Here is a 71,490-nt window from a genome sequence, read left to right as displayed (position 1 = left end):
CCATGAACTAGGTTATTGTGCTTGAAATTCACGGAAGGGAGTGCTGGGAGTTGTCTTTTGGTCCCCCTAATATATAACCTGGAGTTGAAGTCTTTTATTATATGTTAAAGGTACGTCCAGCCGTCATCCGCACTTCCATCACGTACACGAAAGCCGAGGTCCCTTTAAATTCATCTTCCACGCTCCCCACACACCCCTGGCAGAGGTGAGAGACGGCCATGGTGCGTCAAGGCGGGGGTGACGGCTACTATCAAGATCTAACACCCCTCACACTTGCACCATTTCATCAGCAGGTTAGGTAGCAGCGGAGATCTCTGAAACTGGAGACGCTGTCCGTCTCCAAACCCTTCGGGGCAGAGAGAAGAATGGAAGTTGATTGTTTTTTTTAACGCTATATGATGTTATCTCATGAGATCGTAATCTTATATAAGCAGAAAATAAGATACGATCCTAAAAATCAGTGTCCCGTCTCCGCTAGGCTCATCTCCCTGGACCGGTATACCAGGCAGCCGGGCCGGACATCACGTGTTTACGGAGCTGCTGAATGTCTCAAAGGCTGACCCCTTTCCAATTTTCTCTGGGGTCAAAGAAGGCCGCCGTGTCCCACTTTTTGTCTGTTGAACTCATCACTGGGTGCTAAGATACAATGCAGAGACAGAGGAAGCAAGAGGTAAGGTGAGCGCCCTGCATGGGTGACGAGACATCTGTGCGGATTGCAAGTCTGCGAGAGCCAAAACGTGGAGATTTATGCCTGCGAGAGAGCTGTGCAGATATGGGCTTTACCCACAGTGCAGACGCGGAACCAACCAGAAGGGTGCCAATTTAAATGGGGGGACGGGTATGTGGTATGAGGCACCGAGGAGAGTCATGGTGGTACGGGGGACGGTTACTGGGGCAATGGATTGATGCTAGTCCTCCCCTGTGTGACCCGGCGTGAGACTTCACACCAGCTTCCAGCAGACATGCGATTCACTAGTATTTCACCCGTGCTGGACTCAGGCCCCTGTAAAGCATTTCTAACCACTACTGGCTAGACTGGTCAGAGCTGTTACCCCACTCACTGATGTTTTAGTAATCTCTCCTCTGACGGATCAGCATTCCTTGCTACCACTACTCTGTTATCGCTTAACATTTATATAATGTTTTTAATGAAAGTTAAATAAAATAACTTCATATTTGAATGAACATTAATGAAAGATTTCTCAACATTACCAATGGTTTCTGCTACTGAGAAATAGACCAGGTACCAGATCTTTCCACTTATCATAACTGTGTAGAGGTGGTACCGCAGGTGGACAACAACTCTCATCATTCCCAGACAATACACAGCATAATGGGTTCTGATGTACAGCTAGAGATCCCAGGTTACACACAAAGGTCAACCAAATGAAACCCTAAACTATTACCCTCCCAAAGCAATTCCACCTCTCCACTGTCTCTACCTGCTGCCGACGCCTCGGCCCCCGCGCTCTACCTGCTGCCGGACGCCTCACCCCCCCCCCTGCGCTCTACCTGCTGCCGGACGCCTCACCCCCCCCCCTGCGCTCTACCTGCTGCCGGGTGCCTCGCCCCCCCCTGCGCTCTACCTGTTGCCGGACGCCTCACCCCCCCCTTGCGCTCTACCTGCTGCCGGGCGCCTGACCCCCCCCCTGCGCTCTACCTGCTGCCGGACGCCTCGCCCCCTGCGCTCTACCTGCTGCCAGGCGCCTCGCCCCCCCCTGCGCTCTACCTGCTGCCGGGCCCCTCGCCCCCCCCCTGCGCTCTACCTGCTGCCAGGCGCCTCGCCCTCCCTGCGCTCTACCTGCAGCCGGGCGCCTCGCCCCCCCACCTGCGCTCTACCTGCTGCCGGGCGCCTCGCCCCCCCTGCGCTCTACCTGCTGCCAGGCGCCTTGCCCCCCCCCCTGCGCTCTACCCGCTGCCAGGCGCCTCGCCCCCCCCTGCACTCTACCTGCTGCCAGGCGCCTTGCCCCCCCCTGCGCTCTACCTGCTGCCAGGCGCCTCGCCCCCCCCCTGCGCTCTACCTGCTGCCAGGCGCCTCGCCCCCCCCTGCGCTCTACCTGCTGCCAGGCGCCTCGCCCCCCCCTGCGCTCTACCTGCTGCCGGGCCCCTCGCCCCCCCCTGCGCTCTACCTGTGCTGGCCAATACCAGACACACTGTACCCCAACACTCTACCTGACACGCTTCAGCCCTGAACGTTACCATCCCTGCTGTCTGATGCCAGACAGCCTCACCCCTGCACTCTCCAATCCCTGCTGTCTCTACCTGAGCTTTCTAAACCTAGACACACCTCACCCTTGCAATCTGTTGTTTAATTCCAGATACCCATAACCCCAGCGCTCTCCAATCCCTGTTGTCTCTACCTGAACTGTCTATTTCCAGCACAGCAAACCCCTGCACTCTCTCCATGAACCGTCTAATTCCAGGCATGACTCCCACACTCCTGCTGTCTAATCCCAGACACCCCTCAATCCCTGCTGTCTCTGTGCCTCTCTCTTCCTCCCTCCACCCAGAGCACTCTCCTCCTGCCTGTGAGTCAGACCCAGCCTCCTGTAGTCACTTCCCACCCCACCCTCTCTCTGAGACAGCAAACCCTGAGAGACGGCAAACACCGAGAGACGGCACCCCTGCCACCCCAGCTCCGGGATCACTGCAATCTGCAGCAACGCAACGGAAAAAAGGCGAACGAAAGCAAACTTTTGGGTTAAAAACCATTACCTTTGGGCAAAATGTCAGATCAGCCACAGGTGGAACTGTTTGTAAAGGTGAGGAAAGTACAGTATATAGATTTCCTGTATATCTAAATTAACTTTGTTTTGGGGGCATGGTGCGTTGTGGTTTTGGGGTTAAAAGCAGTGCATTTGGGTAATAAGCTTTACAGGTTGATGGTGTTGGGAAGCGTTACATATGTCCCATGGCTTTCTGATGCTACGTGTGTATCTATATGTGTGTATCTATCTATATGTGTGTGTATCTATATGTGTATCTATATGTGTGTATCTATCTATACGTGTGTGTATCTATATGTGTGTATCTATCTATATGTGTGTATCTATCTATACGTGTGTATCTATCTATACGTGTGTACGTTAATGTATAGATATCGGTGTTGAATCTCTATGGCGTTGGGTATCCGGGCTGCTTGTTGAATGGACTCACACATTCTGCTGCCTCCAGCTCTACTTTCTGTTTAGTAAATAACCATAAAGATCTGTTTAAATACGTGTTATTTAGTTACAAATGAGTTAATAATGTTAGGGGGGGGGGTAGTCATATAAGGCAATAATGCCCACAATTAGCCACTTTTTATTAAAAATATTCTGCTGTAGCGTTTTATAGGCGTTTTTTTTAACTAATTATCACAATCCATTCCTATGATTTTTATGAATAATGTTTCATTTTTGTTGTGTATCTAATTGGTTAATTTGTCTTTGTGGAACTCTTCTATTTCGTAATATTTAAACTTTTAAGTGGGAACTAAGACATCACTTTTTTTTTTTTTAACCATTTAGCCAAAGAGTTGCACATCATCCTTGGCATTGCAAAGGTTAAGCACCCTTTAATACCCGAAATGCCCAATTGTCAGTAATGCATTGTCTGCAGCGAATTATTATATAATATTTTTGGTAGAAATTGTTTAAAAAAGGGATTATATAGGGTAAGAAAGTGTTTGTGTGCATTGCGGCAGGTGCAAGAGTATGCAAAAAAGTAAGCTATTCAAATATTTCAATTTATTTTATGTAAAATAGTTTAAAAAAATGCCCTCTTCTTTTTCCTCTTAAACCTTAAAAAAAAAAAAAAAGATTTTCAGCTTCTCTGGATAATCATTGACCCCCAGCTGTTGGGGGAGGGGGGGTAGAAGTTTGCAAAGTGCTAGGTAAATAAGTATGAATGGGAGCTATAGGGCAGGGTGGGTGTATAGGATGGAGGGCAGATTGTAGGCAGAGAAGGGTAACGGGTATTTAGCAGACAGGTGCCTAGAGGTAGAGGCATATGGCTCCGGAATCTAAAACGACTGATTAAGGTTTGAGTCTTTACAGCAGGAGAAGCAGGCTACGAGATGGGCCAAATGGGGCCGATCTGGCAACAGGTCCTGTGTTTCTATAATGGCTGCAGCTGGAATTATACCCCTTAGAGTATGCATATGGCAGGGGTAGGGTGTGTGCACGCAAATAGGGGCAAATAAACCTCTGGTGGATAACTAGAGGCTATAAACAGACAGGGGCTCGCTGCTCTTATTGAGAGAGGGGGTAGGTGGGGGGGTATGTATGCAGGGCCGGCCGAAGACTTAACGCCGCCTGGGGCGAAGTTTAAAACGCCCCCCCCCCCCCCCCCCCGCCGACGCCGGGGGGGGGGGCGGCATTTTAAACTTCGCCGACGCCATAATCTACGTTTCCTTTCCCCCCCCCCCCCACTCGGTGCCCCTCTCTCTCTCTCTCCTCCGCTTCAAAAAAAAAAAAAAAAAAAAAAAAAAAAGCGCTTGGGGCGGCAAAGTGCCGCCCCTTCTAAAGTGCCGCCTGGGGCAATTGCCCCAGTCTGCCCCATTATAGGGCCGGCCCTGTATGTATGAGACAAAGCGAACATGGATGTTGGAATGTCTGAGACACGGGTGAGTTCTGTATGAAGTCGGGAGGATGGGATGGGCGGATGATGAGTAATCCTTGAATGATGATAGCGATGGAGGAATGCTTTATAGACGATAACGAGAGATGGTGTAACGAACGACCAGCGCAGAAAGAAACTTTGTTTTTTGTTGCAAAATAGGGAAGTAGCGGATGGGGGTTCCGGACGGGCTGTGTGACGGGGACTCATCGACAAAGATTCTTCCTTAAATAAAATAAAATTGGGCGATAACATTCAGAACGAGGCCGCGGGACATGCGGAGGGCAAAACGAATCTCAGGAGTCCGTAGCCATGGCTTCTAAAACTTTATCGCTGCTCTTAATGCTCTGTCCTGCTTAATATGGCCCTTTATGGATACAATCCTTCATGGCTCCCAAAGTGTTCTGTCCCAATACATACATGTGCCCAGCGCTTATTGAAACAATAAGAAAGGCAAAGTACCATATATGTGTATACAAACCATATATATGTGTGTGTGCGTGTGTATATATATATATATATATATATATTTATATATTGCACACATACAGAGAGAACCTAAAATAAGACCCTTTCGGCCCCCGTCTAGTCGCCCTTTTCTCCTGCTGTGAAGACTCAAACCTTAATCAGTCGTTGTTCTCGTCTGAGATTCAGGAGCCGTATGTCTATCCCGCGCATGTTTCGATTTGCTCACTGTATTAACCTCTGCCACTTCTACTGGGAGGCTGTTCCACTTATCTACCACCCTCTTGGTAAAGTATAGGTTTCTTACATTACATCTAAGGTTATGACCTCGTGTTCTAAATATACAAATGGTTATATGTAGGGTGGTGGCCACTCGTTATAGAATTCTAGATTGAATGGTGTAGGGTGGGGGGCATTTGGTATGAAATTGGGGGCTCATAAGGCATGGTATAGGCATGAAGCAGAGCAGTGTATCGTGCAGTATGTACTTTAGCAGGGGGTTAGAAGCTGCAATGCGGCAGTGCTGGGGTTAATAATGCGGTCACGGCTATTAATGATGTATTTGTAAGGGGGGGTATTAATAAATGGAGGGGGAGGGGCAGGGATAATAGGGACTGCATCCTGTAAGCGCAGCTGCCTCGATCCTACAGGAAACGTGAGTTATCTACAAACATCCTGTACACGGCCGCGGATATTCCTGTATGTCTCTGTTAGCCGAGGGCCCATTGTCACTGACTCTTGTATCTTAACTCCTTGGTGTCTGCGGGGTGGTGGACACGCTGGGATGGGTACAGGATCGGGACTCCCAAACTCCTACAAATTCTGTCCGCTAAATAGTGCTGCGTAACGGTGTTTACAGATTGAAATAAGTCAGGTCCCACTTATGTATATACCATGGGAGCAGTGCTCTTAACTTCCTATTCTCAGAACCTTCATAATTCTTCCTCCCCATTAAGTTATCTCTCCTTGTTGCTGATTGATTCAGCATAAGTACTGTTATTATTTGAGTTATATATCCGTAATATTCCACATTGCTGTACAACTAAGCCTAGAGGCTTGTCACTCGCACCCTCATTCGCTCACTCGCACCCTCATTCGCTCTCACGCATGCCCCTTTCCCCTATTGGAGGATCAGGGGAGAGGCTGTCCCCGCGGAGTGCGCCGTGGCTCCACCCCTTTCGCGGAATTGCTCCATGAGGCCAGAATATTGCAGACGGGTTCGCTGAAACGCTTCTGTTTATCCCCGTCTGCGTATGGAGCCGCGAGGCCCTGTGTCCGGCCGCCTCCACGCTCTATTTATTATTGATTTTTGTTTTCATTCCTCCTTTGCCGCGGGGCTAAAAATATCCGGACAGAAAGTGATATATTTGAAAGCCCGCTGTGCAAAAGGAAACGGTTCATGAAAAGTTTAATCCTTTTGATAAATAATCCAGATCTGTGTTAAGCCGTCAGTATTTGTTAGCGCTTCACAGAGTGACGAGGGGCCCGGTTTTCAGGAGGAAGTCCCCTAATTAAGGCCTTTGACCCTCACTGTGTTTTTTTTAATGGCGGATCGCGCCGGGGGTCTTACTTCTTTCTAGTTAACCATTTATAGTATTACTGTCTGTTCAAAAGATCCTTTATTAATACTTCTTAAGAAGTTACCAAATGACTCAGTAACATGAAGTTAGTTTATGTTATTTTCTAATAAGTGAAAAGGCCTCGGCATCAGCTTCTCACATATAAACACTCAAGCCTTAATCAGTCGTTGGTCTCGTCTTAGATTCAGGAGCCGTATGTCTATCCCCTCACTGCATTACCTTCTACCACTTATGCTGGGAGGCTGCTCCACCTATCTACCACCCCCTCAGTAAAGTTAAACTTCCTTACATTCCATCTAAGCCTGTGACGCTGTAGTGTTGGATTATGGCCTCTTGTTCTAATTCTGTTGTTTTGTTCTTGCAGTCGTTACATTGTAAAGCGTGACGAGTAATTGAGATGTTTTCGGGTTGATGCGATGTCTGCACCCGGGGTGTAGTTGGGTCAGGAACTGAGATCGAGGGAGCAGTTTTTATTTGTCTGACTCATTCAGCCGCCGTAACAGCTTTTACTGTAATAATTTACTAACGGCGCATATAGGAACAGTCCTGGCTTTCAAGTCGTTTAAGTTTAAAAGTTCACCCCCGGGGAAGCCATGATGTCTCTGAATGCGGTGCAATCCGCATCTAATCAACTCCCTGTCCCCAAGTTCTCGCTCTTCTCCGCTCCTGCAAAGGATGCCTGAACCAATCAACAGCAATCAGCAACTTAACAGGAGGGCAGGGATGACTTAATGGGGAGGAATAACGACGCAGATGCAGAGAACAGGAATCTGATTCCTTCCCCCCCATGTGTTTAACCCCTTTAAGTGTATGAACCCTGGTGGAGATTTCCATGAGACACAGAATATGGTTAAAGATACACCCCATACACTGTAATGAGAGGTTGCTTTAAATTTACATGCAGAATACCCCCATGTGCATCTGCCCCTTCCCCCCCCCGGCTATTTTTTGTGCAGGAGAAGGCCCTGCTCCTGAGAGCTGACAATCTACTAGGAAGGAGATGGTGCTTCCAGTGATTGTAGCGAGGGTCTTGTGGAGAAGTTGGTGGCCTGGACTGCAGATCGTGGGTATAAAGAGGATGGATTGGATCGTCTTTGAATAGATGGGGGTTTAGTGACCGCTGGAGTCCGGTAGAACAAGGTCGTGACTTTCACTGTGATGGGGGTATCCTGAATATAGAGACAAGGGATGACCAGTAGCCACGTCTTTGATATACTGAGCTTCAGGTGGTGGGATGTCAGGGAGAAGGTTAGTGAAGGGAAGAGGCCTATCCCACTCGTGTTTAAATTCTCTCACTGTATTAGCCTCTAACTTTTCTACTGGGAGGCCGTTCCAATGACATACTACCCTCTCAGTAAAGCACAGATACCATACGAAAGAAAATTACAGGAACAGAGGATGGTCACCAGTGTCAGAAGCTGCAGAGAGATCCAAGATTCTACGTGAGGAGAAGTCCTCTTAGAGGTGAGAAGATCCTTAGTATTGTAGGTTGGGGGGGGGGGGGTCGTAGGATCTCTTATTACCAGTAAGAGCAGAGGAGGCCGTCCAGGTAACTGTTCCGGTTTTATTCATATCATTCTATTTTCTATCGTGTCTGTATTACAATCTTCTCTTCCTCTTCTCTGTTTTCTCTTCGTTCGAGGGGCGCGCTCCGGTTTCTTCCCTGTTCTGTGTTTGCTTGTTGGCCTCTTAGTCCTTCTTTGTAGCTGTAATCCCGGTGATGGAGGTCTGGTGGTTGGTTTTACCGGTCGGTGCTGACTTGGGTTTGATAATTATACAGACTGGTTAAACTGTTACTGCTCTGCGGCTCAGCGGGCTCAGCCTCTCTCACTCTTCTTCCTTTATTACTTTGTGGGGATTACGCGATGGAGTCTGCAGAGTTTAATCTCCATCGATACATAGACAGTCCCAGCGGGGAAAAAAAACATTCAAAAAAGTGGGCAGATTGGGTCTATTTTTTAATTGTCTAATGCGCATCCCGAGCCTTCTTGAATTCTTTTACTGTATTTGCATGTACTTCTTCCACTGGAAGTATATTCCAGGTATCAACTACCTTTTCCATAAAGTAGAATTTGTTCACATTACCCTGCGGTTTTCCAAGTGATGAGCGTATGCAGAAACCAGGGACCTTTAGATACTAAATAGTAAGGAGTTTGGTTCTAATGCAAATTGGATACATAGAATTAGCCTTCATGTTGTGTACTCGCCAACGTGAGTCCTCCTCTGGTCAGGGAAGCCTCCTAAAGCGCGGTGGGCCTCCAATCCGGCCTCTCTGAGCACGGAAGAGACGGTTGGTTGGTTTATAGCCTCTGTGCTTTTATGATGTTTAATCTCAATACAGAGGGCCGGCTGGCAGCTTGTTGTCAGACATAAAGGTCTGGAGTTGCCAGCAAGATTCCCGCTCCCAGTTCTTTATAGGTGTTTCAGGGTTCCGCATGCTCGCTGCCAAGTTGACATAAAGGGTTAATCCTTTAAAGGGAATGCTAACCGATTTAGAGCGTTTGTTTTCTCTCCAGATCCAAACTTAGCCCCGGGATGCCATTAGTAACAACGCAACACTAACCCGACGACTGGACCTTTTCTGGTTTCTTTTGGTGGACTTTCCATGAAGTCCCTGCTGTTGTGAGGGTGGACAGTAGGGAAAGGTGACCGTTTTTTGGGAGGCTGCTATATTACTGGGCCATTTTCTTCCAGCCGTCCGCCGGCTTCGGTTAAACGCCCTCGGGTTCCCTGCAGCCTCTCTGTGACGAGACCTCGTTTGGGCCGACGATTGAAGACCGGAATCTTCCAATATCAGCCAGGAACCAAGAGGGTTTGCTGACTTTTTTTTACAGGTTACAGGGCTTTGCCAGGCTCAGCAGATTTGCCAGGTTTTTTTTCCCATTTTATAGAATTTCCACGTGTCTATTTTTGAACTGGGCGGATCTTGTATGTGGACTTTCTGTGCCAGAGAAGTATATGGCTTCCAGTAACCTTCTGTATGAAACCAAGGAATCTGTCCTCGCAGACAGAAAATCCTTCAAAGAGGCTTCAGAGCATCACCAGGAGGCCATGTTGGAGCTGGAATAGAGGCCAACAGAACAGACCAGAGGTTCTCCCAGCTGGCCCGTGATTCCCACCCCCCGCAAAATAGGGATAGTGGGGCAACAACACAGGACAGAGGGACAAGTGCAATAGCACCCAACTATCCTTTGCACAGGGGAATCCCCCATAGGTGCAGAATTTGAGGAGGGGGGGCATCAGTAGGTCGGGGTGAAGTCTGAAGAACTTACTCCACCAATTTTCCACGCGTGGCCAGGGACGTGGGACTTCTGCTCCTTCTCCCAAACCTTTTTTCCGTGCTCTTTTACTGTATAGGAAACCCTCCGGTCCAGACCCCGGTGGCCCTGGCTGAAAGTACCCGCTGGGACCTCGCTTACTAGAAGAAACCTCTCCCCGCCTTAGCGTGTTATTTGGGAGGAGGCCCGTTCCTCCCGCCGCCCTGCGGAGGATTTACTCAGTGACCTAATCTCTTTGTGGAGCCGGGGCGCGGTTCTGTGTGCTCTCCACTGCTACGGCTATTTCTGTACACGGAACACTTCATGATCCATCTATCCTAATTCCGTGTCCTTAAGTCATAATACACATGAAGTCATCTGCCAGCCAGATTTATTTGGTAGTAGTTACAAGGGCTGGCTGCACTGGCAGATTAGAGGCATAGACGTGATGTGAGAACTGTCTTCTCTGAGAGGGTGGTGGATAAGTAGGATAGCCTTCCAGCAGAAGTGGTAAAAATTAATCTGGTTAAGTCTGTTCTGAATATAGGACAAGGATCAAGTAAGATGGAAGGTCTTCACAGCAGCTGGAGAATGGGGAGTCCAGGTGGGCCGAATGTTTCTATCGTTCACACAACATAGAGGACGGGCTCTGCTGGCAGCGCTACGCCTTTACATCGTGCCTTCGTACCTTTATTATTTTTGGAAGTGTTTGTATATAGATGTATATCACGGAGCTGAGCTAGTAAGATACAGGACGGACGTTTATTTCAAAACAGGGTGGTAGTTGTGGAACAGCCTCCCAGCAGAAGCGGTAGAGGGTAATACAGTGAGGGGATTAAACATGCATGGGATAGACATACGGCTCCTGAATCTCAGACGAGACCAACGACTGATTAAGGAAAAACTGGCAGACTAAATGGGGCAGATTGTATGTTTGTATGGAGTACATGCGCATAGATATACCCCGTAGGTGATGGCGTTGGGAGATGATACTGTGACGGGGGGGGGGGTAAATTTGATTTTGTTCTTCTGTAAGAGTTTTGCTGCCTCTCTGAGCTTTGCTTGGCTGGAAATCCCCGCTCTCTGTGCCCTCATCCGTCTGTCGGAGCCCCCCCAAAATGCAGTGAATATGTGCGTCGGGGGGGCACACGCCTTCACTTCTCAAATATTTAACAATGAAGTGTTCTTCCCTCTGGGTAGGTCACAGATTATTTCCCATGATGCAGCGTTTTCACACCCTATCTGGTTTCACGTTATCTCCTTCTTTCTCTACGGAGGGGTAGTTTGCTTCTATCTCAAATCTCTGGTATCTCTGTTCTATTTGTTTTATTCCATAGCAACCCATCCCGTAGTTATCAGTTTCTTGACTCGCCCGATAAACTCAATGGGTCTAAAAAAAGAAACATCTAAGCTCCGTTTTTCAGTCTCGGCTACCGAGTCATAAAGTGAGGTTGAAGTGCTGCGCTGTCGTGTTGGGTGAGCGGGTAATGCATCCAAGTATCTCAAGATGGCGGCACAAATCCATATGCTTAATTATTATTAAATTAGTAAAGAAGTGAATATTATATAAGCTTGCTGCCCCCCCCACACACACTCGCTGCCCCCCCCACGCACACTCGCTGCCCCCCACGCACACTCGCTGCCCCCCCCCCCACGCACACTCGCTGCCCCCCCCGCACACTCGCCACTCCCCGTGAAGCAGACAGGGGTGGGTGCGTCTGGAGGATGTGCAAGGAATGTGCCAAGTGTGCCAGAGCGGGCAGCGCTCTCCCTCGCTCTCCGCACCGCTCCCTGCCTCGCTAATCCTCGCACTCCAGCGTTTATCCCCCAACAAAGCCAGCGCTTTTCTGGTTCTCTGCTCCTCTTTGCCTCCTTTCCCCCCCCCTAACCCTCACCCCCTCATTTTCCTGTTTTCTCTGGGGGGGGGGGTTTGTTGCCTTTTCTATTCTTTCTCCGTTTTTCACTTTCTGGTGTCGATCAGCTGCTCCCGGTGTATTCACTAAAGAGGTAGTGAGCCGGGCGCTTTGTTTCCATCGTATGAAGCTGCGTTGGGCCAGCTCAGTCCTTCCTGCAGGAGAAGCTTCCTGAGGTCGGCCCTTCATGATGTGGAGTGATATCCGGGGACCGAAATGTTTAGTGAATACACCCCTCGTCTTCTCTGTGGGGCTGTGCTCCTCCCCTAGGCCTGACCATGAGCCATGTTGGTGGCTGTCCTTGGTGAGCCTGATGGAAGTAGCAGGATTTGCCCCAGATTATGCCTAGTGTGTAAAAAAAAAAAAAAATCTAAATAAATCTGTTAACGACCTGTAAACCAATCACAAAAGTGCTGCAGCAAATAAACCTCATCGGATTTGATAAAACCACAGAAATGTTTAAGAATTTTTATTTTCAGATTCTATGGCAACAGCCCATCAGTACTTGCTTTTATGTCACATGACAATTGGGTCTGAAAAAAAGGTGAAAGAGACGTAATATTAAATCATTGAGACTGAGATGTTATTTCTCTTGGGTGACTCTTGGGTGACTCTTGGGTGACTCTGTGACCGATGTTTCTAAAGTGTTGCATTCAGCCTTCCAGGTGGAATATAACTGAGCCGGACGTGCATGCGCCTCGCTTCCGCCTCTCTCTCTCTCTCTTGCTCTGTTTCTTGGCTCTCTCTTTGCCGATTCTTCTCCGTTTCTTCCCTCCCTCTCCCAGTGAGTCACTCTCGCTTCTCCGGCTTGCCGCGCTCTCTTGCACAACGCGCTCATTTTTAATGTGGAACTTAGATGTCTCTCCAAATATATCTTTGGGTCTGCAGCAGCTTCTCTCTCTCTCTCTCTCCTTTACTTGCTCGCTCTCTCATCTTTTCTCGTTCTCTCTCTCTCTCCTCTCCATAATCTTTGTTCAGTTTCTGTTACATTATTAACCCTTTGTTTTTTTTGTTTTTCTCTCCTAGGCTGGCAGTGATGGGCAGAGCATCGGAAACTGTCCCTTTTCTCAGAGGCTTTTCATGGTGCTCTGGTTGAAAGGCGTTACGTTTAATGTCACCACTGTTGATATGAAGAGGTGAGAAGTAATCAGAAGTAATGTCTGTTTAATGTAAATGTGTGTGAAGAACAGGAGAAAGTTCCTCGTGTACAGCCAGTCGCCCTAAACCACAAAGAGACGTTTGAATGGCGAGGGCCCCTGGCGTATTGGGGTCACGCGCCTGCTAGGGCGAGTCGTTGGGAGTGAATATAAAGAGCAGGTTTGGGGTCACATCAACGGACTGTATTTGAGGATAAATGTTCCACAAGCCAGGCCGAGGTTCAGTGTGAATCGGTAAGAAGCAGTAAACTGATCCCACCAGGGGCCAGTGAGGGCCGACTTACAGAGGTAGTAAGAGTCAAAGGAGACGGCAAAAATTCATTTTACCCTCAGGAATGCAGGAGGTGATGAGTTCCAAATTCTGCTGCCCCATTCTGTATCGCTTTTAGTTTTTGATTTTCTCCTCTTCGTCCTGCCTTAACCTTTCGTTAACACGCGCCGGGTATGCATGCGCCTGCGTCCATGCGCGGCTTTTCATCTCAATTGCCGTCAACTGAATTTTTCCGACCTTTTTCAGGCGGCGTCGGCTAAAGCTTTGAGCTTCCATCACTATAATGCAATATCGTCCGCATCTGGGGTGTCAAACTCCTGGCCTCGGGGGGCCGCTACCAAGCCAGATGTTTGAGCTGCCAGATATCACAGCCGAGCACCGGCCGCTCAAACAAAAAGGATTTCAAACGGGTTCACTTGTGTTCAAACAAAGAGTTTTTGTAAATGCCGGTCTGTTTGCGGCCCTCGAGTCCCGGAGTTTGACGTCTCTTTATATTCTCTGGTGTTTTGCGGCTTTTATTTATTTTGTCCGTTCATCTCCCATCTACCCCAGGAAGCCGGAAATCTTGAAGGATCTTGCTCCTGGTGCGCAGCCTCCGTTCCTGGTGTACGGCGAGGAGGTCAGAACAGATACCAACAAGATAGAAGAGTTCCTCGAGGAGACTCTGAGCCCCCCAAAGTACGTACGCCCCCAGAAGGGATTATAATATGTATATGATATATGCAGCAGGGGCAGGCAGAGACACATGGTGCGTGACATTGTGGAGCGATTTATGTGAAAGAACCGAGTGTCCCGTGGCAGGCAGGGTAAGTGTTAATACGGTGCGTCAGGAAGCGGTCACCGGTTTGTTTGAGGCCGTCGTGAGCTTTGTGACCGCGTGTGTTTGTGTCATGCGTGGCTGTATCTTACTCCATGATTTTACGCCGTTTAGATACCCCAGACTGGCCGCCAAGAACCCAGAGTCCAACACCGCCGGGCTAGATGTCTTCGCCAAATTCTCTGCCTACATCAAGAACCCAAATCCTGCACTCAACCAGAGTGAGTTCACGCGATCTCACACTCCAGAATTAGGAGCCGTCCATAGGGGGTTTCCTTGACTCTTATAGTATATCGCTTAAATATTAAAAAATAGCACATGGATGGAATGTAATTCCAAGTATTCCAAAATAATGTATTTTTTAACATTTTGGTTACTTCCATGTAAACCGCTTCAGACTCGAACGCCTTCCTGAACTCTTCAGCCCTCTTTTGTCGTTTTCTTACGCTCTGCCTCTTTGTTCTTCTTCTTTCAGCTTCTTCCAGCTTCCTCTCTCATCTCCGCTTTCTCCCGGCTATGCCGTCCTAACCGCTCTCTCTCCCCTTCCCTCCGCCTGATTATCCCTCTTTTCATCCGCTTCCCACCCTCATTATCCTCTCTTATCCGACCCAGCTCTGGAGAAAGGTCTGCTGAAGGCTCTGAGGATTCTGGATAATTATCTGAACTCTCCCCATCCGGATGAGATCGATGAGAACTCCGCGGAGGATGAGACCGTTTCACATCGCAAATTCCTGGACGGGGATGAGTTGACGCTGGCGGACTGTAACCTGCTGCCAAAGCTTCACATAGTTCAGGTGGGGAAAGGAAAGAGTTAATAAGGGCAAAAAATATAGTTACCCGAGGCCAGATGGGTTCTAAACAGGACAGGTGGTAAAAAACCTTAAATCTGTTTTTTTTTATTCTTCCATTTGATGGTTTAATCACCTAAAACCACAAAAAAACTATTCAAGTCACATGACTATTCAGCTATTCAAGTCACATGACATTTAAACATTCCCTGAAAAATGATGAATGAATTTAAATTTTACAGGATTGAAGGATTATTTCTGGGAATGGTTTGGGTATTCACCGGTACTGAGAATGTATTTTCTAACGCATTCATTTGCGTTTAACATATTCCCCTGAAGTTAGCCCTCGTCCCGTTACATTTTGTTTTCTCTTTTAACCCTGCGTGTGTCTCTCTTTCTATTTCAGGTGGTTTGCGAGAAGTATCGGGGGTTTAAAATCCCGACAGAGTTCTCTGGTATCCACCGCTATCTCCGAAATGCCTACGAGCGCGAAGAATTCGCCAGCACCTGCCCAGCAACCGGCGAGATAGAACTTGCGTACGCCCAAGTGGCTAAACCGCTTAAATAAACTGATCTAGCCCCCCGAGAGAGAGAGAGGAACCCCTCCACCCCAAAACCACTATATTTAAACCCCCTTTAGAAACTTCGACACAGCTTCACGTTTGCTAATACAAAAAGGGCAGGACCCTGATTGGCCTGTCAGTCTATCAATCATCCAGCAAACTCCTCCCTTCACCCCGCCTTCACAAAGACCACACGCTCATTCTAGTCTCCTAGAAACCCGACCGATTAACATTTCACATAGGCACTGCTCTCATTGGCTGAGGCAGGTGTCCGTCTTACTAGCTCCTCCCTACTTTTCGTCTCCAGAATTTAGTCTTGGAATTAAGGAGGGTCTGGCTGAAAAAGCCGTTGGCGTATTAAATATTTCATTTAAAAAATGTATCGGACTCTGTAGAATTAGAAACATTTCATTTTCCGACTGCCATTCTTTTTAATGTGTATTTTCTCTATTTTTACGTTGACTTTTTTTTTTTCTTTAGTACTTGCCAAATTGTTACAATGTTTAGGGGGCGCAGGTGCCCAATCTAGAACGCCCCCCCAAAAAATCAGCCCTTACATGATTGCAGTAACTCGTATAGACGATGGAGCCAGAATTTAGGGATAATCTTCTTTGTAACGATTGAAGAGATGAACAGGGGCGCCTCCTGACATTTTGCCTCGTGACGGGGGGGCCGTCTCTGGCCCTCTCTGCTTCGGAGTACTGCAGAATGAGGGATGTAGTCGTCTTGATTTATTGCTAATCTAAAAATGACGACGGTTGTATAATACGGTTTAATTCAGCCAATTTCTTTCGGCCGATTGTGAGCCTTATTTTTTTTTTCTTTTAAACGGAAAAGGATGGCGACCGAAATGCTACGTAGAGATTCCGCCTGACCCAATTATCCATTAAATTAACTTAAAATCATTAACATTTAGCTATTCCCTTCAAATATATGCAAGATCAGAGTTGCCTCCTCTCTCCCCTCCTCTCTCCCCTCCTCTCTCTCTTTCCCCCTTCTCTAGTCTAGGCTGCAGGTAGCCCCTTTTTTTATTAAAGCAAAAAAGGGGTGGAAATTGAAAACAAAGACACGTTATTTTTCCTTTATGCTCCATATAGAAGTTGTATATTTAATACGGTGACAAAATCATGCAAAATATTCACGTTTCTATTAAAAACAGAAAATTCATAAAGAAATGGCTCGTTTTGTACACAAGGGGTTGCTTTGTGCTGCGGCTGCGCATGGGTTCCTCTGTATAGGGTCGAGTCTCTGTATTGTGTGTGCTTACCGAGGTGAGGAATAGTGGTACGGAGTATAACCGGACCCAAAAGCCTTCCTTTTTTCAGTATTTGGTCCTCGCGCATGTTCTCCGGACTCGCACAAGAACTTCTGGATTAAAGGGATTACATTTCTGAGTCAATAATGATATTTTTGGGGTTTTTTGGGCAGAGTTGAGATGAACCTCCGCTAATTCTTTAGCTTTCATCTGGAAGAGTTCAATTTGAGGTTCCATTTGGATTTTTTTGCACGTTAACCTTTATTTACAGGGCGAGGACACAAATACAGAAAGATACATTTTATTTGGTAACACGAGACTTATTCAGGTTCTCATCTACGCCAGAAGCAGGAGCAGAAGGGGTAGAACGGCAAGAACCATCGTGGCCTTTCCAGATGTTCCAGAATTGCAGAGGTCAGTTTCGCAGCACGTGTTGTGGAACGTGACGTTGATGCCCAGCGTGTTCTTCTCGCCGCTGGTGCCGCAGAGACTGCTTACGGTACAGCTTCTCTCCTTCAGCACGAACTGGAAGTTACCTGTCGGAGGACAGCATTACTACCAGCGCAAACATCCAGTAATACACATAATGGCCACAAGGTGTCACTGCTGCACCTAAATCATAGTGATGTCACACAGTCCCCCCCAACATGCCACAACCACGAGTTTCACTGTATCCTTGGGGTCTTTAGTATGTACCGCCTGGAACCTTTCATCTGAACAAGAGACCTCGGAGGTCCTAAAAGCTTATGTAACTCAGCTTTTTGGACCAATATGGCTATATCTATCCTTATTTATATGCCCCTGTAATACGCATGATGCGTATAAGGTCACTGTAGTGCCTACCCAATTAAACAGACCACTGTGTGTCTCGTAAATGTATCAGAATCGCTGAGAAATGTTTTTTGTGGGACGCCTACCTCTTTTCCCGGTGGCGGTGGAGATCAGACACTTTTCGGAAGGAGGGCAGGTGACCGGGAACTTTATACACTCCATGGGAGCGATGGTCGGGAAGAGACACGTGTAACATCTCAGGGCTTCCCCTGTGAGGACAAAACAACTGACACACGCTCTAGAAAAACACAACAACACAAACTTCCCCCGAAAAACTGTCCATCAACCGAGTGTCCCGGGCAGGAGCCATCGAAACCAAGAGACTCCTGCATTGCCTCCTGAACCCACGGAATAGCTACACCCGGCTCGTTTCATCCTGGAGAGACATTCAGCCTTCCGTTATCTGGAAAAAGTCGCTTAAAATAACCTATCTGTGTCTAGATCTCTCTAGAAAAGTTTAAAATTTCCCCTAGAAAATACTCAGCGCTCTCTAATTTTCTTTGAAAAGGGACAGCTAGTTTTTTTCTGTAGGAATGTCCAAAACTACGTTTTTAGATACTTCGGTTTCTAGAACACGCTTTTTTTTTTTTTTTTTTTTTTTTTTAGAAACGTATTGTTGGTTATCCGCCACATCTCGTACCCTTTCTCTGGAATAGACGCTGCCGTAAAATACTCCAGACCCTCATCTCCAGAAGACGAGCAGCTGCCGCTCTACTCACCGCTCTGTATCACCAGCATTAAAGATGCGACGACAGTGATGGGATTCATGGCTGTCTTCCTCCTTCGGTCTTCCTCTCCTTGGCTTTTATATCTGCCCCTTCTTTACAATCGCCGCTTCTCTTCTTCTAATTACCCTAATTGAATTTATTCCTGTTTGTGGGAAGTGCCCCTGCCTCTGGGATGTTGGAAGCCGGGCTGCAGGGTGAGCGGGGGGGTTAAGTGATCCGGACAGGACGGGCTTTAAACCTAAAGGGGTCCTAGGAAAGACTCTGGGCCCCCAACAAATCCCCCATCTCCCCCACATCAAGGCTGTCCTGTCTCACCACCCCTGCCATTAATATACCCCAACGTCATTTCTTTTCTTATTTACCATACCTGCCAACATTCCCACACTGAGATATTTAGGTATAATGTATAGTATATAGAATAGTAGAGAGGGCAGCTGCACGGGATTTGATCTATACATTATACAGGATCGAAGCTCCCGGGGTCGGCCATTCATAATGGATAGTGATATCAGGAGCTGAACTGGAAACTCCTGGCATTGTGAATAGACTCCCCCGAGTCACACACCAGTCACACGCGCACTCAATCATTCATCCTCATTCCAGTCATCCCCATCTCATTAACAACAGGCAATAAATGTAACGAGACCCGGCAGGCTCCTCATGTGACAGCTTTTATTATGAACAGGGAGTGGGTACAGCACAGGACATGCCCCGGGAAGGGGATAGGCACGGGGTATCGGGGCAGTATTCCACGTATGGCATAGGAGGATGGGGCGGCCAGGGCTAGACTTATATTCTAGACACCACTAGGTACACAAGCAACCCCCATGCACACGCTTAAAGAAAATCAAACGTGAACAGCCTTTCTAGGACAAAGTCAGTAAATGGGACATGAGCGAAAAGAGACAGTATACGTGGTAGTGGACAGAGGATCTGCCTCCCAACGACTCCTTTAAAAACGCTGTATGGAGAGGACAGTAACAAATCTTAAAGAAAGAGGTCGTCCCGTGGGGAATGTAATCCTGAGTAACGTCGGGACTTACAGGGCTGCAGCGGAGAACACGGGACGCGTGTGCAGCACACAGAACGTAACGTAGCAGGGAGCTAGAAATTACACGGGAGCAAGGGCCACGGAAATAGGGAATCGAATTCTAACAGAGAGTAACCCCTGAGGCGCGCATGATCGAGCGGAGGCAGGCGGTGTATGTACACAGGTGGATATGGAAGACAACATTCAATACACAGACTATTCCCCCAGCCGGTGCACAGATCTGAGGCTCTCACCTCTCCTTGTGCCCTCTTTCACTTTTGTTAATATTTCCCGTCCCCCCACCTTCCATCTAACATACCTGATTCCCCCCACTCAACATTTTATCCACCCTCCTCTATCTCATTTCTTACGTCTTCTTCTTCAGTGTCTACCCTTCCCTCTGCTTTCTCCATCCTCCTTTCTTCTTTCTTCCCCTCTGGCCTACCACAACGGCATTTCAGCACCCACATTATCTTCCGTTTGACTCTGCGGTTCCCGTGGGGACACTGAAAGACCACAGAGCGGGTCTCGGTCAGCGACGGGGTGCACACACGCCCGTCCGAGCACCCCCCACAGAACTTGGGGCTCAGAGGACGCAGTGTGTGGCATTCCCGGTGACGAAGATGCTGTGGTTGTGTCCATCGCACAACACGATTACAAACTTTGGTGGTCTTCAGGAGCTGAAAGATACAGGAGGTTCGGAATGATGAGAACAGGAACCGAATACTTTTCCTCCCCTGCCGCTCACTAATATCTCCTCCTTTGAAAATCCCCTCTTAACTCGGTCCTCCTTATCCTCCTATTCTGTTCATCCCATCGTTCTGTCGACCCCATCTTTCTTCTCCTCAAACTTCTTCCCTCCTCCATTTCATCATTTGCTTCTCCTCCACTCAATGTCCTAACCATCTACCGTCCATTCCCTGAAACCACCCCTATGTGCTGTCCATTCCCTGATCCCTCCCTGGTGTGCCATCCAATCACTGCCATCCCACCCAGTCTGCTGTCCACTCTGATCCTTCCCCAGTTGGCCATCCACTCCTTGATCCATCTCCAGTCTGCCGTCCTCCCTCTGATCCCTCCCCAGTCTGCCGTCCTCTCTCTGATCCCTCCCCAGTCTGCCGTCCTCTCTCTGATCCCTCCCCAGTCAGTGGTCCTCTCTCTGATCCCTCCCCAGTCGGTGGTCCTCTCTCTGATTCCCTCCCCAGTCGGTGGTCCTCTCTCTGATTCCCTCCCCAGTCGGTGGTCCTCTCTCTGATTCCCTCCCCAGTCGGTGGTCCTCTCTCTGATCCCTCCCCGGTCGGTGGTCCTCTCTATTGATCCCCCACCTCATTCTCACCGTGTAGTTGGCGGCACCATACTCCTCCCTGCATGGTCTTATCATACACAGTCTCCTCTCTGCTCGTGGGGTGCAGCTCTCGGCCTCAAACTGTATCCTTACTGAGACCCCAAATCCACAGAGCCGTGAACAGGGGGTCCACTCTGTGGGGGGCTTTTTGCATACAGAGGAGCTGTTCAATGCCATGCCATGCTCTGTGGGGAGAGCAAGAAACAGTGTAGCCAACGCTGTCATTGCACTATTTCTTGTTATAAGTAATATATGTATAAGTAACATAATATTATTGCGTTAGCATGAATGCGTGCGTGTATGTGTTAGCATGAGTATGTACGTGTAAGTGTGTGTTAACATGGATGTGTATGTGACACATGTGGAGTAAAAGGGCTCCTCTGGGAAATAAATGGTCTACCAAAGAATCGTACCACCAGTTACGACATGACACACCAGTAGAGACGCGAGAGAACACGCTTTATTGGAAATGGGCATGGTTATCATAGCCAATTTACCATGGGGAGGGAATTGACATACACAGGAAACGATTAACATAATTAACACATAACTATCACATACAACAATGACAAATACACAACAGAGGTAAAGTGATTAGGGAGGGGAGAGTCATTCTGAAACAAGAGGGTAAATCTACAAAATATTATATTCATGTGTTAGCATGAATGTGTAAGTGTGTGTGTGTTAGCATGTTTGTGTATGTGTGCATGAGAGGGTATGAGAGTGCGTGAGAGGGTATGAGAGTATCTTGGTATGAGAGTGTAAGGGTGTGTGTTAGAATGAACGTGTATGTGTTCATGTGTTAGAATGAATGTGTAAATGTGTATTAGAGGGAGTGTGTGTTAGCATGAGTGTGTAATTGTGTGTAACTATGCGTGCCAGTCTTATGTTACCGGGGAGGGTGGGGCCAGGGCCTGGAAATAATACTTGAATCTTATAAAATTGTTTCATTCATAATCTTTGGCCGGGAACACTTAATTGTCATGTAACACAAAAGCAGGCAGTGATAGGCCTTTGCCACAGAAACAGAAAAAGCTTTGACGTTTCTACGTCCCTTTTCACGAAAGTTCCTTTGTGGGAACTCATAATATATAGAGAGACATACTAGAGAGCGCAAGTACTGCTTGGTATAAGCGAGACAGCCGCTGTGACGGAGCGTCTGCTCACGGTCACTCATTCCGATGGAGCTTCTTGCGCAGCGTCGCCAGCGTACCTCTGTCGGGAATCTTTCTGCTCCTCTTTCCCGCCGCTGGAGTTTTATTAATCACCTTGTTGCTGTTTGGGTGGAAAAGTTCCCGTTTGGGTAAAAGATTGTCTGCGGAGTCGTATTTTTTGCATTTCCAGCGTTTGCAGCATTCCCCTGGAACTGCAGAGAAGGAAACACTTATATTTTTTTTATACTACACCTCGTTGGATGAAAGTTTCTCACAAAGCATAAATCCCCCGTCTATAAATCTCTCGAGTCCCGAAAGTTTACCGGCTTCATAAACCATTTCCCTGCAGCCAGGAACGGCGGCCGGCTGGTAGGGGGGGCACAGCGAGACGCAGCCGATCTGCCCGTCGTGGCACACGCAGGACCCCGTGCAGCCGTCCTGGAATCGCTGGCCGTGCAGAATCTCCGTGCCGTTGGGGAAACAGGAGCGACGCTTTCTGAGGACTGTGGGGGAGAAAACAGGAAACAAAGAAATACAGCCGATGTAAGCGACAGACAGGTGAGCTAGAGGGGCTCGTCTACTAAACAAGGATTTTGTGATCGGAGAAAAAATACCAATTGTTGAGGTAAAGAGAAAAAGAAAATGGAAGGGGAGGTGTGATAAATAGAGAAGGAGTGAGTCGGCAACAGAAAAAGAGAGAACGGTAGAGAGCGATTCAAAAGGTGGTGGAGCAAGAGGAGAGGGAAGGGTTAACAGTCATAAAAAAAGGAAACTATATAAAATAATACATGTGTGAGAGGAATGATGGAATAATCCAATAATAATGATGTAATACTCCAAGGGGGATGATGGAATACCCCAAAGGGAATGATGTAATACCCCAAGAATAATGATGTAATACTCCAAGGGGAATGACGTAATACCCCAAGGGGAATGACGTAATACCCAAAGGGGAATGACGTAATGCCCCAAGGGGAATGATGTAATACCCCACGAGGAGTAGTAATATGAAGCTCAGAGTCTCAGACCTTTGCAGACTCCTTCTTGATGGTTCTGGCCCAAAAAATAATCACAAGTCAGGCTGTGAGCCGGATCGCAGGGTCTGAGTCCATCACACGGCGCGTCCAGGGCCTGCGCACAAACCTGACACCCGCATCCACAGCCGTCCAGGACCCGGTGACTGCCCGTGGGGCATCTGGAGGTCACAGAGGGGCATTCGCACACCGCAGGACAACCCTGACGGACACAAGAGAAACGGGAATCCCACCTCAACCACCACCATCACAACCAGCCGTATAACCGATGACATCACGGAGCTATACATTCAGCCTACGAGACATAACTCAAACACCTAAAATCCTATAATAAATAGTGGCGTCTAACGGTCGTCGCCCCAGAAGAAGTCGCTTAGTTACCTGAGCGTGCGTCGCCGTCACCTCCGTCTCCGCGGCCCCGTATTTAACGAGCAGTAACATGAAACATATCACACTCTGCGGATCCATGACTACAAGCGAAGCCCCCCGGGGTCCTGATACTTTGCCGTCAGATGCACCCTCTTTAAATACCTTCAGGACGTGGCTTCTGATTGGCTGAGACATTTAGGGAGTGATATAAAAAAAAAAAGAAGACGATTTTGATAATTCTGTGTATAAAAATAAAGCATCTGGCGGGCGAGATAAACAAGTGAGTAACGGGGGGGGGACGCTTACACGCCGAGCGAGCGAGGCGGGGGCCGACCGCCTCCCTATTAGTGGTTTTTGGTCCAAAACCAAGAAATGGACAATTTGAGCTTTATAAGAAGAAAGAATTTGTTGGCAGGTAACGGTGGCCCGGCCCGGCTTCCTGTTTTTCGAGTTGCTGTAAGACCCCAAACATTACTTGGTCTTTGGCTCTTAAAGGGCTTGAAGCGGCCAATCGGTTGCAGGAAAGTGTATGCGGCGGTGGGGGGCGGGGGGCTCGTTAACCCCCCCTTACCCTGGCGCACTTGCCAATCTGACTGGAGGTAAGTATTTTGTGTGCCGGGGATGGGGAAAGGGGCAAATGATTATGGGGGTATTGCCTGGAACCCCCCCACACCATGCAAGAAGGGCACAGCAAAAATATAAAGTGGTACATACGACGGCTGGACTATTTTCCTCACTTTATTAACCTCTAACACTTCTGCTGGAAGGCCATCCCACGTATCCACCACCATCTCATCAAAGAAGATACCTTCCTGGTTAAATCCAAGCCTCTGGCCGTTACATTTTAACCTCTTGCCGTGGTATTTTTAACCCCTTTATATAATATCTGTTTATGAGATAACTCATCGCTGTATCTTTCTCCCAAGCTTTGTTTAAAGGGATTTGAACGTTTTTCTCGTTATTATATTACGCCGTTACCGGGGATTTTAACATACGGTATCGGTTAACGTACACGCCAGACCCAATAGCACTTAAAGCCCCCCCATTCCATTCCGAACCCCCTCTTTGCCTTCATTCTGTATCCCGGACCCCCAGATATTTCCCTCGCTTGGCGTTTGCACTGGAGTGGACACTAAGCCAGCTCCGGCTCAAGCAAAGGTTCCAGGGGGGTCTAAGAAGACCCTGGCAGGTCATCCTTCGGAAGCGGCAGGTCCGGACCACGGCCTTAAAGTGCCGGGACTGCTTCTCTTCCCCGGCCCCGGCCTGCGTGCGGTCAGTGTATGGTGTGAGAGTGTGTTAGCATGAGTCAGCGCCCGAGGGTTGTTAGAAGGTGAGTGTGAGTGTATGGTGTGAGCACGAGTGTGTGTCAGGGTATCAGCGTGTCAGGGTTAAAGGGAGATTGTGTGTAAGTATGAGTGCGTGTATCACCAATACATGCTGCCAAGTTCATCCACGCGCGGCGACGTGTCCCATGACGCAGGCGTGTCGGAGCGCATTCAGAGGGATGGGGATGAAGCTGCGCCTTGTATTGCGACATCGGCCTCGGCTGTAAGGCGGCGCTTTATAGAGACTCCTCCCGCTTATCACACAAGAAACCGCAGAGGATGAGGCAGTGAAATGAGAAGAACACAGGATGGAGATCGGGCTGCCTGCGAACACAGATACCCCCACAGATATGTATAGACAGTCGCGGCTTCATACCTCCCAAGTGTCCCGAGAGACAGTCCCTCCTTCCCCCACGGATCCCCCTTTCCTAGGAGCTCAGAGTGTTGGCTGCGGTGTATCTCGGGGTTCGGTCCCCGTATAACACAATCTGGGACACTTATTTAATATTATTTTTTAGCTAAATCCGTTTGCGACCAATGGTATCGTTACGTATAATTAATTAAAATGAATATTTAAAATGTAAAAGAAGAACGTGATATTTTGTAGTTAGTGTGTGGGGGGGGGGTAGTGCGGAATAAGTTAGACAGGGCAGGGGCGTAACTAGACGCCTCAGGGCCCGGGTGCGAGAATCTGTTAAGGGCCCCCCCCACCCCCTCACCCCCCCCTCACCCCCCCAAAAAAACATGATTTTTACCCAACAATTATTTTTCAACTAATTCAACAAATTCAATTTACATATTGAATCATATCTGTAAAAATATCAAAGAAAAAGGGGCGCATGTACAAAGGGCATAATCCAGGGGTGTCCAAGTTTTTTCTGCAGTGGGCCACTTCATCAGAATTGTATACGTGCGCAGGCCGCACTCATTTTTCACTGTGACAAAAAATATGGCCTTTAATAAAATATGCAGATTAAAATAAAGTAAAATGACACAAAACCTTTACTCTTCCTCTCACTGATTTCTGGGCCTTGAAAGTTTTGCGACTACAAATTCAGGATTCCCTAGATTTATTCTAGGGATGAACTAAAATGAAAATTCTGGACCAAAACATTCAGGGTTCACTTAACCAAAACCGAAAATGACCCCCACCTTTAAAAATACTAATAAAAACTCACATGTTTAATAAAAGTAGGTAACACACAATTGGACAAAATTAGCAATATGACTTGGCATGATAGGAGTGTGATTGCTAACAGCAATCACACTCCTATCATACCCAGGCAACCAGTAAATGCTGGTACCTAGGCATGATGGGACTGTGCTCGCTGTGATTGCTGTTAGCAATCACACTCCTATCATGCCAAGTCAGCCAGTAAATGCTGGTACAGGGTGGCTGTAAGTGATGTGCAGACCCCATACTGCTGGCAGCATCACTACACAAGGGGGGCAGCTAGCTAGGTTTCAGCATGTACTGGCTGACTTGGCATGATAGGAGTGTGATTGCCAACAGTAGTCACAGTCCCATCATGCCTAGGTTCCAGCACTTACACATCCATCCAGTAAATGCTGGAACCTAGGCATGATGGGACTCTGATTGCTATTAGCAATCACACTCCTATCATGCCAAGTCAGCCAATACACGCTGGTACAGGATGGCTGTAAGTGATGTGCAGACCCCATACTGCTGGCAGCATCAATACACAAGGGGGGCAGCTAGCTAGGTTTCAGCATGTACTGGCTGACTTGGCATGATAGGAGTGTGATTGCCAACAGTAGTCACAGTCCCATCATGCCTAGGTTCCAGCACTTACACATCCATCCAGTAAATGCTGGAACCTAGGCATGATGGGACTCTGATTGCTATTAGCAATCACACTCCTATCATGCCAAGTCAGCCAACACACGCTGGTACAGGATGGCTGTAAGTGATGTGCAGACCCCATACTGCTGGCAGCATCAATACACAAGGGGGGCAGCTAGCCAGGTTTCAGCATGTACTGGCTGACTTGGCATGATAGGAGTGTGATTGCTAACAGCAATCACAGTCCCATCATGCCTAGGTTCCAGCACTTACACATCCATGCTATCACACACACACACACACACTCATTTATTCATATAATCGTTAATTCACAGATTAATTCCCTCAATCACACACACTCATTCAAACACCCTCCCCACCCCCTTACCTGCACTGCATCTCCCTTCGATGCCGCTCACAGACTTCAGCAGGGGGCGCGGCCTCCCTCTGCCTTCTCTGCTAAAGCACAGAGGAAGTAGGAAGTCACGTGAACTCCGCTTCCTCTGTGCTGTCCAGAAGACCCTCCCACAAGTAAGTAGCAGGGCTTGAGGTGCGGCTCGCGTAAGATCGGTTACCCTGGCTGCCGATCTTACGCGGGCCGCACCTCGAGGTCTCGCGGGCCGCATTTGGCCCGCGGGCCGCATGTTGGACGCCCCTGCCTTATTTAAAAAAAAAAAAAAAAAAACTTAAAAAAGATTTCGGGCGGCCCCTTGGCTTGGGCCCCCCTGCCGCCGGGGCCCGGTCGCAGTCGCGACCCCTGCGACCCCGGTAGATCCGCCACTGAGACAGGGGTAGTTTTAGGGTTAGGTGGGGGATAAAAAAAATCGGAGCGGAGCGACCGTGAGGTGCGTCTTCCCAGTACAGGGTGAGGTCACTGGGTGGGCAACCAGGTCCAGGCAGATACAGACAACTTGGAGACCCCAAAACTCACTTCCTTTACGGCATTTATCTCAAACACACGCGATGCGCTCCCCCCAGCTGAACAGGGGACTCAATACCTTTTACCACCAAAAAATAAATACCCCCACGTCAATAACGACATGTCTCAAAACCACCCCGCTCTCAATTCCAAGACGTTCCAATGGACACAGACCCGGTCCGGCCATCGGGCCCCCCAGGAAAAAGGCCCAGGGGGCGCTGCCCATCTCCACCCTATACTCACCTGTTTGGGATTGGGTGCTGCACCTTGGTCTGCGGCTGGATATACCGGCCGACGCGCTACCCGAGGATAAAAACTCCCGTAAAACGTTATTTTTAAATATTATGTTATTATTAAATATTATATGTTATTAAATATATTATATTATATGCTATTAAATATTATGTTATTATATATATAATGTTATATTATATGGTATTACTAAATATATTACATTGTATGCTATTATTAAATATTATATTGTATGCTATTATTAAATATATGATATTATTATATGGTATTATTAATTATTATATTATATGGTATTATTAAATATATTATATTGTATGATATTATTAAATATTATATTGTATGCTATTATTAAATATATGATATTATTAAATATTATATGGTATTATTAAATATATTATTATATGGTATTTTTAAATATATTATATTGTATGCTATTATTAAATATTATATTATATGGTATTATTAAATATATTATTATATGGTATTTTTAAATATATTATATTGTATGCTATTATTAAATATTATATTATATGGTATTATTAAATATATTATTATATGGTATTATTAAATATTATACTATATGGTATTATTAAATATATTATATTGTATGCTATAATTAAATATATTATATTATTATATGCTATCATTAAATAGTATATGTTGTTATTAAATATATTATATTATTATTTAATATTATATCAGGGGCAGTGATTATTTATTGATAAACTCCGCGCCTGTCTAAATGCCGTGTGTTAAGTGTTTAACCCGGAGGAGCTGGGGCAGTTTGTGTAATAACCTCGGGGTATAACTCTGCAAAAAAAAAGAAGAAATAAATTCACATAATTCAGAGTAGTAATAATATTATTAATAATAATAATAAATAATACATAGAAACCTAGAATCTGCCGGCAGATCGGCCCCATCCGGCCCCCGTCTAGTCGCCCATTTCTCCTGCTGTAAAGACTCAAACCTTAATCAGTCGTTGGTCTCGTCTTAGATTCAGGAGCCGTGTCTATTCCATGCGTGTTTAATCCCCTCACTGTATTACCCTCTACCACTTCTGCTGGGAGGCTGTTCCACTTATCAACCACACTGTCGGTAAAGTAAAACTTCTTTACATTACAATAATAAGCACATTATTATAAAATAATAAAAGTTACATGTCTCAGAGATCCCCCTGTAATTATGGGAATAAAGCCATTTCTATGGCTATGATTGGCATCTAGGACAGATTTATACGCAGCGTACATGCAAGGGGGGCGCAATAACACATTATTCACACTACATGCCCCAAACCCCAGAGCCCATCCCTGTGTAGAGGTAATAAATAAAGAGCCCCTCCCTAATTGGAGGTATTATAGGCACTTTTAGGCAGCATGCGGGGTATCTGGGCGGTTGCTGGGCCCCGGTAGGAGATGCCAGTGTACATGCGCGGGGTGAAAGGTGTGTGTCGGGTGTCGGGGGCGCGGATGATTATTATGTGATATGATGTATTAGGAGGTGAGGCGTGTTTATGAGTATTATTAACTGCAACTCCTCCCCGTACCGGGGGCTGCCCCTGCTCTGTGTGTGTGTGTGTGTGTGTGTGTGTGTGTGTGTGTGTGTGTGTGTGTATATATATATATATATATATATATATATATCGGTATGGGGCCCCCTGCTCTGTGTATAGTGTGTGTGTGTGTGGGGGGGGGTAGTGGGTCCCTGCTCTGTGTATAGTGTGGGGGGGGTATTGGGTCCCTGCTCTGTGTATAGTGTGTGGGGGGGGGTAGTGGGTCCCTGCTCTGTGTATAGAGTGTGTGTGGGGGGGTATTGGGTCCCTGCTCTGTGTATAGTGTGTGTGGGGGGGGTATTGGGTCCCTGCTCTGTGTATAGTGTGTGTGTGTGGGGGGGGTATTGGGTCCCTGCTCTGTGAATAGTGTGTGTGTGGGGGGGTATTGGGTCCCTGCTCTGTGAATAGTGTGTGTGTGGGGGGGTATTGGGTCCCTGCTCTGTGTATAGTGTGTGGGGGGGGTAGTGGGTCCCTGCTCTGTGTGTAGTGGGGGGGGGGGTATTGGGTCCCTGCTCTGTGTATAGTGTGTGTGTGGGGGGGGGGGGTATTGGGTCCCTGCTCTGTGTGTAGTGTGGGGGGGTATTGGGTCCCTGCTCTGTGTATAGTGTGGGGGGGTATTGGGTCCCTGCTCTGTGTATAGTGTGTGTGTGGGGGGTATTGGGTCCCTGCTCTGTGTATAGTGTGTGTGTGGGGGGTATATTGGGCCCCTGCTCTGTGTATAGTGTGTGGGGGGGTATTGGGTCCCTGCTCTGTGTATAGTGTGTGGGGGGGTATTGGGTCCCTGCTCTGTGTATAGTGGGGGGGGGTATTGGGTCCCTGCTCTGTGTATAGTGTGTGGGGGGGGTATTGGGTCCCTGCTCTGTGTATAGTGTGTGGGGGGGGTAGTGGGTCCCTGCTCTGTGTATAGAGTGTGTGTGGGGGGGTATTGGGTCCCTGCTCTGTGTATAGTGTGGGGGGGGTATTGGGTCCCTGCTCTGTGTATAGTGTGTGTGGGGGGGGGGTAGTGGGTCCCTGCTCTGTGTATAGAGTGTGTGTGGGGGGGTATTGGGTCCCTGCTCTGTGTATAGTGTGTGTGGGGGGGGGGGTATTGGGTCCCTGCTCTGTGTATAGTGTGTGTGTGTGGGGGGGGTATTGGGTCCCTGCTCTGTGAATAGTGTGTGTGTGGGGGGGTATTGGGTCCCTGCTCTGTGAATAGTGTGTGTGTGGGGGGGTATTGGGTCCCTGCTCTGTGTATAGTGTGTGGGGGGGGTAGTGGGTCCCTGCTCTGTGTGTAGTGGGGGGGGGGGGTATTGGGTCCCTGCTCTGTGTATAGTGTGTGTGTGTGGGGGGGGGGGTATTGGGTCCCTGCTCTGTGTGTAGTGTGGGGGGGGTATTGGGTCCCTGCTCTGTGTATAGTGTGGGGGGGTATTGGGTCCCTGCTCTGTGTATAGTGTGTGTGTGGGGGGTATTGGGTCCCTGCTCTGTGTATAGTGTGTGGGGGGGTATATTGGGCCCCTGCTCTGTGTATAGTGTGGGGGGGTATTGGGTCCCTGCTCTGTGTATAGTGTGTGGGGGGGTATTGGGTCCCTGCTCTGTGTATAGTGTGTGGGGGGGTATTGGGTCCCTGCTCTGTGTATAGTGGGGGGGGTATTGGGTCCCTGCTCTGTGTATAGTGTGTGTGGGGGGGTATTGGGTCCCTGCTCTGTGTATAGTGGGGGGTGGGGGGTAGGGGCCCCGTCCTTGCAGGCTGTCTGTAGCAGGAGGCGGGGAGGGGAGGCAGCTGGATGGTGGGGAGGGGAGCTGATGATGCTGATGGGGGGTGGGGAGCCGCTGGGGTAGGAGGGAGGGGTAAGGGGGGTGCAGCAGTCTCGGTGACCCTTCGCTCTCTGCGGTTTGGGGACAAGGACGCGTCACGTGCCCGCGGTGAGTGTCTCGCCTCGCCCTGTCTGTCTCAAGCCGTCCCTCTCGCCTCTCTCTGCCATTGCGTGCCAGGCGGTCTCTCTCCCTCCTCCCGAGGCATCCGTCTGACCCCCTGGCTGTCTCTGGCCGTCCGGTCCCTGTGACTGCCAGGCGCTGTCCCTGCTGCCCCTCTGTCTCTTTGTGTGTCGGGCTGTCTGTAGGGTGTGCCCGGCTGTCTCTCGTTCAGCTGTCTCTCTCCCCTTGTTTTTTGGGTGTCTCCCTCTGTACATTGGGATGGCGTGTTTTTCATGGGCGCTTCCCCTGTCAGGATCTCTCTGTATAATGCAGTCTCTCCTAGTGCTGTCACATCTTGATGTCTCTCGTATATGGGGGTCTCAGATCAGGGCCTCTATATCGGGGGTCTCACTATTACAATGATGTGACTGTCTCCGATGGGAGGTCTCGAAGGGAGATCTTTGTATCATTCTCGTCATGTTTCTGAATCGTGGGGGTCTCGGTGTCTCATCTAGTATCGGGGGTCCCGGTGTGTGTCATCTAGTATCGGGGGTCTGTGATGTCTCTTAGCTGTGGGGGTCTCGTGTCTTGGCATCATCACTATGTATTGTTTTGTATAGCGCCATCATATTCCGCAGCGCTGTACATCACGTGTCTTCGCATTGTGACCATGTGCAGTACGTCTCGCCCAGTGCCGGGGGTCACATAGTATTCGTGGCATTGTGGGGGGTCTCCTCCTCGTGTACTTTATAGGGGGTCTCATTCCCTCGCTCTGGGGTCTTTAACCCTCTGAGTCCCGTGTGTGGGGACCCTCGCAGCGTTAATGACATTTCTTCTCAGTGTTCGTATGATTTTATTGGTTGAATGTCTTGCCAAAACCACTGCACAGCCAATCGGATACGGGCAGAGGAGGGGCGACGTATCCCATTGGCTGCCACGGCTGTCAGTCTGGCTAAGCTGGCCCACAGCTGGTATTCCAGATGCTACAGGCATGATCCCCATATCTGTACAGGTGTGTGTTACATGCGTGTAATGTGTAGCGGAACATACAACATGTTATCTTCAGCCAACAAATAGAAATTATATTATTTACAGCCAATAAATATAGAAAGGATTTTATTTACAGTCAATTGAGATAAAGTACTTTACTGAGGGGGTAGTGGATAAGAGGAACAGCCTCCCAGCAGAAGTGGTAGAGGGTATTAAACATGCATGGGATAGGTTTACGGCTCCTGAATCTAAGACGACTGATTAAGGTTTAATCTATAAAAGTGGTGAAGGGTTTTTTTCTGCCATATTTTTTTTTTTTTACCCACTTACAGTCTTTTAACCCTTCTCGCCCCTTCCTGGGGCTCTAGAGATGGCTGGCCGATACACCCACGCCGTGGTCCGGGGGGTTCCCTCCTCCATGGCGCAGGAGGGGGACGGGCAGGTGGACCTGGCGAGGGCGCAGCGGGAGAGCGGAGTGTACTGCGGCATCTTGAGGCAGAAGCTGGGGCTGCAGGTGGTGGAGCTTCCCCCCAACGAGGAGCTGCCGCGGGGGCAGCTGACGGGGGACATGGCGGTGGTGATCGCGGACACCGCCCTGATCACGCGCCCGTCGGTCCCCGCCAGGAGGAAAGAGGTGAGTCCCTGTTTGCTTTTTCCTCCCCTTGCTGTGTGAGGCTGTGATTGGACGGGTTTCATGGTGGCGTCTGTCTGTCTGCCCCTCTCGCCCCAGACGGACGGGTTACAGAAGCTGTTCGAGGAGCTGAAATTCCGGGTGTGCGAGGTCACCGACGAGAGCGCCGCGCTGGACGCCAGCGACATCCTCTTCACGGGTGAGTGAATCATTCTGCCTGTCCTAGAGGGGCTAGACCCGCCTCCTATTACCCACCTGGGTTAGTCCTAGCGGTGCCTCTTCATCTCTTCTACTAGCCCTAGAGGTATTGGTGTAATCGCAATACCCACCTTCATGTTCCCCACAATCAACTGAAGCCCAAGCAAACCTGCATACTTTGCTACAAGGTATACAGAGTGGACCAAGAGATCTCCTTTATTATCTGTTATTGTTTTCTGTATTGTTATTATCATTTTCCTGTTTCTGTGCCTGAATTGTCTATTACCATTTTTTCTGTCTATCTATGCTTTATGGCCTAGGAATGCCCTTACTGGGAGTTGCAGCATTTTTCCACTGATTGTTTTATTTGTTTTTATTTGGTAAAATTTATGTCATGCCTGTCACTACTTAAGTGTGTTATATTTTACTTTCTATCTTTCTGCTCCACTAACCCCTTATCTCCTATATCTGCCCTCTTACTGCCCCCGTCCACTTTAACACTATTTAACACTCTCTATTACAGCCCTCACAACCTGCAATACCCACCTTCATGTTCCCCACAATCAACTGAAGCCCAAGCGCCCGCCCCCCCCGTCCCTCTCCCACCCGCCCCAGTGGTGTTCTAATATATAGACAGTTAAGTACCAGCTCTATTGGAACACGCCAGTAGAGGGCACCAAACGGTAGATCCCTTTACTACCCACTACTCCCCATTAAAGCATTCCAGATCCTATCCCTCCCCATCTCTCTGCCGTCAAAGCTATCCCAGTACCTCTACACTAAACCTTTTTATGTGAAACCTACCTATACTTGCTCTACTACTGCTGTCCCCCACATAGTCTTCCCTATTCCCATCACTCTTAGCCAGCAAACTCAATCAACATGCGCAACCTAACCAATCTTATTCCTATCATCTCCAACCTTAAGCTACCTCCCGTCTTTAACTGTGCCCTATGGAATTCCCGCTCGGTATGCAACAAACTCGCTTGTATACATGACCTTTTTCTATCCCATGCTTTTAACCTCCTAGCTCTTACTGAAACCTGGATCCCCTCCCATGACACTACTGCTTCTGCTGCACTCTCCTTCGGAGGACTACACTTCAGCCACACTCCTAGGCCTGATGGCAGAAAGGGTGGTGGTGTAGGCATCCTTCTCTCACCTCACTGCACCTTCCAGAATATACCAAGCCCTCCCTCCCTCTCATTCTGTTCCTTTGAAACTCACACAATCCGTCTTTTCTCTCCACTCTCTCTTCATATATCGCCCTCCAGGTCCTACCGCGCAGTTCTTTGACCACCTCTCTGCCTGGCTCCCTTTCTTCCTCTCTCCTAATATCCCCTGTCTTATTCTGGGTGACTTTAACATTCCTCTAGATATATCTAACAACTCTGCTAGCTCCAAACTCCTCTCCCTGACATCCTCCTCTGGTCTCTCTCAATGGACTAATTCCCCTACGCACACCGAGGGACACTCACTTGATCTGGTTTTCTCCAGATCATGCTCCCTTTCAGACTTCTCCATCTACCCGTTCCCTCTGTCTGACCACCACCTTCTATCCTTTTCTCCAGTGCTAACCCCTAACAAGACAAACTTACAGCGTTCACCTCATACTTGTAGGCCATTACCAGACAATACCATTACCCAACTGTCAGCCTCACTTGAACCTCTCTTACCTTCCATGTTAACCCTTTCCTGCCCAGACACAGCAGCCTCTTTTTATAACAACACACTTGCTTCATCCCTCGACACCATAGCTCCAATTACTACAAGTTACCCCCGACAATTTAAACGCCAACCATGGCATACCAAAACCACACGGTATCTTCAGAAGTGCTGCCGCACGGCTGAGCGTTACTTCAGAAAATCCAAATCCAGCGAAGACTTTAATCACTATAAATTCATGCTCCACACCTACAACTCTGCCCTCTCTCTCACCAAACAGCTCTACTTCTCCACTCTCATATCCTCTCTTTCTTCCAACCCACGACGCCTTTTTTCTACTTTCAACTCCCTTCTCTGTCCCTCCACACCCACACCACAAACCTCTCTCACTGCCCAAGATCTTGCTACCCACTTCAAAGAGAAGATCGAGACTATTAGAAAAGACCTCTCCTCCTTACAACTCCCTCCTACACCACTCAACACCACTCTCTCCACTCCTATTATACTAACTGCCTTTTCCCCTACAACCGAAGAAGAGATAGCCACTCTTCTTTCTTCCTCTCACCCAACAACCTGTCCCCTCGACCCCATCCCTTCACACCTCACAAAGTTTCTATATCCATCCCTTGGTCCATCACTTACCCACCTATTTAATCTTTCTCTATCATCTGGAACTGTACCATCTGCCTTCAAGCATGCGCTAATCACACCAATTCTAAAGAATCCTTCCTCAGATCCCGTCTGTTTGACTAACTACCGCCCTATCTCTCTGCTTCCTTTTATCTCTAAGCTGCTTGAACGGATTGTGTACAACCGCCTCATTAACTTCCTCTCCTCTAATTCCCTCCTTGACCCTCTACAGTCTGGTTTCAAACCCCTTCACTCTACTGAAACAGCTCTAACAAAAGTCTCCAATGACTTGCTCTCTGCCAAAGCAAAAGGTCACTTCTCCATTCTAATTCTACTGGATCTCTCTGCTGCTTTCGATACTGTTGATCACCACCTTCTTCTAGACTCACTTGCTTCTATAGGCATTCGAGATACAGCTCTCTCCTGGATCTCCTCATATCTGTCTAACCGTTCCTTCTCTGTCAACTTCTCTGGCAAGACATCATCGCCCCTTCCACTTTCGGTTGGTGTCCCCCAAGGTTCAGTCCTTGGCCCTCTGCTGTTCTCTCTTTATACTTCCTCTCTTGGCAAACTAATCAACTCATTTGGCCTCCAGTATCACCTATATGCAGATGATACCCAAATCTACCTGTCTTCTCCTGATCTCTCTCCATCTCTCCTGTCCCGTATTACCAATTGCTTGTCTGCTATTTCTTCATGGAGGTCACAACACTACCTGAAACTTAATCTTTCTAAAACTAAACTCATTATCTTCCCTCCCTCCATCTCCACTCCACTACCTGAATTCTCTATCACCATTAACAACACGACTATCTCTCCTACTAACCAGGCCCGATGCCTTGGGGTCATCCTTGACTCAAACCTCTCCTTCATCCCTCACATTCAGTCCCTCGCCAAATCCTGCCGCTTGCACCTAAAAAACATCTCTCGTATCCGCCCATTCCTCACCCAAGAATCCACAAAAACCCTGGTTCATTCCCTTATCATTTCCCGTCTTGACTACTGCAACACTCTTCTGGTTGGCACTCCACTGTCTCGACTCTCTCCTCTACAGTCTATCCTAAATGCCGCTGCTAGGCTCATCTTCCTTGCACGTCGCTCCTCTTCTGCTTCCCCCCTCTGTGAAACCCCCCACTGGCTCCCAATTACCTTTAGAATTAAATTTAAGATCCTGGTACTGACATATAAGGCCATCCATAACACTGCTCCCCAATAATACCCCCCATAACACTGCTCCCCAATAATACCCCCCATAACACTGCTCCCCAATAATACCCCCCATAACACTGCTCCCCAATAATACCCCCCATAACACTGCTCCCCAATAATACCCCCCATAACACTGCTCCCCAATAATACCCCCCATAATACTGCTCCTCCGTACATTTCTGACCTCATTAGCAAATACTCTCCTACTCGATCCCTACGTTCCTCCCATGGGCTAAGGCTCTCCTCCTCACTCATCACCTCTTCCTTTTCCCGTCTACAAGATTTCACTCGAGCTGCCCCCATATCTATGGAATCTTCTCCCAAGGAACCTTCAGCTTCACCCTCCCTCCCAACATTCAAGAAACATCTAAAAACCCACTTCTTCAGAGAAGCCACAACCATCTTAGCTGCTAGAACTTCCTTGTCATCGATACAACCCCCACAATACCTCTCACCCCGTCACTGATACCCCCCACAATACCTCTCACCCCGTCACTGATACCCCCCCACACTACCTCTCACCCTTTCTCTATGCCTTATGTTTGTCACCCCATTTCCCTCTAGATTGTAAGCTTGCGAGCAGGGCTCTCTCCACCAAATGTATCGGTTTGTCTTAGTCTGTCAATTCTTGTCTTGTCATATCCCTTGAATTTATGTATTGTATTAAGCGCTGCGTAAACTGTTGGCGCTATATAAATAAAGGATAATAATAATAATAATAATCGTAACAGTGATTTGTCCAGTCAGTGTGAGCCTAAAGTCCTAGAGGTACCTAGCCCTGTCTGTATGTCCCTGAAGGTCAGTCCTAGAGGTCCCGCCTGTGTCCTTATCTTCCCTGTCCAGGCGGGTCCTAGGTGTACCAAGCCATATTTCTTCCTCACTACACCAGTCCTAGAGGTGTCTGATTCTACCCATCCCCCGCTCCTCCCTCTTGTGTTTCAGGAACAGAGATATTTGTGGGTTTGTCGAAATGGACCAACCTCCGAGGGGCAGAAATGGTGGCAAAAACCTACCAGGTACGAGTGGCTTCGTCCTCCGCACCGCTTATTCCGCCCCATAATCCATTAAATGCTCTCTGTCTTCCTGCGCCAACCGCATGCCTGTCTCTCCCCCCTCTCCATTCTGCCCTCACACTCCCTCTGTAATTTTGCCCCAGCCCGGGAACCCCAGACCCGTTTATTGCCCCCTCTGCTGTTCCCGCGCTGATTTCTCTCCCTCTAGGATTACGCCGTCTCCACGATTCCGGTATCGGGGGATCTGCACCTCAAGAGTTTCTGCAGCATGGGGGGTCCCGATACTCTAATCATAGGGAGCAGCGACGCCGCCCGCAAGGCCCTGAAGGTAAGCCCCCCGGATGTGATGTCATGGCTTCTATATCTGTCTATATATGATGTCATGGCTTCTATATCTTTCTATATATGATGTCATGGCTTCTATATCTGTCTATATGATGGCTCCTGGTCTTTTGATGCCACAATTTTGTTCCCGTGATGCCGTAGGATAAATCCTCAGTATGTAAAAATAAAAAATAAAAATTTAAAATGTATTTTTTTTGATAAAGTTTAACATTGACTGTTAATGGGGGTAAAGCTGCTGTTCCACTTTGGCATAATATTAATTCCACTCTCTAGTAACAAATAATCCATAGCAGTTCTAAGGGAAATTTGGCCATTCTGGGGATGGTGTATATATACCGTATATAAATATATATTTTTTTTATTATATATATTTTTTTATTATAAACAGGGCCATTTAAAGATTCCCCCCTCGCCATCTGCAGCTGTTTATTTCCAGCTCCGTATTGTAGAGAAATTGGTATTTTTGCTGCATGAGCTGCCTGACTCTTAACAGATTTATAATATAATTATTATCTATATTTAGAGATTATTGGTAAAGAAGCTTTAACCCGTCGCTGACCAGAGTTTTTTTCTATTTATCTCCAGATGATGGAGCAGCTGACCGATCACCATTACGAGACCCTCACCGTTCCTGACGACCCCGCCGCTAATTGCATCTACACCCGCGTCGGCCCCAAATCCAACGTCCTCGTTCACCGCAGTGCGGAGGAATTCCCTGACAGTGCGCAGGTACCGCGGACGCCCTGCATGTACTCTGCGCTGTCCTCTGACACTGGATGGGGGGGGGGGGAGTACTCTCTGCTGTCCTATGATGCTGGATGGGGGGGTACTCTGTGCTGTCCTCTGACACTGGATGGGGGGTGGTTAGTACTCTGCGCTGTTGTATAACACACAAGCTCCATAATTTAATGTGCAGCGAGACTGCGTGTTGTCGCGTATTCCTGTGTATAGATACTCGGCATCACTCTAATTATCCACAGCCGCCAGCTGACCCCCAGCAGATGTGGTATTTAACCTCTTGTGCCCTTTCTCTCCCAGGTCTTCCAGAAGCTTACGGATTACACGCTGGTGCCGGCTTCGTGCACAGAGGTGTCCAAGATCGGCGGCTGTCTGACGGCTTGCGCTATACTGATAAACCGCAAGCTGGACATTTGATCCATACGCTGCTCCGACGCCTGCTTATCCGCCAGACTGAGGGGGACCAGCCGCGCTCCTCGTGAGTGTCCGTGTACACTCACACTTCTCCTTGCTGCATACTTAGAGATATGGGTTTAGATGTATACATACGTGCATTAAGCTGCCCCCTACACGTGTTCCTAGCGTGTGCGAGGGTAACGCATACTGTGCACGTGTGTCTGCGGTGGACGGGCGCCTGGATACGTTTTGTATTTGGAGACTGTTACTGGAAGCCCCGATCCGTCTGATCGAGTATCGATTACCGATAATTACAAAAGCCGATTTATTCACCAACATTCTGTTGCTATAACGTAACCTTCCATCCCGGAATGTTGCTGGAGAAATGGCTTCCTTGTATGAGCTGTGATTTATTTAGAGGAAAGTAATCCAATATCCACATTCTAACCCAAAAATGCCACCTGTATACTAAATGTAGATGTAATTTACAGAAATGCCTCTAGGTGGGGCACTTCCTCACTTTATTTAATTTTTAAAAAAAATGCAATTTTTATTTTTTCATAATTTTTTTTGCTGGGTTTATCTAATTTTTGCAGACTCTCACTGTGGTTGGTTAATGGGGGAAAACACTAAAAAAATACTTCTTTCTGGTGCTAAATTGTTAAACCCCTTTAACGTCATTTTGTCAAATCCCCATTTTTTTCATGTTTTTGGGTTCCCCCCCCCCCCACCAACACACACTACACTTCAGTCTTCAAATTATAATCTCATTCTTCCAGAAAAAGCACTTCAGTACAATATGGATTTTAGTGACCCCTTTCGGTTTTTCCACCCCAAATCGCTCTGCATCAATGCTGGACTCGATCGCTACATCGCAGCCTCATCCGACTATATGCTGGAAACTGACTTCTTTTTATTTTGTAAACCTCTAAGTTTATAAATAAACAGCTTCAAGAATATTCCAAGATTTGTGTTTTTATTCTTCAAAAAATATTTATTCCCTAGAAAAAAATAATAAAATCCCCCCCCGATTTATCATTTTAATAAAAGGGATGCGAAGAAAAATATTTGATTACTTAACTCTTTCATGATTCGCTACTCAGTTTCTATATAAAATATACATTGTCAGATAATTAGCGATTTGATTTTGAAAAACATTTCCTCCCCCCCCCCCCGACGTGATGGCAAGCCGCCCTATATACAACATCCTTCAGTAGACTGCCTCCCAAGTGTCCTGCTTTTTACAGCACAGTCCTGATATTTTGGGTGTAGTCCTTATTTTGTATATAAGCATGTGGGTGGTCCCTCCCTGGCTCTAGCCATGCCCCTAATACAGGTGTCCTGATTGGACACCAGGAGTATTTGGGGGTATCTGTAGGAGGGTGGGGTATCTCCGGTCTCCCCATGTATTTGTGTGTGGGGGGGTTATTCTCTTGCTGCTTTCGCTAATCGTTATTTACCACCACCGTCGGTGAGCTGCTTCTGCTGCAAGACGGGCCACGTGTGTAGTCCGGTCACTGCGCTTTAATCGTACAGTATACGGGGCCGGCGCGGCCCTTCGCGCAGGAGAAGATCGTGGCGACGTGGGACCTTCATCCTTAATAATCTCCATAGTAACTGCGAGCGCCAGCGTCCCCCCGAGTCACATGATGCTGGCGTACACGGTGCCGCACGTGTTCCTGGGGAGTGGGGGGCGGGGCTTTTGGTGCAGCTGCAGCTCCACGTAGGACACGTTGTCAGAGTCCCCCTGCAGGGGTGGAATAAATAACTCCACGTAAATAAACTCTCTGCTGTATCCCTTATCCGGAGCGGTAAAACCCCAGCGATCCCTTCTTACCTTTATCTCCTCGCTCAGCGCTCGGCTCCGTAAATCCTCTTCCGAGGAATTCTTTTTATCTGCAACATAAATTCAGGACTTCAAACTTCCAGGAAGTTAACGGTTAATTTTCTCCAAAACACCCAAACCTCCCCCCCAAAAAATCACAAAATGAATCCAGTTCTGCTAAATCCTGTCTTATCACCGTAGCAACCGATGGAATGTTCCAATTAACATCCACATTCTGTTGGTTGCTATGGTAATAAGATTACTCTGTGAATAGCGTGAGGCCGAGGGAATCCGATCCAATAAAGACGACTCCGCGTTACCTTCAGCTCTCCTCTGCCGGACCGACGCGGTTCTGGAAAAAGAGAATGACAGTCACAGGCCGGGCGGGACACGGAGTAACACGCAATGCACACGGGAACACGTATGAGCGCTGGCGTGTGCTAACCGGTACCTGCTCAGTTCCATCGCGTAGCAGGCCGAGGCGGTGCCGGTAACGATCAGGACGATGAGAATAACCACGGTGACCGTGATGCTGATCACCACCGTCTGCGTGACGCCGCCGCTCGCCCCTGTAAAAGGTGTGACATATGACGCCCTGCAGGGGGAGGGGCAAGCTCACATTATCTTCTATGTCACCAAACAAGGGGAGGGGCAGATTCACAGCTCCTCCTGTCTGTTACCCAAGAGGGGGAGGGGCAAACTCACTGCTCCTCCTGTCCAAGTTGCCCTGCAGTGAGTGGGGCAGAGTCATGGCCACTTTCTGCCTATGTCACCTAGCTCCTTCTATGTCACCCTACAGGGGGAGGGGCGGGCTCACATCCCCTATGTCACCCTACAGGGGGAGGGGCGGGCTCACATCCCCTATGTCACCCTACAGGGGGAGGGGCAGACTCACAGCTCCTTCTATGTCACCCTACAAGGGGAGGGGCAGACTCACAGCTCCCTCTTCCTAGACGTCTCACCGTTTATTAGCCCACTCACTCTCACTGTTGTCCGTCTCTCCCGGCTGGGCAGCTTGCGATGGTTTCAGGACATACTCGGCACTGATTTGTGGGAATTCTGCCACCGAGCACCTCCAGCGGCCGTGGTTTCTCGGCTTCGCGGGGTCCAGGTTGTAGATGGCGTTAGGAAGGCTCTCCTTTTTGGATCGCAGAATGACCCCGTTTAATGACCAGCTGAACGTGACTTTCTTCTTGGGCAGCGCCTTGGTCTGGCACAGGCTGCATATGAGGGCGTTCGCGGCGTCGTTCAGCACCAAGTCCAGTGACGGCGGCGGAGACTGGTGAGATGAACATCCTGACGTCAGGGAAGGAGGCAGAAAAACAGTTTGGTGCAAGGAGACGGCAATAATGAAAATAGGACGGGCAGAAGCCTTCGGAATACCCCTCACTCTCATCACATATACATCTGCTGGAGAGATCTGGTACTACAGCAAACTCTGGACCAAGTCCCATGCCAAGCTTTTTCTAGGTTTTAATTTATATCCCTGGATGTGTGAATAATTAATGGGAACTCCCAGCGTTTTCACATCAGATTAAAATATCTTTTCAAAAAATGCACTGTAATTTTTGCCCCATAATATAATGTTTTCAGGACGCTGTGTATCAGCCATTTGTATGATTCTCGCTCTGTTATCTGAGCCCCCAATCTACTCCCGACAATAGAATGGCTCAGTCCTAATCAGCCAGCCGGACTCTCTAACTGATGAAAGTCTATGGAGGAACGGACTTCATTAGCATCGCCATAAAGCATCAGCTCAGTGCGGTGTTTGAGCCGGGAAAGTTCAGGTCTGCAGATAAAGGACGTTTATTGGAACAAAATGAGATAAAAACCAGGTTTTTGTCAATACTGACCGACATTACTGTATACAGCGCTGGGGGTTATATTACTGTATACAGTGCTGGGGGGTTATATTACTGTATACAGTGCTGGGGGGTTATATTACTGTATACAGTGCTGGGGGGTTATATTACTGTATACAGCGCTGGGGGTTATTACTGTAAACAGCGCTGGGGGGTTATATTACTGTATACAGCGCCGGGGGTTATATTACTGTATACAGCGCTGGGGGTTATTACTGTATACAGTGCTGGGGGGTTATATTACTGTATACAGCGCTGGGGGTTATTACTGTATACAGCACTGGGGGGTTATATTACTGTATACAGCGCCGGGGGTTATATTACTGTATACAGCGCTGGGGGTTATATAACTGTATACAGCGCTGGGGGTTATATTACTGTATACAGCACTGGGGGTTATATTACCGTATACAGTGCTGGGGGGTTTATTACTGTATACAGCGCTGGGGGTGATTACTGTATATAGCACTGGGGGGTTATTACTGGCCGGCCCGGTGACAGCCCATACACGCACACGCTTACCTTCCGTGCCGCAGCATGCCGGTATACTCAGCACCAGTATAAGTGTGAGCAGCATGTTTCTGTGTCTCGGTTCTTTTGTCTGTCGCAGTCTGTAGTGTCCAGCGAATGGTTTCTATCGGTGACCCTTTTCTGTCTTTCTTTCTGTCTCTCCCCCTCTTTTTCAGTCTCTCTTTTTTCCTGTTTCTCTCCCTCTCTGCCCCTCTGTCTCTCTCTATCTGTCTTTTTGTCCGTTGTACTGTCTGTATGTCACTTTGCCCAGCTTCCTCTCTCTATTGCGGTCCCTCTCGTTCTATCTCTCTTTGCCCATTTCTCTGTCTCTCTTTGTTAGTTTCTCAGTCTGTGTGTCTCTGTCGCTGCCTCTGTCTCTCCAAGCCTTCCTTATTCTCTCCTTCCCTCTCCATCTGTCCTTCAGGAACTTACTAATTGTTATCACACCCCAGCAGCCTCTGCATGTCATGCACATTGTATGAGGTTATAAATACACGCATACGGAAATAAACATGTACAGCTGGGTTCACTTATTTAACAAAAAGAGATAGATATATGGATAGATAGATAGAGAGAGAGAGAGGGAGAGAGAGAGACAAAGTCTTTCTTGGAATGAGGGGGAGTTGCAGTATTGGAGCCTGCCCCTGCTGACCCCGCCCCCAAGGTTCCTTGAACTTTTGCGTCATGGAAATAAGTGACCTTCAATGTTTTATTGAGCTATTTGAAGGGTATATATATCTTTTATTCAGTGGCGACCATTTTCAAACTAAGGAACGGTTCTGCATTGGCATTTAGGAAATCTGCGGAGAAAAGTAAAAAATAAAACAATTCGCCATCGTCACCTCTCATGGGTCACAGACTTCATGGGAAATTCTTCATTTAAAGTCCATTGGCTTGTATCCACATTGAACGGGTTGCCTTCTATGTTACCTGCAGTGCATTATGGGATAGCTCACGGTGTATTGTGGGTGCAGCAGATCGCATGCATCGTCCTACTTGCTGGCTAAGCCCAGGATGCCCCCTAGAGGTAAATCACCTCGTCCTCCAGAGTGCAGAATGCAACAATTTTATTGCAATTTATCTCATCCTTTATTTAATTATTTAAAATAAAATTATCCGGGAACAATTTTCTAACGGAAAATGTAACAGATCAGCCAATAATGGGCTGTCACTCAAACACACAGCTTTCTTGCCCATGTCCTGTACACACCACGGTGGGATACCTACAAGCACACGAAGAATCTGGAACCCTTGCCGGGTTGTCTCTAAACAGAACTATATATAACCAATATTGCCTCCCGGGGTATATAACCACAACAGCCCACCCCGCCAACGTTGTCATTTTATGAGTCCATGAATGGATATTTTGGAACAGTATCGTTACTGAAAAACAGCAGAGGATCGGTCAGTGATGGAGGACGAGAGGAAGGAGAATGAGGAGCGTGTGCGCCATCGCATCATCTGGGGAGAAGAAGAAGAAAGAAAATAACCACAGAACTTCCCAATTTATAGGCAATAGGCAGGGCAGGAGCCCATGGGCTGCTCTACAAAGGAATGACTGGCGAGAGACGCTGCGGCGCTCTTTGGGCCAGTTGGGGAGATAAGAGATCTGGAGGTCTTTGTATCTCTTCCTAGGGCAGAATGCTGGGATATAATGCCGTCGCCTCCTTATAAATGATTATAGAAGATTATATAGCGTTCTGTTTCTTTAAATAATTAAGCCGACATTGTGACCATGATGGCCTTCATCAGGCTTACAGGAACAGCTTTTTGTTGATGGATTCTCACACGTTTCCTATTGTTTTTTGTGGGATATGATGTCATATCATGATTCTCCTCGGAAGGAAGAGGCTGAGTGCAGGGGCAGGAAACCCTTGGAATGGTAGAACTTGGAATGTTTCTTTGGTCAGGTCTAGAGCAGCAGCCCCTGTAAATACATCACTTCTCACAACTAAAAATAACCCCTCTTTGCTCCGTAACAACGTTAGTCCACCTAATTAACCCTATCTAACCCTACGTACGCTATCTCCCCCTTCAACAACTCAAAAACGACTCACATGTTCTTATAGTTCCGATGGCCTTCAGGGTCGTACCGGCTGATGTTGGGCGAGTCTTGGTTTCTACACACGAGTCGTTTCCCGTTGAAGGAGTCGGTGGTGGCTGACAGCTGGTTTCTGAGCTCGTTACCCCCCAAGATGAAAACGTGGATTGAGCTGTTTCCCCAACCGTGGAAGAGGCTGAAGTGGTGGTGGAGTATGGTTGGCGTCTGGTCTTACCGCTGGAAACCGAGGTTGATGATGGTTCTTGCTCCCTGGTTTTAGTGATGAGTGAGGTCTTTGCCGTACTGGTTGCCCAAACGATTGAGGTACTTGGCATTGTGGTGGTTATCAAAGATTCGCATGCATATACTGAGATGGTGGCTTCCGTGGCTGTTTGGCCGTATCCCCAGGATCCAATAGTAACCTCCGTATTCTTAGTGTTGATTGAGACAAACTCAATAAATACCGACGCAGAGTTGTTGGGGCTGGCGCATAGGCGAGGCTTCACCGAGAATCCTGTACTGATTTCTATGGTCAGCATTAGCAATTGATCGGTCAAGCCGACGGCGTAGACTTTGGTCTGGTTGGGTTGGGTTCCCACCGACACACTTACGATCAGTTCCGGAATCCTGTCTTCCATCTTGCACGATTTACTATTTTTACTAGATGTGAATGAAGACTCATTCTCTGGGTTTCCATTGTCCGGCGTGGAGGGAATTACCGATCTTGGTCCGTCATTAGTTTCAGGACTAGAAGAAGGATTTGTAGGATCTCCAGATGGGTTCCTCAACGCCGAGCCGTTCACAGCATTTATCTTGTAAAAGACTGTAGATAATGTGGGTGAATCCGTTGTGATGGACAGCACCTTTGTGTTACTCTTCCCGGTTTGTGGTATGGAAACATTGACAACCGCTTCTTTTGTAATTCCTATGACGCCGAAACCGCAATAATTGACATATGGCGACATGGTTGAGTTGGAAATGTTGGAGGCAAATGTTGATGGCTTCTTGTAAGAAGTTTTCTTGCTACCAATACGAGGATTTTGGTGTTTCATCAACACAAAGGGTTTATCCGACGCTTGGCCGGCCTCTGTCAAAAGACACCACGGAGCAGGTTCCGCATGTAGTACAACCAGGGAGAGACTGGCACCATTCAGCCCGAGGGCCAGTAGTATACAGAATCTTAGCGTCAGAGGAACATAGAATCTGACGGCAGGTGACTGTTGGTTACCATGTATATGAAGAAGAGGATAGATTGGGCATCTGGGTAATTTTGGCTTCTCTTGGATCTATATGACAACATCTATTTTGAGCGATATGCTGTGGAATGTACTGAAGGATTGCAACATTTATAGATTGGGGTAGATAGAAACCTTATGGATACATGAAGTTAAATAAAGTATCGGAGGCTTGAGCTTATTATTATTATTATTATGATAATTATATTATTATATATTATTATTATTATTATAGGGTGGCGTGTAAGTGGAATTGTCTTCAGGCAGATGTGGTAGAGGTTATTAGCACAATCAAGGAATTCGGCCACTACACCGAGGCTAGAATGAAGTAGGGTTTGCGCATCTCTCACATTGTATCTTCTCTCACATTGTATCTTCTCTCACATTGTATCTTCTGTCAGATTGTATCTTCTGTCACATTGTATCTTCTGTCAGATTGTATCTTCTGTCACATTGTATCTTGTCAGATTGTATCTTCTGTCACATTGTATCTTCTGTCAGATTGTATCTTCTGTCACATTGTATCTTCTGTCAGATTGTATCTTCTGTCACATTGTATCTTCTGTCAGATTGTATCTTCTGTCAGATTGTACGTTTCTGTTTGTATCCGTCAGCCACGCCGCCATCTTCCCGAAACACCTGAGCAATGAGTGGGTTTACTGAGATTCAGATGATTACAAGACAGATACACAGCCGCCCATCCCCTAAACCTCGAGGCATAGGAAGTTTTTCTTTACTAAGCGGGTGATAGATAAGTGGAACAGCCTCCCAGCAGAAGTGGTAGAGGGAATTTAAACATACATGGGATAGACATACGGCTCTTGAATCTAAGACAAGACCAACGACTGTCTAGTCGCCCGTTTCTCCTGCTGTAAAAACTCAAACCTTAATCAGTCGTTGGTCTCGTCTTAGATTCAGGAGCCGTATGTCTATCCTGCGCATGTTTAATACTCTCACTGTATGACCCTCTACCACTTCTGCTGGGAGAATGCTCCACTTATCTACTACCCTATCAGTAAAGTAAATAGCAGAAACGTCCCATTTTGGATAAAGTTATGTCCTTCTCAGAATAAACATTGTATTCTCTGACTCTAGAGCTCTCACCCTTCCCGATCCTTACTTACCAAACGCAAACAAACCCAAAAGGAGCAGCAGCCTTCGCCCAAACGCCATCCCTCCCGTCTAATGGCGCAGTCTGCCGGGCAGCAGGGGGACCTTCCTTTTATATGAAAATCCTCTTTATAAGGAAATATTCAGAAGTTTTCATATCAAAGGTCCTTTACAGGACTCCTTCTCAGAGGGAATTCATATCTACTGCGCTGCTGATAAACTCTGCTTATCCAACATTCGCTATCACTTCACCATGCGCGGCGTCACTCCAGAGTGAGACTAAAGTGTCCAGAACGGGCATTAAATGCCAAATGTCCCTGTACAGAATGTGCTCGTGACTCCGGGACCCCAAACTATTTGCTGACTATATGCGGCTGTTCAAAAGTTTGGAAAACAAGAACATTAAACTCTCATTAAAAAAATCAGCCGTTTCCAGCTACAACATTAACCCCGTCTGCGCTGGATTTCCCATCCATTTCATGGTTTTTTTAATGGATAAAATACGTGGAGCGGCTGGAGAAAGTCAGGTTTTAGAAGCATTCTGTCGGTCTCAGGTTTCAGATTTTGTAAATATTTAGTGGAAATGAAGCTCGCGCCACCGCATGCCATCACCAGATAACGTAATCGCGTTCTTTGGAGATCACGGAAAGCGGCGGTTATTTCCTGCTCGCTCTATAAAATGTCAGAGGAAGGTCGCACTTGTTTGGTCCAATTAAGGCTGAAATTAAACATTTTGTCAACTCAGTGAAGTTCAACTTGTCCCCCAACTCCCAGAGGTTCGTCGTGGATATTAACAAAGTTTGACTTGAGTTGAGTTGGTGGGTGAGTTGAAAATAGGACTTCAGCTTTACCAAATCAACTCACCGAGAGGAGGCAACTCAACCCGGTTCTCATTAAACTGGATGGGACTGACTCAGCATCCACCGACTCGATGGACAACTCAACTTTATCCTCGGGATGCCCGGCAGGCTTTTTATCGATCTATCTATTCATTTATCATAGGAGAGGTAGACAGAAGAAGGAGTTCTCTCAAGTTCTCCTCCCTTTTCCATAAATGACCGTGTTATTTAACCTATCCTTTTATCTTCTGACCATCGTTGCTTCAGTTGTTTAGCAGATATATATTTCTGTTACTCCTTCGAGAGACTACACCGGAGAGACGCTCTAGAGCTGCGCTGCCGGTCTCGGTACGGTATAGTGTATGATGATGATGATGACGACGTACATCTGTATGGTTTGCTGTCAGAAATCAGCTGCCTATCAAGTTTAACAGAATCTCTACCTCTGCATGTTAAACGCATACAGTCATTTAATAATATTGTCATTGTATGCGTTCTACATGATGGGTCCCTTACAATGGCCCTGGAAATGCTAAATTGGGATTTAGGAAGTAAAAAGCACAGAAAAGGTTTTACTTGCTTAGCTATAGCAGAACAAAAAGCATATAAAATAACTTGGGGATTTGTCAAGGAAGGAGATAAAGATCCATAACTCCATTAGTAAGATACTTTAGAGCTTTAAAAATACATATATTGACAAGGATGGACCATACCATAAATACAGAAATACATCTTGGTTTTGGGCACGCTCGCCACAAGTGCTTCTCTAGTCTGTACACTAGGGGGCACCGTGGACTAATAACTATAATATGGTAAAAAAAAAAAAGGATTTAGTTCTATTTTACGAAAAAGTAACTCATGAAATGGGTTGGGGGGTCTGGGGGGGTTTGAGTCTCCCCATCATCATTATAAAATTTACTGCCAGGATGTTTTACGTGGTGTGGGGTGGACTAAGGTCAAAGAAAGCAGGTTGATCACTAATGCGGATCTGGATACAGGGATACGGGTCACGCGAGGGCAGATGGGAGTATCAGAATTCCAGTGGCAGCTTCCCGCTGTATTTATTGTTACAGTGTACAGAAAATGAGCATCCGCGGGTACCTTCTTAATGACCCATTCTTCATAACCCAGCACAAGGAGCCCATTGTAATGACTTTCATGAAATGGCCCTAATAATGACCCTCATGAAAACAATGACTCTTCAGTCAGTAAAGATATTCTGAATCAATTCACCTGTATTCAAGCAGGGGTGTAAGGTGTGATATAGTAGTAAGAAAAGAAGCATTAAGGATGACTGGGGTAGAAACCCTGAGACTTTGGGGTAAACCTCACCACTTCTCAGGTATTCTTTTCTGGACAACGAATTTCATTTCTGCAGAAACGCTTCTCTTTCTTCACGGATCTGTCTGCATTATTCTGGCCACCCGGAGCACTTCCGCAACAGGGCGGGGACAACCTCTCCCCCCATTCCTCCAATCAGGAGAGACGGTGTCCCTGTGGTGTGCACAGAGGCTCCGCCCCTTATGCGGAAGTGCTCCAGGAGAGCGAGATCATGACGTGGAGAACACGAAGAAGGAGAAGAAGTGGAGAAGAAAAGAGACAGAGATAGGGAGGGAGAGTGTGAGAGAGCGTGAGGGAGGGTGAGTGCAGGAAATGAAATTTAAGCGAAAACTAACCCTCCTCGTTTTTGGACATCCATACAAATTAACAAAATCAAAGTCTAGTTTTTACAGATTTTATTGAACAAATGAAGGGGGAATTATCACACTAAGAGGAGAACTTTACTAATACATTTCATAACAAGAGCTCACTACACCCGGCCACAAAGCAACCCGCGCAGAGGGGTACGGTTAATGCAACAAACAGAACCAAACCCGGTGTCCTACGCACCGGACACGAGAACAAAACACCCTCTCTACTTCCGGAAACATAAAGGCTTTGCGCTTCTTTGCTGATCTGCAGCGGAGGACAACCAGATCGGGTCCAGCTCCAACTCCAACGCTCCTTTTGTATTTTAGTCCTTTTGTGTGTCGGTAGGGACCCCCGTAGAGACTCCTGATGATGTAAGGAAGTCCGGCTCCGGCTCCCCAGCTTGGCTCGTGTAACCTCACCGGGGAACTCACCCATTATTGGGCAAATTCTGGTCTGGGGACCCAAAGGTAGACTAGGCCTTTCCTTGGAGGTCCACCTTTGTGTCCTGTGTAAGTCAGGATGGGGTGTGGTTTAATGAAAAGCCTAGCCAATCATATCCATCCTTTACCATTTTTATCCAGCCATGCTCCTCCCAGTCCCCACCCTTTTGTTTTATTTTTTTAGTGGTCTGGGGTTTGCGGGAAGCCCACCCATCTGGCTTTTGTTGGGGCCCCCTGCAAGCTTTATTAAGGGGCCCCCTCTCTTTATGAATTGAAGCCTCAATGACATGCTATTAAATAATGGAGCAAATAAAACTGAGGAGCCCGTGAAAATGTTGTCGTCAGTGAAATGGCGAATGTTGGTGTTCACAAAGTTATATCGCGTTCCGTAGACTTGGGACCCCATAAAACTGGAGCGGATTTTTAAGAATTCATTATTTCCACAATCCTCGTTGTCAGATATTTTAGGCTGGAAAACAGGTATTCCATAATTGTGTATTTTATATGAACACAAAATGGAGTCAGAACCATTTTGTTTTCCTTAATCATATAATATTTTTTTCTGTCCTTGTTCTCTCTATCATTGAGAACAAAGAAGCGTTTATGAATATAGCTGCTTCAGCAAATATTTCCTAATTAGTCTTATCTTCCATGAGAAAGTTAAGGAGGAGAAGCTGCGTATCTCTAGGAATGTAAATTGGAATGGGGGGATACGTTGTAAGACCCCCTGATTTACTACCTAGGAGGTAACGTCTAGAGATATGGGTGACCAAGGATAAATTCCAAACTCATATGTAACGGTCTTTAAGTTATTTCTTAGACCAGAGCGTCTCTTAGAGGTAAATGATGGAAGTACAATAGCACCAAAATGCTAAAAAATCCTAATTATAATGAGTAAAACCCACCATTCTGATCGGAGAATTCCAATCAATAGATGGAGAATATGATAATAATCCCTGTCTTTAAAAGCTTATGTTTTAAATAATTTAAGGACTCACTCAGCAAATTTACTCCCAGAAAATTTGAATTTTGGAACATCACGAGATCTTGGCACCATCTTTTACTCTTAGAATTACTTTGAGTTTCTAACGTATATATTACTTTAAGAAAGTTATTCTTCCTTCCACTTATTTTTTCCACTGAACCTGGATTGATATCTCCAAGGACCAGTTGGACCACAGCAATAAGTGGTGGTAAATATAATGGTTTTATTATTCTGAATAGAGGTAAATTTTGTCTACTTCAATATAGAATTCCATTTTTCTGGGAAATAGTATATGGCATTATTGTATATGGCATTATTGTATATGACATTATAGTATAGGGTGTTATTGTATATGACATTATAGTATAGGACGTTATTGTATATGACATTATTGTATATGACATTATAGTATATGGCATTATTGTATATGACGTTATTGTATATGACATTATAGTATATGACGTTATAGTATATGACATTATAGTATATGGAATTATTGTATATGACTTTATTGTAAATTACATTATAGTATATGGCATTATTGTATATGACGTTATTGTATATGACATTATAGTATATGGCATTATTGTATATGACATTATAGTATATGACATTATAGTATATGGCATTATTGTATATGACTTTATTGTAAATGACATTATAGTATATGGCATTATTGTATATGACGTTATTGTATATGACATTATAGTATATGACGTTATAGTATATGACGTTATTGTATATGGCATTATTGTATATGACGTTATTGTATATGACAGTATAGTATATGGCATTATTGTATATGACTTTATTGTAAATGACATTATAGTATATGGCATTATTGTATATGACTTTATTGTAAATGACATTATAGTATATGGCATTATTGTATATGACGTTATTGTATATGACATTATAGTATATGGCATTATTGTATATGACTTTATTGTAAATGACATTATAGTATATGACGTTATTGTATATGACATTATAGTATATGGCATTATTGTATATGACTTTATTGTAAATGACATTATAGTATATGACGTTATTGTATATGACATTATTGTATATGGCATTATTGTATATGACGTTATTGTATATGACTTCTTGTGAGAATGCAGCTTATAACCCGTGATAATGACAATGAATTTTACCTGTAGATGAAGTTTGACTTTATTTGCATCTATTAGAAATTTCGCTGATACATTATTGAATTATTTTTAATTGTTGTATTAGTAAAACTAATATATAGAGAGATAATGATCTTTTTATTACTGCCTTGAGTATTATTATTTTTGGTTGCTGAAATTCATTGGTTTGATGTTAATAAATACCATTTATTTAAGGTGATAATTGATCAAGCTAAAATGTTTATGCCATGTGCTTTTTCACCTGTTGCATTTTGTGTGTGTTAGACTCAAAAAGTAATAATTCATATTTGATAATTCATTGATAATATACTGTATTTTTGATCTGATTCACTTTGACATGTTTAGATCATTTTTCTGTGTTATATTATGCACTGCATGACTTATATAGATATTTTATAAATGGTGTTTTTCCAATAAATGATATTTTTGATTTTTGATTTGACTATCGTGGTGATATAATATATCTCATTTGAATTATAATTTTGATGCGATTTGAAAGTATTTAGGATCAGAGATAAAATATAGGGTATCTCTTTGTATTAATATTGTGGATGTGGTTCTACAATCTTTGGTAGCGTCGTTATTTTGCGTGTGTGATAAAATATTGGTTTTGCCTATTTTGTCTCATTAATATCCCTAACATCGTCATGGATGTAGGTCTTCTTCACACTCTGCCTGTCATCGATTGGTATGCCAGACGCAGACTACACAGTCCAACTGGTGATATAATATATTATTAATCCAAGCAGTAGAACCAGGGTCTTGTTTTGCCCCAGCTGTGTGGCCGCGGAGGGGGCAGTTAGGTGGCACTTCCCTGTCGTCCCCCTGTAGGTGGTCAGATGGATCTCCGCTCTAGGCGAGCAACAGTCTGACGTGAATTCAATGCGTTCTGACGGCCCATCAGGGCCGTGAGAGCAGTGGCGTCGGCAGGGGGGGGCCAGAGGGGGCCATGGCCCCCCCTAAATCATGCCCCCCCGGTGTGCCCCCCCAATTGAAACGCCGTCTTTTTTTTTTTTTTTTTAATAGATCCGGAGGAGAGAGAGAGAGGCGCCGAGCGGTCGCTGAGGAATAAGTTCTCAGCGACCGTTCGGCGCCTCTCACTCTTTTCCGCGACCGCGAGGCCTCTGCCTTGGTCGCAGTGCCGGCATTTCAAGCCGAGCGCCGGTATATGATGTCATATCCGGCGCTCAGCAATGAAGCCGCGCACACTGCGGCAGAACCAGGAAGACAGAGACCTCGCGATCCCGCCGCTGGACTTCTACAAGCCCAAGGTAAGTGAACTTCAAAGGGGGGGGAGGAGGGTAGAAAGTTAGGAGGGGGTTAGAGAGTGAAAAGAGGTAGATAGGAAGTGAGAAGAGGTAGATAGGGATACATTGGGAGGGAGAGAGGGGGTAGATAGGATAGATTGGGAGGGAGAGGGGGTAGTTAGGATAGATTGGGAGGGAGAGGGGGTAGTTAGGATAGATTGGGAGGGAGAGGGGGTAGTTAGGATAGATTGGGGGGGAGAGGGGGTAGTTAGGATAGATTGGGAGGGAGAGGGGGTAGTTAGGATAGTTTGGGAGGGAGAGGGAGATATTAACATATATTGGCAGCAGGGGCTAATATTAATATTAATTGGCAGCAGGGTCTAGTATTTATATTCATATTGGCAGCAGGGTCTAGTATTTATATATATATCGGCAGCAGGGGCTAATATTAATATATATTGGCTGCAGGGGCTAAGTTTATATATATATTGGCTGCAGGGACTAATAATATATATTGGCAGTAGGGGCTAATATTAATATATACTGGTAGCAGGGTCAAATATTAATATATATCGGCAGCAGGGTATAATTTTTATGTATATCGGCAGCAGGGTATAATATAAGTATATATCCGCAGCAGGGGCTAATATCAGTATATAACCGCAGCAGCGGTTAATATTAATATATATCAGAAGCAGGGTGTAATATTTCTATATATAGTCATCAGCAGGGGCTAATATTAAAGAATGAGAAATAACTGCCTAACGTGTGTGTGTATATGTGTGTATATATATATATATATATATATATATATATAGTGTATATGTACCGTTTTATAATTGGCCCCCATACTTTGGTTCCTGGCCCCCCATGTGCCCCCCCTAAATATGAAAGCTGGAGACGCCACTGCGTGAGAGACAGAACCGGTGCCAAGCTGATTCTGTCCGGACTTGACTCCATCCCGATCTGACACCTGTAGAACTGCCCCCCAGGCACGCGGCTGGCAGGACCCCGGAGAGAAGAAGAGGGTGCAAGAAGGAGATGTTTTGGGCGAAACCTAAGAGTGACCGAGAAGGATAGAAAGAAAGAGAGATGAATGAGGGTGGTGTGGGGAGGGGTAATTGGAGGTGGTCAAAAAAAGGGAAAAAAGGTGAAGGTTGTGGGACGGACATAGAGACCGGAATTAAGGTAAAGAAGCCATGAAATACAGAAGATGGGCAACAAGCAGCAAAGGAGACAAAAATAACACATTAACAATGGTGGAAATAATAAATTAAATATAATAACTTATAATTAACTATTCATTAACTATTAATCCATATTACTATAAACCTCAAATGCAGCCCCCATGTGACCACCTAGCCACACGCTGACATATGACATCATACACCATACGCAATATCCGCTTCTCTCGGCCCCCAGTGAAGGCACGCAGGTGGCAGGTGTCCGGCACGCGGACGGGGACACGCGGTGACATTAGCGATGAGGAATACGTACCCGTGTTTTGTTCTGCACCACGAGGGGTAACATCGCGAAGCAGGCCCATGTCTTTTTCTCACAGCTGGCGATCGATGCTGTAACGGTGACGACCGCGTCTTCCTTCGCTGTGTCGGGAGCTTTGATCCTGAATTCTGTCACGTGGCTTTCATAGCGATTCATGTCGAGTCTGCACGGGATGGGGGTAAAAAGTCATGAGGACTCTTTTGATGCCAGATGCTGGATGGGGGGGGGTACGCTGCGCTGTCGTATGACGCTGGATGGGGGGGAGGTATAACACACAAGCTCCATTTAATGTGCAGCGATACTGCATGTTGTTGCATATTCCTGTGTATAGATACTCGGTATAACTGTATATTTAAATGTTATCCACAGCTGCCAGCTGACCCCCAGCAGATGCGGTATTTAACAGAGGTGTCCAAGATCGGCGGCTGTCTGACGGCTTGCGCTATACTAATAAACCGCAAGCTGGACATTTGATCCATACGCTGCTCCGACGCCTGCTTATCCGCCAGACTGAGGGGGACCAGCCGCGCTCCTCATGAGTGTCCGTGTACACTCACACTTCTCCTCGCTGCATACTTAGAGATCTGGGTTTAGATGTATACATACGTGCATTAAGCTGCCCCCTACACGTGTTCCTAGCGTGTGCGAGGGTAACGCATACTGTGCACGTGTGTCTGCGGTGGACGGGCGCCTGGATACGTTTTGTATTTGGAGACTGTTACTGGAAGCCCCGATCCGTCTGATCGAGTATCGATTACCGATAATTACAAAAGCCGATTTATTCACCAACATTCCGTTGCTTTTATGTAACCTTCCATCCCGGAATGTTGCTGGAGAAATGGCTTCCTTGTACGAGCTGTGATTTATTTAGAGGAAAGTAATCCAATATCCACATTCTAACCCAAAAATGCCACCTGTATACTAAATGTAGATGTAATTTACAGAAATGCCACTAGGTGGGGCACTTCCTCATTTTATTTAATTTTTTAACAAAATGCAATTTTTATTTTTATTTTTTTATAATTTTTTTGCTGGGTTTATCTAATTTTTGCAGACTCTCACTGTGGTTGGTTAATGGGGGAAAACACTAAAAAAATACCACTATCTGGTGCTAAATTGTTAAACCCCTTTAACGTCATTCTGTCAAATCCCCATTTCGTCATGTTTTGGGTTTTTTCCCCCCATAATTTTTAATACCCTCATTGCCCCCCCCACCAACACACACTACACTTCAGTCTTCAAATTATAATTTCATTCTTCCAGAAAAAGCACTTCAGTACAATATGGATTTTAGTGACCCTTTTCGGTTTTTCCACCCCAAATCGCTCTGCATCAATGCTGGACTCGATCGCTACATCGCAGCCTCATCCGACTATATGCTGGAAACTGACTTCTTTTTATTTTGTAAACCTCTAAGTTTATAAATAAACAGCTTCAAGAATATTCCAAGATTTTTGTTTTTATTCTTCAAAAAAATATTTATTCCCTGAAGAAGAAAAAAAATTAAAGAAAGGCAGATTTAGCATTTTAATAAAAGGGATGCACAAAAAACACAAAGGAAAGAAAAATGTTTAAAAAATGTTTCATTATTACTTAGCTCTTTCGTGATTCGCTACTCAGTTTCTGTATAAAATATACATCGCCAGATAATTAGCGATTTGATTATATTTCTGTTACTCCGACCTGGCCGAGGGAATCCGATCCAATAAAAAAGGCTCCGCGTTACCTTCAGCTCTCCTCTGGCGGACCGACGCGGTTCTGGAAAAAGAGAATGACAGTCACATGCCGGGCGGGACACGGGGTAACACGCAATGCACACGGGAACATGTATGAGCGCTGGCGTGTGCTAACCGGTACCTTCTCTGTTTCATCGCATAGCAGATGCCGGTAACGATCAGGCCGATGAGAATAACCACAGTGACCGTGACGCTGATCACCACCGTCTGTGTGGAGACGCCGCTCGCCCCTGTAAACGGAAACGCGTTTCACATCATGTACAGGTGAGAGTGACATATGATGCCCTACAAGGGGAGGGGCAGACTCACAGCTCCTTCTATGTCACCCTGTAGTGGGAGGGGGAGACTCACAGCTCCTTCTATGTCACCCTACAGGTGGAGGGGCAGACTCACAGCTCCTTCTATGTCACCCTACAGGGGGAGGGGCAGACTCACAGCTCCTTCTATGTCACCCTGTAGTGGGAGGGGGAGACTCACAGCTCCTTCTATGTCACCCTACAGGGGGAGGGGCAGACTCACAGCTCCCTCTTCCTAGACGTCTCACCGTTTATTAGCCCACTCACTCTCACTGTTGTCCGTCTCTCCCGGCTGGGCAGCTTGCGATGGTTTCAGGAGATACTCGGCACTGATTTGTGGGAATTCTGCCACCGAGCACCTCCAGCGGCCGTGGTTTCTCGGCTTTGCGGGGTCCAGGTTGTAGATGGCGTTAGGAAGGCTCTCCTTTTTGGATCGCAGAATGACCCCGTTTAATGACCAGCTGAACGTGACTTTATTCTCGGGCAGAGCCTTGGTCTGGCACAGGCTGCATATGAGGGCGTTAGCGGCGTCGTTCAGCACCAAGTCCAGTGACGGCGGGGGAGACTGGTGAGATGAACATCCTGACTTCAGGGAAGAAGGCAGAAAAACAGTTTGGTGCAAGGAGACGGCAATAATGAAAATAGGACGGGCAGAAGCCTTCGGAATACCCCTCACTCTCATCACATATACATGTTACCTGGCTGGGGCTCACCTGGAGATCACCTTAAAGAGCGTGCAGCGCTATCTGCTGGAGAGATCTGGTACTACAGCAAACTCTAGACCAAGTCCCATGCCAAGCTTTTTCTAGGTTTTAATTTATATCCCTGGATGTGCGAATAATTAATGGGAACTCCCAGCGTTTCACTCCTCGTATCAGATTAAAATATCTTTTAAAAAAAGTCTTTCTTGGAACGAGGGGGAGTTGCAGTATTGTAGCCTGCCCCTGCTGACCCCACCCCCGAGGTTCCTTGAACTTTTGATTGATGGAGATAAGTAGCCTTCAATATTTTATTGTAACAGCAATTCCCAGCATGCAGTGAAGGCTCCCCACCAGGAACGCTGGGGCGGTATTTAGCACCCAGGTGTCAGATGCCCGGCACACGGATGGTGTGACATTAGCGGTGAGGAATACGTACCTGTGTTTTGTTCTGCACCACGAGGGGTAACATCGCGAAGCAGGCCCATGTCTTTTTCTCACAGCTGGCGATCGATGCTGTAACGATGACGACCGCGTCTTCCTTCGCTGTGTCGGGAGCTTTGATCCTGAATTCTGTCACGTGCCTCTCGTAGCGATTCATGTTGAGTCTGCACGGGATGGGGGTAAAAAGTCACGAGGACTGGTTCAATGGGGACAAACTGAGCCAAAAAGTCAATAAATTAACTAATTCTTTTAAACTTAAACTTGGATAAGCGAACACAATGTGCCATTGGAACACAGGAGTGATGGGAGTGATAAAGAGCCATTGGAACACAGGAGTGATGGGAGTGATAAAGGGCCATTGGAACACAGGAGTGATGGGAGTGATAAAGGGCCACTGGAACACAGGAGTGATGGGAGTGATAAAGGGCCATTGGAACACAGGAGTGATGGGAGTGATAAAATGCCTTTGTGCACCTATGAAGAGATTCCATTAAAAATCAGCCTTTTTCAGCTACAATAGTCATTTATAACATTAACCCCATCTGTGCTGGATTTCTGATCCATTTCATGTTATTTTGTTATGGACAGTGACCCCACACTTTTGAACGCGTGTTTTAAGAAGCTGGAGACACGCAGCCTCCCGGACTTACCTGCCGATGGTCTGGTTTATCGTGAAGTCAGAGTCATCGCTGATCAAACTAACGCTATAGCAGGTGGATGAGCCGTAATTGCTGATTGTGAGCGACACTCGACGATTGGAGCCTGGAGTCAGGGCAGACGGAGACTTGTTTGACATCTGCAGAGAATTAAAAACATTAATGTATAGACTTTATGTAGAATGCCCATAAAGAACATACAGAGGAGAACTAACAGGTCATCTAAGAAAATGTATCCTACAGGACAGAAGTGACTGTAATGGAACGCACCTCCCGGGCACCCTGACCAATGTTAAGACCCAAACCCCTGTGCTGCCCTGATGCCCTGATGAGAGTGTGAGTGAGAGAGCATGAGAATGTATCAATCACTAAACATAATGGTTTTGGTGGGGGAGGGGGGAGAATACCCTGCCTATTGATACCCATGAACATTGGCAACCTACCTTGTCACGTGATATTCTAAGACACGTTCAGCAATAGATGCTGTAGTTAGAGGAAAATGTTACGATCATTCCAAGACACAAGACGCAAGTAATAATCTCTTAGTACTCAGGCAGGTGTAGTGGGAGTGTGAGTAGGTTACCCATGATGTGTTAGTACAGGATAAAGTGTATCACGCTCAGGATGCAATAAGATGAGTGTCCATGCGCACCTCCACCACACATTCCGCTGCTTTAAGATGCTGGGGGGCCTCCCGATGCAGTGCATGCTCGTTATCATCTTGGCCGCTCACCCCAACTCTGAACTCACCGATAGGCATATGCCCCACCTCGGTCACCAGGAGCCCTGCCTTACTGGTCTTTTTCAGTTCCAAACTCTGGGTCTCCCCTTCGATGGAGGTCAGAGAGACACGGTCCAGATGAGCAGTCTCCGGGAGTCCAATGGTTTCAATGACCAACACGGCCGGGACTCCTACCAGAAAGGCCGGAAAGAGAGCACCATCGTAGGTCAAGGTCACATCGACTAGCAAGACAGCAAAACCTAGCCTTGTACACATATAACATTATACGGGTTAGAGGAGATGTATGGATAACTTCATACCTGCTACCGGTTGGTTGGTGTATGTATACAACCCCGGGTGAGAACCGTTCATGGAAGCCCCGAAATAATAAAGGAAGTCAACAGAACTGCGACCTATGAAAGAAGAGGGATAAGGGGGCAGCAAAAAGAAAATCACAGAGGGGGGGGAGAAGGAAAGGAGGGGAAGATATCAAGGTGGAGGATGGAATAGAAAAGAGTCAGACTGCAGCAGAGATGAAGAGAGGGAAACACAGCATCCACATGGTTATTCTCAGGTACATGTAGAGAGGCATGTAGTCATGTCACCTTGAACATGTAAAGTGTGGAGTCCCATGGTTGTCATAACGATGCTCCAGTTCCCCACAGACAGAGGGTCTTTGAGAGAAATTCGAGTTAACGTGCCGCTGGAACGACGAACGCCATGCTGGATGTGACCTGGTTGGAGAGAGAGAAGCCTGACTAGATGGCAATAAAAGATCACTGGCACCTCTCAGCTTGGCTGATTACTACAGTCGAACATGTAGTAGACAGACTCTACCGTATGTCCTAAAACATGGTGGTCAGAGAATGAATCTCAATATTTACTAACGGTGCATGGGGTTCTGAATTCTCACCTGCAGGATCTATTATGTTGAATTTCTTGACTTCTCCATTTATATACAAAGAAACACTGTGCAAAAATTTGTCCACCTCAAATACATGGGTGGCATCTCCTTTCCTCTCGCTCTGGACATGAAGAAGCTTGACCTGTAAAGATGGGATAAAAGCAGCAGCAAAGTGTCAATCATCCCACACCAGGATACTTCACACGGAGGACCGCCAGCCTTCCCAACGCTTACACGGGTTCATTTACCATATCAAAGTGGGCTGATTCTCCAATGACATCCGATACACTACTGATGTCTTCGTTGTTGGTGAAGATGACTTGGCCACCTGAAGTCATCGCAAGTTCCGAATACAGGTCAAATCTGTCCTGTCTTAACAATTCCCTCCTGCTCCGTCCGCGTGTCAGAGAAGGATCCTCCGTAATCAGGAAAGAGACCTGAGGAGACAAGAGGTTGCCCAGAGGTGCTTCTAGATTCCGACATTCAACTGAGATCTTCTCTATCCCTCCACCTACTACTAACCACCGTATTCTATATCTCTGTTCCTCCTCATTCTTGCCCGTTCTGGGGAATCATGGATAAGCCAATGTCTCACCTTCATCTTTTTATCTTGGATCAAAGCCTCCACGGAGCTCCGAAGCTCAATGTCTTTGGCGGAAGCATCAGTAAAAACAAAGATTTCGGAATGAGGAGGAGTGTGTATCAGAGCCAGCTGGAACGAAAGCAAAGGGTTATAAAAGTGTCCAGAACAGAAGTGTTGGTGTTAGATAGAAGGGGATAGCGGTGCAAATCAAGACATAGAAGATCACACAACGATACGGCCACGTTAATGAATGGACACTATGGAATCTTATGTGGAAATGGAACAGTATATCTCTCGATAAGCTTCATCCGTGTCTCATTCCTTCTTTCCAACCTGACAATCACTTCTTCTCTCCTCTCTGCTTCCTTCTTCATGGTCATAGTTCATACAAAGTTCTGCTCTGGGCTGGTCGCCTTTCTTTCACATTTCACACTTCCTCTTAAAAATATCTTTTTCCTTTTTCAATATATGGACTTCGTTACAAACTGCATTCCCCATACAGGCGCGGTCTGGCAGCCCGGCACACGGGCAAATGCCCACTGGGCCGCTGGCCATTGACACCCTATACGCACCCGATCTGCCGCCCCTGCTTTCCTGTTTCAGAAGTTTCTCTGGATTTATCGAGCTCATTTTAATTTTTCAACATATTATAAATAGACGGTTACCCGCAGTGCCGACAGACACATCTCTGGTTCATCTCCCCCACCCTGGGCGTACAGAGAATTCAGATATTTCCGGAATTCATTACGGTCACTTGTCTTGAATACAGGGCCGAATTCTAGAAGTAACAAAAAGACCCTTATGATGTTTCGTTGTGTGTGTAATAGGGTGGACAGTCTATGAATATTCACTTTTTAGAGGGATTTTAACACTTTTTTTTCCAGCTACCTGGATCGTTGAAAGGCACGAGGATATAGTAGTCCGGGTACAGCAGATTCTGTCTATTAATTATCTCATTGGCCTGGCGTCGGACCGCGGTAATCTCTTCCCCCATGCTTCCCGTTGTGTCCAGGACAAAACTCAGAGCTGGAAAAGAAGAGACTCCGAGGAGCCTACGAGACGGGGGATCGGAAGGAAGAGGGGTGTGAGTTTGGGGTGATGTACACGCGACAGGTCATATGTAACATATGATGTCTCTCTCATCATACCTCAGCATCTCACGGTCCGTCACGTCTTTCCGTAGCTGGCTCAGAAACTGAATGGTAGCCCGGAGAGCCAGTTCAGCAGCCTGGGTGTGGAGGAAGTGGTGGGGGGAATAAATGGCGTTGTTGGTGTCCTTGTTGATTCCACCACGTGCACTAAACCGACTGCTATAATCGAAAGGCCCGCCGTGGCTGCACTTTCCTAGAGCGACAAAAAGTTTGTTACATTCTATGTGGAATAAAAATGGAATAACGGCTGATATTTCTGTTTACAAAAAAATAAATATTTTTTCCAGGATTTACTTTCCCATTTAACCAATGGATTCCAAATGATGTTTCTCCTGCTTTATTTACCCTAAATTACATATCGTAACCCGGACCGGCTCTTAGAACCTCAGCTCTGGATAAGAAAAAGCACTGACTTCCATACTGTGGCCTCAGGGTTTGGCCCCTCTGGCAGTTTTTACGCACCCCGAGGCTTCTTAGGTGTTTCTCCGAAGTAGCCAGATGTCAGGAGATTTTTCTTTCGAACGCTCTCTGCTATGTTGTTCCGACACGAGTCTCCAGTGCAGTCTATACAGGTCTGATCCGAGTCTGAAAGAGACGAAAGAGCGAGATGAGGAAGAACGTACCGATTTCTAGGAGAAGAAGCCACTACGGCCGATATCAAATGTATTAAAAAATGTGACCTTTGGGTCAATGGTTTAATCTGCTGGGAGAGAGGTCTAAGGTTGCCTATCTCTGGTTCGAGCAACATGGATACCACCAAGGCAGGGGGGCTGCCATTCTGTCATTATTTAATTCCATTTATTTTCTCCTGTTTGTGTGAGAATGAGATGGGTAGAAAAAATATAGAAACCAATAAAAGTAAAGGGTAGCCTAGAAAGGCATGAGAAAGGTGGTAGATAAGTGAAACAGCCTTTCAGCAGAAGTGGTAGTTGTTAATACAGAGAGGGAATTTAAACACGCATGGGTTAGACATATGGCTCCTGAATCTAAGACGAGACCAACGACTGATTAAGGTTTGAGTCTTTACAGCAGCAGAAACGGGCGACTAGACGGGGGCCGAAAAGGACAGATCTGCCAGCGGGTTCTATGTTTCTAAAAGGAATGGGACAAAGCTGAGGGGTTGTTAGAAGCGGATGAAGTTAATTACCTCCAGCTAGAGAGGTGATGTCTTTCCCTGGAGAGGCTAAATCGGGGTAAATGTCAGTGTTACCCATCTCTACCCAGTTGGTGTGACTGTAAAAGTCCTGCAAGGAATGGAACAAGGAATGCTATTGGGAAATGTAACAAGAAAAAGTTACCTCACATTCCGAGAAACGCTGGAACCATCATGAACAGAGCCATCGGCCACCAACCCTTCCATACAAACCACCACTCACTACTGGGAACATACTGGAGAACCTGCTCCAGGCCCTCACCTGCAAGGAGTGCAACATCTGGCCTAACCTCTGCCGAGACCCCTCGTAGTCTTTGGCCTTCATAGCAGTGAGTAGGTCCTCCCGGGCCCTCAGCAGGAGGCTGTTTCCTTGTTGCAATCTCTCAGAGTCGAAATGACACAAGGGGTCGTCGCGGGTCCCGTTGAGGAAGTCCGTGTTGGCGTTCGCATTGACTATTTGCCGCACGGAGGCCCTGAACTGGCGGACAGACACTTCTTCTCCAAAATACGCTCTTAAAATGTCATCTGCAATCAGCGTCTTACCCTAAAAGACCAAGAGCCATGGAACGTTGGCAATTATGAAGGAAGTGAGGTGGAATGAAGTCAACAGTATGATTTAAAATATTGTTAAAGGATTTTCTTTAAAATATATATAAATATCCAGCAAATATATGATGTGCCTTATCTGCTCTTAATTTCGCAACTGGGGGAGATAAAACTTAAGCCACCAGGGTCGGTCAAAAGAGTCCTGCAGGACATATCCAGCCGTCAGACGCCATTACACCGTCAGACGGCGGCAGGACTTCAGCCGAAACTGGTGTCTCCGAGAGTCTAAGTAGAATGTGACGCCCTCGTACCGTGTTTTACGTTCATTACAGGATCATATTAGGCCAGTCGTACCAACAACTGACCCCCCGTATATCTAATCACCCTGACTCGCTCCTAAGAGGCGCAATTCTGGATATTAAACACGGTGGGGGATGGGCTGACGAGATGAGACCGCTGGCTTTCATTTGCGGTCTAATCCCATTTTCCAAGAAAAAGTTTAATTTTATATAGAATCCTAACACAAAACACACACCTAATGCAATAAAGATGTGAACGCAAAACAGCATTTATAAACCATTAAGGCAGCGTCATCAGGGCAATTGTTAAACGTTGAAGTATTAATAAGACGCTCTTGTGTTAGAAGGATTGATAGCGGTGTTATGGGATTACGGGGAATGTATACCGCAATAAACGAGGGGGGTTCGTTATTCTTAATTCATTAGCATTACATCCAAACAGATAATAACAGAGGGAGGGGTGGGCCGAGTCATCAGCTTGAGACATGCCATTAAATTTGATAGAGATCACAACACAATGTGACATATGTGGATTAGACACGATGATGTCATAATGTTGACATTTTCACATATATGAGGATATGGTTGTCCCTCTTTCCAAAATATGGGACAATAGTCATACTAAGCCAACAAAAGCCGTCACCGGCTTCCAAACAATAAAGATCCCCCTCCTGACAGGATCTATTCAATGAAATGCCCCTTCCCTGCCTGCACCAGGAAGAAGAACGAGACATTTCAAGAGAATACGGGGTGAAAAAAACACAAAGGAATTAATTACAGACGTTCCCCTGCACCTGGGGCCAAATCCGAGCTAAACCCCCACGGGTAAAGTGCCGCTACCGGAACGCAGGGCATTGGGCAGGAGATTAGCATATTGAGTCAAAATCGGATTTAAATTGCCAAAATATGACTAAACCGCACAAAAAGTATCCGCGTGTCTATTTTGTAACTTTATAACCCAAATTAGTTTAATGTTTGTAAAAAGGGTGTTTTATTTACCGCCCCAGTAGTGTTTTATTTATTCTTTATTGATTTATATAGCGCCATCATATTCCGCAGCGCTGTACAATGGGTGATCAGGAGATAATAAAGCAGTGGATGACATGGACATGGGCTTTACCTGGAAATCCTGTTTGTTTAATGGGGGACGGGTAGGATGCTTGTTGTCCAGCAGGATCTGCAGGGTGACGTTGAGTATGGCCTCCTCCGTCAGATCCTGGTGAGTGTACGATCCCCACGTCACCGACAAGAACTTGGACCAGAAGTTGGGGAAGAAGGCATGGCTTCCTGGGAGGACCACGCTCGCCATTATCAGACAGCCAAGGAGACGGGGCAAGCGAGGAGCCATCGTCCCAGAGAAGGACGGTCCTACAAAGAAAGATATTTCACTGAACGACAGCAAAAAAACCCTCAAACCGGGCAGTAAAGGGTGAATGTACGGAACATCTAAAGGGGGTAGAAGGGTAAAGGTCTACAGCTGAATTCCCAAATCCTACAAAAACCTACAATTTAAAATAAGCAATAAATATGCCGTATATACTCTGCTTACTGAGCCATTTAGAAGGTTTGGGGTCACTTAGAAATGTTCTTGTTTTTTTGAAACATTAATGCCTGAAGAAGGGATCTAACAACTTGGTCTAAAAAGCTTGCAATTAAACTCTCAGTTAGCCAATAAATGGTATCATTTATTTTCTCCTGTTTTTTTTTTTTAAGAAAAGCAGATTTTGTCCATTAAAATAACATGAAATGGATCAGAAATCCAGCACAGACGGGGTTAATGTTTGTAAATGACTATTGTAGCTGGAAATGGCTGACTTTTAATGGAATATCTTCATAGGCGTACAGAGGTCCTTTATCACTCCCATCACTCCTGTGTTTCAAAGGCCCTTTATCACTCCCATCACTCCTGTGTTCCAATGGCCCTTTATCACTCCCATCACTCCTGTGTTCCAATGGCCCTTTATCACTCACATAGCTTCTGTGTTCCAATGGCCCTTTATCACTCCCATCACTCCTGTGTTCCAATGGCCCTTTATCACTCCTGTGTTCCAATGGCCCTTTATCACTCCCATCACTCCTGTGTTCCAATGGCCCTTTATCACTCCCATCACTCCTGCGCTCCAATGGTCCTTTATCACTCCTGTGTTCCAATGGCCCTTTATCACTCCCATCACTCCTGTGTTCCAATGGCCCTTTATCACTCCCATCACTCCTGCGCTCCAATGGCATGTTCTGTTCGCTGATCCAAGTTTAAGTTTAATATGCTAACTTATCGTTAGAAACCCTTTTGCAATTATGTTACAGTCAGAAATGTCCTCGTTTTCCATGGAAACAGCTGAGTGACCCCAAACTTTTGAATATTAGTGTGTGTATACCATGGAAGCCGCCATCTGAACGTTCTGTACGAGATGTATGAGACTACCCTGAACATACGACCAAGGACCAAATAAACTGTTTTTACAGAAGGAAAGAAACCGGCAGAGTAGACCTATTGTTAAGTTGTTGATTGTTGTTGATGTCCATCCCATGCATGTTTAAATCCCTATACTGTATTACCCTCTACCACTTCTGCTGGGAGGCTGTGCCACTTGATTGTTCCCCTTTAAGACCAATAAGCATTTGTCAGCTTTTTTTCAGTCGGGATACATATTTGCGTCAATACCGGCTTCTAAAACAAAGTTCCTTTGATGTGCGGCTTCCCCGCCGCTTCCCAATTTGCATGTTTTATAGACTGCAGCCTCCATTAAAAGGGAAGTTCTTTGGAAACGATTTTCCGCGTTCTGCTTCTTGTAACTCGTAAAGGTTGTCGTGCCCCTCGGCCCTCGCCGGAGTCAAAGAGTTTGGGAGATTAAGTGCGCGCGGGGTCCGCGGCGTCTCAATCCGGAGCGTGGAGCAGGCGCTCGTGTAAGAAACCCGCCACGTCCTCGTTAAACTCCTCTGGAGACGTGTTAATAAATTTTACGTGAAGCCGTTACTAAGAGAATTATCACGGAACCAGATAAAACGGCTCAGGAGTTAGTAAATACACCCCATCGAATCCAAGCCGAATCGTCGGCCATGTTTTCCAAGAACACATATAATTTTTACATATTGCTGACCAGCCCAGATAGAGTGCTGCCCTGCAGTATGGAGGATGTATAACTGACTAATTGTTTCCCTCCCATGAGTCTATACATCCCACATATCTGTGCTGGTCACCGATGTGGAAAAAAACATACCCCTGTCCTGAAAAACATGGCCGCCGCAGTCGCCCTAGCGATGAAGCTAGCAGGAACAGGAAGCAGCCTGCAGCTAAAAGGATACAGGCTATTTGCGCCTTAATATATTTGATTGCTTCCATAAAGAGTAATTTTGGAAATGCTTAGGCCAACTAGCCCTAGGGTGGCAGGTCCTGGGGGCAGCAGCAAATTCGGGGGGCATATTACCCTCTCTCAGGGGAGAGTGCAGCCTCCATAGACTATTAAGACATGAAGAGACCGTGTATGACATCATATTCCAACACCGCGCTGCTCTGGGTCCGACCTAGGGCAGCCCAAAATTGATGATAGGTTGTTGCCATAGAAATGTGAAAATGAACACTTCAAAAAGTGGGGTTTTTTGTGATTATAGAAAGAATAAAATGACAGATCTTCATTTAAAATGCTAGCGAGTGCAATTAACGTTTTTGCCAAGTGGAACTGCATCTTTAAGAAAGAAAAAAAACAACTACTAATTTAGTCACCTGATTTATGTATAAAAGGAGCACTTTGACCTTTTGTGTAGCTTTCTGTAGCCTATTCCTAAAAACACCTGTCTTCTCGCTATAATATAAGTTATACATTACACGCACACGCCTCAGCCAGGCATCTCCGACATAAATTAAACATTAACCCTCTTTCTTTTCAACGCAAATATAAAATTAAATATTTCCCCCTTCGATATGAGGTACCCATCAAACTATTTCTTTCTGGGGGGAGGGGGTACAAGTTTTCTTATATCTTGTTAAAACAACAAAAAAAAGGAAAAACACAAAATCGCTTTTTTTTAAATGCCCGGTACAAATCAGTTTGCGGTTTAGTGTAATGTAAAAAAAATCTAAACTTAACAATTTGAGGTTGCGTACTTTTTCATATTTTGTAAAAAAAAAAAAAAGAACGAATTTTTTTTTTTTATTGTATGAGACAAATCAGTTTGCGGTTTAGCGTAATAAAAAAACAACTAAATTTAACAATTTGGGGATGTGCAAGTTTTTTTTAATTTGTAAAAAAAAAAAATCAGAATTTTTTTTTTATGTATAATACAAATCACTTTGTGGTTAAGTGTCATAAAAAATTTAAATTTAACAATTTGGGGTTGTGCACTTTTTTTATATTTTGTAAAAAAAAATGAATTTTTTTAATGTATGATACAAATCAGTTTGCGGTTTGGTGTAACGTAAAAATTTAAATTTAACAATTTGGGGTTGTGCACTTTTTTTATATTTTGTAAAAAAAAATGAATTTTTTTAATGTATGATACAAATCAGTTTGCGGTTTGGTGTAACGTAAAAATCTAAATTTAACAATTTGTGGTTGTGCAAGTTTTTTATATTTTGTAAAAAAAATGTAGCTGGTGAAATGCAGAACTTTTGCAATTTTTTATTACATCATATATACTTTTTTTTTTTGATTTTTCCCGTTTTTCTGCAATTTACACCCCGGTGGGAGTCTACGATTCAATTGGTTCTCTGTTAACCTTTAATTATATTCTTTGCCCGGTGTTTTTTTTGGGGATGTTTGCTTATAATTAGTATATTACGAAAATTGTTTAATTACATTTCTGTTAACGTAACAGCCGCAAACTATAAGAAAAAGCTTTTTTTTATATAGATTTTAAATGCAATTTTTTTAAAAAATAAATTAATATTTGGAACTCACGTGGGGTAATGCATAAAAGATTTAAAAAAAAAAAATGTAATTGGGGCAAAATCTAAATGATTTTGTGTGAAAAAATTGCAGAATGCTGCAGGTTTTTTTGTCGGGTTTTTAAGCAAAAAAATATATTTCTTTAATTATCCTCCAGTCCCGTTGAGGTGGAATCGCATCCATTTACAGGTTATCACCACGTCGCACGAACGATATTTATCACCGGACCTATCATGAACTTGCGTTACCTTTATGTATGGTCCTCGCTGAATGGCTGCGGTCTGATGAAGCCCCCTTAATGCCCCCTTAATGGCTTCTTCCTCGGGTTTCTGGCGGCAGGTTAATGTCATCGAACAGACACTGGGGCCGAGTCCCATGAAACAAAGGGCAAACAATTCAAGGGACTTTAGTCTCTCCCGTGAGACGGCGATTGGATCATCAGCTGCGTCTTGTGAAGAATAGAGGGTCTTCGTTAATAGTCACTCAGGTCAGGAGGAGTTTAATAATGAAGTCACCCAAGAGCCCCTCAGACAGAAGCCCCCTCCGGCGAGCCGGCAAAGAATTCCTCCAAGAAACGGAACAATAAAAGAAACAAAAAGAATCCGCAGAAGGTCGGTTATCTGCAGTTACACGGTTTCGAAGTTTGATAAGGCGTCAGGTTGAGATTTTCCAAGATGCCCCAACCGGCTCTGATTCAGAAGACAGCGAAAGGCGGGGGGGGACACAAAAACTCCAAGAAGAGAACGCCCGGCGCGCTCTCACAGAGAGGACACGAGACGGACACGCGACAAAATTTGCGGACACTTGGGCATGAATTAACGCAGCTAATCTGCAAGGCGACTTCACTCAGGTGGCGGCCGGCAGCGTTGGGTCCGTCTGGCCGGCTGAGGACCTGGCAGCGTGAAGGTCCGTCTACCTCGGAGGTGGATGCCCTGGGCAAACTTTTTGAAAGGAGACGGGGTACCTGATGACCGGGGGGCACGAATAAAACGAGCCGTGATGAGAGGTGTGATGTCACCCGAATCATTCAGATGATGATTCAGATTCGCCCCTTTGTTCTTTTTTTAGTCTCTTTCTGTATTTTTAGCAGATTTTAGATTGTTTTCTTTTACTTTATGATCTTAGAAGCACAAATCCCCCGTGGGTGACATGCGGTGATGTAACGCAGACACTCGGGAGAAATGTGAATGCATCCATTCTAACGACGCGTGATTATGGGCTTTGTGTAAATTGTGAAAATCTTTCAATAAAAACATTTTTTTTTTTTGTTCTTAAAAAAGCCTATTTGAAGGTTCCGACCACATCTCGGGGTTAACCCCTCTCCTGCCACACAGGTGTCTCATTAATGGTGTCCAGAGAGGGCTTTAAATTATACCAGAGTCTTACTGTGTTAAAGGGTAGTGCAGGCCCATTGATTCTGCTCCTTGGTAAGTAATAGAATAAATTAACAGGACTCGCCAAACTTGGGGCACTTGATTTTTTTTGAGCGTTATTTGCTGGGCGTGCGCTGAATTCTTGTTTTATGAATTAACAGACGACACTCACGGAGCTCTCGAGCCGGACACAGAACGCTGAACAGTTACGTCTAAAAACACTCTACGCCTTTATACGCATAGTAGTGCATCTTACACGCCAAGAACCCTACACCTTACACACAAATATTCCATATCTTCCGCGCACATACATTTATCCAAATATTCCATATCTTCCGCGCACACACACATATACACCGGATTCTACCCCTAACTCCTGCATACACCCCGAACATAGACTCCGTTACAGAACCGTACACCTGCAGCAGGGTTCCAGGTACCTCGCCCCAGAGTTACACGCTTTAAACGCACGCACACGCTACACATTCACCAATCCCTTACTTTTCACACGCCGATGATCACGCAGCAGTCCCTTCCACGGTCTAGAAACACGCACAGACCAGCACGCACATACATCAGACACGTTAACTCTTTCAGAGATGTGCAGGACTACGGCCCCGTTATCTTTAACCCTCTCCTGTACTCATTGTGACACAGACAGGAAGAAAGGGACGAGTACCTTAAACTCCGGACAGAGATTAACCCCTGCAGACGCAGCTTCTCCCCACACACCGCGCTTCCTAATCTCCCTACAAACAGTAGCCACTTCTCAGCCTTTATCAGCCACGGCAATAAAGGGGCCCGCCCTCCAGTCTTAAAGGGCCATTGTCCCTTTTCCACGAAGGGGGCCGTGTTTGTGCATGCGTGCATGAAATGCCGCCGACGACG

The 71,490-nt window shown here is 46.3% G+C and overlaps 4 protein-coding genes across 4 annotated transcripts in view; 2 read left to right on the top strand and 2 right to left on the bottom strand.

Annotated features, from left to right (window-relative positions):
* Positions 1 to 220, bottom strand: part of LOC149271593 (mutS protein homolog 5-like) — a 21,634-nt gene extending 21,414 nt beyond the window's left edge. The window contains exon 1 of the mRNA XM_089507295.1: positions 115 to 220. Coding sequence (XP_089363421.1) covers positions 115 to 220 — 106 coding nt within the window. The remainder of the gene's footprint in view (positions 1 to 114) is intronic.
* A 12,608-nt stretch (positions 221 to 12,828) lies between these two features.
* On the top strand, positions 12,829 to 15,415 carry LOC149271592 (chloride intracellular channel protein 1-like). Its single transcript, XM_089507296.1, has 5 exons — positions 12,829 to 12,950; positions 13,795 to 13,920; positions 14,174 to 14,280; positions 14,672 to 14,853; positions 15,254 to 15,415. Exons 1-5 carry the CDS (start codon positions 12,895 to 12,897, stop codon positions 15,413 to 15,415), a joined length of 633 nt encoding a protein of 210 aa, XP_089363422.1. The 5' UTR covers positions 12,829 to 12,894.
* Positions 15,416 to 32,261: 16,846 nt separating this feature from the next.
* Positions 32,262 to 38,737, top strand: LOC149271591 (N(G),N(G)-dimethylarginine dimethylaminohydrolase 1-like). The gene is made up of 6 exons (XM_089507300.1): positions 32,262 to 32,525; positions 32,622 to 32,721; positions 37,167 to 37,240; positions 37,446 to 37,565; positions 38,168 to 38,311; positions 38,621 to 38,737. Exons 1-6 carry the CDS (start codon positions 32,262 to 32,264, stop codon positions 38,735 to 38,737), a joined length of 819 nt encoding a protein of 272 aa, XP_089363426.1.
* A 16,395-nt stretch (positions 38,738 to 55,132) lies between these two features.
* LOC149271590 (von Willebrand factor A domain-containing protein 7-like) lies at positions 55,133 to 65,655 on the bottom strand. The gene is made up of 19 exons (XM_089507294.1): positions 65,467 to 65,655; positions 63,764 to 64,045; positions 63,496 to 63,592; positions 62,811 to 62,933; positions 62,346 to 62,541; positions 62,086 to 62,249; positions 61,863 to 61,975; positions 61,210 to 61,326; positions 60,863 to 61,051; positions 60,624 to 60,756; positions 60,031 to 60,123; positions 59,740 to 59,901; positions 59,433 to 59,472; positions 59,260 to 59,314; positions 58,984 to 59,129; positions 58,329 to 58,497; positions 57,459 to 57,777; positions 57,017 to 57,125; positions 55,133 to 55,322 (listed from the first exon to the last, which is right to left on the bottom strand). Exons 1-19 carry the CDS (start codon positions 65,653 to 65,655, stop codon positions 55,133 to 55,135), a joined length of 2,886 nt encoding a protein of 961 aa, XP_089363420.1.
* Between the last annotated feature and the right edge of the window lie 5,835 nt (positions 65,656 to 71,490).

Source organism: Sceloporus occidentalis, unplaced genomic scaffold, assembly GCF_023333645.1.
Source record: "Sceloporus occidentalis isolate IW3139 unplaced genomic scaffold, rSceOcc1.0.p SCAF_489, whole genome shotgun sequence".
In the NCBI taxonomy this organism is placed as follows: Eukaryota; Metazoa; Chordata; class Lepidosauria; order Squamata; family Phrynosomatidae; genus Sceloporus; species Sceloporus occidentalis.
This window is presented reverse-complemented; position numbering and strand designations above follow the sequence as displayed.

Coding starts and splice junctions, on each gene's coding strand:
- LOC149271590 (XM_089507294.1), bottom strand. CDS start 65,655: ATGGCGAGCGTGGTCCTCCCAGGAAGCCATGCCTTCTTCCCCAACTTC. Junction 58,498..58,983: donor ATAAACCAGACCATCGGCAG/GTAAGTCCGGGA, acceptor CATCCCGTGCAG/ACTCAACATGAATCGCTACG. Junction 57,126..57,458: donor AGAGACGGACAACAGTGAGA/GTGAGTGGGCTA, acceptor TTCCGTTTACAG/GGGCGAGCGGCGTCTCCACA.
- LOC149271592 (XM_089507296.1), top strand. CDS start 12,895: ATGGTGCTCTGGTTGAAAGGCGTTACGTTTAATGTCACCACTGTTGAT. Junction 12,951..13,794: donor ACCACTGTTGATATGAAGAG/GTGAGAAGTAAT, acceptor CATCTACCCCAG/GAAGCCGGAAATCTTGAAGG. Junction 13,921..14,173: donor GAGACTCTGAGCCCCCCAAA/GTACGTACGCCC, acceptor TACGCCGTTTAG/ATACCCCAGACTGGCCGCCA.
- LOC149271591 (XM_089507300.1), top strand. CDS start 32,262: ATGGCTGGCCGATACACCCACGCCGTGGTCCGGGGGGTTCCCTCCTCC. Junction 37,566..38,167: donor CCGCCCGCAAGGCCCTGAAG/GTAAGCCCCCCG, acceptor ATTTATCTCCAG/ATGATGGAGCAGCTGACCGA. Junction 38,312..38,620: donor AATTCCCTGACAGTGCGCAG/GTACCGCGGACG, acceptor TTTCTCTCCCAG/GTCTTCCAGAAGCTTACGGA.